The sequence below is a fragment of the Protobothrops mucrosquamatus genome, unplaced genomic scaffold (assembly GCF_001527695.2).
Source record: "Protobothrops mucrosquamatus isolate PMUCROS unplaced genomic scaffold, P.Mucros_1.0 scaffold_149, whole genome shotgun sequence".
Classification (NCBI taxonomy): domain Eukaryota; kingdom Metazoa; phylum Chordata; class Lepidosauria; order Squamata; family Viperidae; genus Protobothrops; species Protobothrops mucrosquamatus.
The window spans coordinates 29,743-100,872 of record NW_015386225.1 but is presented as its reverse complement, the minus strand read 5'-3'; the positions used below and the strand labels follow the sequence as shown (position 1 = coordinate 100,872).

The following is a 71,130-nucleotide window of genomic DNA, read 5'->3' as shown; positions in this document are numbered from 1 at the left end:
AATACAGACTGCGTACGGTCGGTGAGGAAGGAGGAGAACCACTGCATAACAGTGCCTCCCACTCCTAACTCACCGAGACGCCGCAGCATGATACCGTGGTCCACGGTATCAAAAGCCGCTGAGAGGTCCAAAAGCACAAGGACAGAGGAATAACCCCTGTCCCGGGCCCTCCAGAGATCATTCACCAACGTGACCAATCAGTTTTAATCTCAAATCCATCAATACTATTTAAATTTTCTTAAGAACTTGAAACCATTAGTGGAGATTCCAATTCTGTGGTCCATGTTTGATCTATTCTGGCACTATCCACTTTAAAAATATCCTCAAACTTTTAATAAAGATATGTTGAGAATTTAACTTCTGTCATGAATCTCTGGTGCCTTTGAAATGGCCAAAACATCTGGCCCAAACTGAGCTATTAAAACTTGCTTAACCTGGAAATATTGGCACTGTTGTGAACTACAAAATACCAAATTCAAATCTTTAAAGTAATAATTACATAGTAATTGATTTAAAGTCACCAACCAAGATTTTGTCAATATATGCATAATCTGTTTGTGAGAAAGCATTTTTTTTAACCTGTCTCTCTGGAGAAAAAACAACTAACATTGTTTCTGTAAGATTCTTAGATAAAGATCTAAACATCTAACTCTGGCGCTCTTATGTTTTACTTCTGCATTAAGTACATTTGTAACTGGATTACAAATCTGGTTGGTAAATAAACCAAATGTTATAAGATACCAGTAAGACTTTCACTATTCCAAAGGGAAGCAATTTAATATTATTACTACCGTACTTATTGAATACTGTAACCCTGAAGTATTTTACTGCTTGCAGAATCAGTGTTGAGTTGGGTGAATTTATAATCTAAATTAAAAACAAACAAACAAACAATAAACAAACCAAATAAATGTGTGTGGGGGGGGAGATTGCATCTGTGTGACTCTGTTTTTTACCATGGTCTTATGTAGCCTGACATATTCAATTTTGTTTTACTCCTTCTCCTTTCCTTCAGCCTCTCCTTATAGAGACAAAATCACCATTGCCATTCTCCAGTTACAAGAGGAAGGAAAGTTGCACATGATGAAGGAAAAGTGGTGGCGAGGCAATGGCTGCCCAGAGGAGGACAGTAAAGAAGCTAGTGCCCTCGGAGTGGAAAACATTGGGGGCATTTTCATAGTACTTGCGGCAGGACTAGTTCTTTCTGTATTTGTAGCTATTGGAGAATTTTTTTACAAATCAAGGAAAAATAGTGACATTGAACAGGTAAGACCAGCTGAGTTCAGCCTGGAAGATACCTTCACATAAAATAATGGGATCCAACCAAGCACACAAAACCCACTTCTACCTTATTATTGAGCTGCCTTCTGCTGATTTGGCCTAAAGCAGTGGTTCTCAACCTGTGGGTCGGGACCCCATTTGGGGTCGATCGACCATTTCACGGGGGTCGCCAAGCAAGGCTGTCCGCCATTTTTTTTGTCTGCCATTTTTTTTGTCCGCCATTTTCCCCCTTTTCTGGCGGGTGCCTTACCTCCCTTGGGCTGGGCCAGCTGGTGGTCGGCCTGCTCGGTCTCTGCCGCTTGCCAGCTACGCCTCGGCCGGCGCAGGGGGCGGAACCACGCATGCGTGGCGCTCCCAGGCAGGGAAAGTCCTCGACTTACAACTGGTTGGGTAGTCCTCGACTTACGACCGGTTTAGTCCTCGACTTACGACTGGTTGGGGTCGCGGCATTAAAAAGGTTGAGAACCACTGGCCTAAAGCATTTTGTCCTAAGAAGATAAGTGAAATAAGTAATGATTAACCACTTGTGTCTTTTTATGAGCCACTCTGCCCAACAGCAGGCTTTTCCCAATGATAGGCTCAACCCTATACAATAGGTTCCTGCTAGTGCTATGAGCACTTCTATCAGGCTATAACTGTCAGCAAGGTCAATGTGTCATTGCATCATCATCATTATGACAACAATAGTGTTAATCTCTATAAGACCTTTCTGCCTAGTGCAGTGAAACAAATCCAGAGTTCATGCTTTTTATCTACAGGAGCATACTGGATGGTAATTAAAAAGAAAAAGAAGTTATAGAATTTCAAGAGTCAAAGTGAGGATATGACTGGGGCATTTTTCAGCCTCCGCTGCTTAAATATTTTGGCATTATCTGTGTGAGGCAGAGAAAAGGCATGGAACTGTGGTATTTCTACAAAGGATTCCAAGCCTTGCTGTTTAACAAATGACCTTGCTAGGTAAAAAAGGGCACAAGCATCATCCTTACCACTAAACCCCAAACTACTCTTTGTGCAAGCAAAAGTATAATTTAAATAGTTGACACATAGGAATGATGCTCCCAATGAGCAATTTCCTCCAACATTGGAGTTGCAACTTGTTGGAAGAGAGACATATCAGGAGACTGGTCTGAAGATGTACAGTCTTCACTTGTTGTCCAAGTGATTGATGCTAGGAGGGTGAGGGATGCAAAGAATGAAGCCTCAACATCTTTGTTCATTGGAATGGTGGAATGGAAAAATAAATCTATTTATGTGAGAGAGAATGCAGGGAGTATAATATATATATATAATTTAATAAATAAAGAATATAAAGGGTACTATTATCTATAATAATATGGGTCCCAATGTGCACATTTGCATGAAAATGAATTAATGAGTGCAGCCCCCAATCATATAACAACCATGTTTGGCAAAACCATGCTAGAAAATACTATAATTTACAGCAGGGTACATGGTTCTGCAGTATCTCTTTGCAGTCCCTAAATCCCATTTGGCTCTTTTTATTATTTTTGAGGTGGAGAAGTTAAGGGGCAAACTGATTACTTTAAAGTTTGCAAAGGCTTAAATATCCCTTAATCCTCCTCTTCCCCACCTCCAGGAAAAGGCATTCTGTTCCTGCCTTTTTGAGGATCTGACCTTCAGCATGCAAAGCCTGGGGTCACCCTCAAATTTTTCCATATAAGTACTTGTTATCATTGCAGTGATCTCTCATTTTTATGCCTACATATTGGGGGTTGGTTTGAATCTCTGCTACAGACTTGTATGAGATACAAGAATGTTATCCTCTTAATAGTCTGGAGCAGACAGAAATCATCATTAAAGCAAAATTGATTTAAATATTGTGTATATGTATCCCTGAGAAAATGGATTGATTCTTGCCAGACAATAAAATAATAAAGAAGTAAAAATTCAAATTCTTTTCTTCAATGAAGTTTTAATAAAAGATGCGAAGGTAGTTGCTATACAAGTTGGTAAAGTTTAATATATTGACACATTTAATATAATACAGTAAAATCTGCATATATATCCTAGAGAATTTATATATTATTGCATATGTTTCACAAATTTCATTTTCCATAAGAATATTGTCTTATAAGTTTTGATATCATTCTGTTTAAAATTTTGTTACATTGGTTAATAGTCTTATTTTTTCTTTTTCTTCCATCTTTTCCTTTCTGCATGCAACAAGGCCTTTTGTTTCTTTTATGGACAACAGTGTAAACAAACTCACCCATCCAACTCCACTTCTGGAACTACCTTGTCTACAGAGTTAGACTGTGGCAAATTAATTCGGGAAGAACAAGGGATTCGAAAACAACCCTCAGTTCATACTGTATAGTTACCATAAAGGAAAGGTGTGTTTAGCTAAGAGAAAATTCTGTCAACAACATACATTAAGGGGGGGGGGGAACTCTGAGGTCAAATAACATTTCTTCATGTACCCAAGGATTTTTGGGTTGGTATTTCCAATAGAAGCCTAGCATGTGAAATAGCGTAGGAAGAAGAGATAAAACAGTTAATCCTTCAGCCTATTTGAGAAAATGTAGGTAAATGTCTTACATACTCCATACTGTAGTAGAACATTATGAATATAGTATGACAATAAGTTGTTTTCTTTTCCAGAATAACATGTGGTGTTTGCAGGATAGGGATAAGGGAACAATTATAAAAAGAAATAAATATAACAGTTGTGACAATGTGATCAAAATCCCATCACTCTGTGCACTGATAAAATTAAAATTAAAAATGGTGGGGCTTTGATTGTGCCGCAGCAACTATCATCCTGTACTTCTGTACAGATATGGTAGTTAAGTCTTGCATGGAAATGCCAAATCATTCCTCAAATGGAAAAATCTGTACAGAACAATTGTATGTGAGCATGGATAGCCTAAAACTCTCTGAATTTTAAAAAGCCAATAGAGATCAGATAGAATCCTCATCTGTAATGCAATGCATGGGCACAAGTTCACCTTATCATTTATTTAACCATGTGGAGAGAAATACCAATCTTGTTCCATTGCTCCAGTGGGAATGCTCATTCCTGCTGGCCTTGCAGGACTTAGAAAGTTACAGTTACATATCTTGCTGCTTGCATCTGTGTTTCCATTGGGACAGTAACTGCTGTGGATTATTTTTGTATGATTCATCTTTTTTTTCAGATATGAATAATTTGCCTTCGGTTTACTTTCCAGGTGGAATTAATTAAATCATACTTTTCCTTTGGAGTAAATGTAAAAATGAGGTGTTAAAACAATATATCTTTATCTTTAGCAACAATGAGGTTTTTTTTTATTTTCCAAGCAAGAGCCTGCAGAAGCCTGTTAACATTGCAGCCTGTTAATGGTCCCAGGGATATATGCAGTATTGGGGAGGAGGAAGAATCATAGTTATCTAATCCAATATATTATACTGATTATAAGACAAGGAATAACTAAAACAGACTAGATGAACTAAGAATTAATCCTATAACTAAACCATTCTACGGAGAATCTTATAACCTACTTTATTTTTATACTGTAATCCATTCTTTTGTTCTGCTTCAGTTCATTTTATCAAAGAGCTATTGTTTCTACACTTGTGATAAGGCCTTGCAAACACAGTTTAAGATACACACACACCCCTACAATCTAGCCCGACTATTTTATTGGATCAAGCTTCAATATGTAAGATCTTTAACAGGATGCCAGAGTGCATCAATAACTTGGTGCTGCCTACAGTTTTCTCTTCTCTGAGCCAGGAGCTCAGCATTTACAAATTTATGTTCAAAAATCCAAAACCACAGCTGTTGGGAATGTAATGTAAGTTTATGATGGTACAACTAGTGATTGAGTATGTTGCGGCCAATGTATATGGTTTCTTTTTGTCTATAATGTGTTTCTCAAACTGTGTGTTTAGCAAAAGAACAAAGAACAGGAAGAACAAAAGAAAAGAAAAACATAAAAAGAACAAAATATTAAAAAATCTAAGAAAAAAGACTTTTCTGGATAGGTTAACATTAAATCAAACTGAATCTGAACAGATAGATTGTGTCTACAATAGCATTTTGCCCAGCTTCTTCATGTTTTTAAATGAAGGAATGTGTTTTAAATGAGGAACTCCCATTTTTCACAGTGAGGATTATGGCAGAAATGGCAACACTGTGTGAGATTGTGTTGTAGTGGATAGTCTGGAAATCTTTGGCTCATTCACCTTCTAACTCCCAATACCATAGTCTTGTGGCAGGAAATGAGGACAAGTGGATTGTATGAAAGTACACAATATATATTTTAAATTTATTTTTAAAGTGGAAAGGGATTTATCTTGTGGTACAAAATGATGGGGGTAGAGCAGAAGTCCTCATTGCCTCGTGACATGATTAGTTGTCAATTGTTGGGGAAGTGCAGTACATTTGCAAAAAAGTAAACATGCCCATTTCAGCAGCATTGTAAATAGGATGCTTAACTTGTAAAATCAACTCAAGTTTTGCTTGGTTTTCATTGTGAATTTAAGTGTTAGGAAGCCCCAAACATTAATTCAGGGTCATTTTAGGTTAAAAAAAAACCCTGCTCAGTATAAAACTGTTTAGATCCTCCTTTTTGTGTGAATTTGAATGTAATAACTTAAGGTAATTCAGGTTATAATTAAGTCCTTTGATTTGTTAATATGTTAATATATGAAATAACATTCCAAAAATGATTGCTATTGTTTTAGTCTTCAGATTCAGTCATTTAATTATTTTTTATTCTCTGTGTGCCCTTTTTCCTTTTATCTATGTTGTTATCTTAAGGTGTTAAGTTATGCTTGTTTTTACAATGAGTTTCTGTACTGGTTCCATGCTTATCTTAACTATTCTAAATACAACCATTATTCAAATAAATGAAGATGTATGGTTAAGTCATAATCTTTTATATTTTTTAAATATTTTCTGTAAATAAAAATATGGACGAAGAATGATCTTTTGCATATTTTATATGTATAACATCAATCTGACCATTAGATCATTAAACTCATTTATTGCATATTTCTGTATTCTCCATCGGCCTTCCCAACTTTTGTATCTTCAGATGTATTAGACCACAATTTTCATTTCCCAAGAAAGCACAGCTATTAGAACATTCTAGGCAGCTTAGGAATTTTTTCCTTTATTGTTGTTTTTGTGTTGTTTTCATTCCCCTGATGTGAATATATCCTATATTTTTATCTTATTATGTGTTAAGAATATTGTCTTATTATGTGATGGTAATAGATTTCTAGTCTTTACATTATTTGATAATGTTCTTGGGAGGGTGACCTTATCAAAAACAATAAGGGTTTAAAAAAAAAACCCCATGCAGGTTTCTACTTTCACAAACATTGACTTCTACACAGAACTTATAACGGGAACATGGAAAAATGCCTTGCTACTCTGACAAGCAGCAATTCTCCAGAGCATTTTTTTATTCTATTTTCAGTTGCTAGGAGTTGAATTTGGGACTTATTGCTTGCAAAGCATGTTGCGTTCTACACAGTAAAGGTGTTTTCTTGAAGATAAATATGAGAATTGTCTATTCATACATATACCTATACCCAATGCTTTTTTTCTTAAAAAAAAAAAAAGTGCCGGAACTCACACACGTCATACACCCCGCCTTGCCTACCCTACAAGATTCCATCCAAAAAAGGTGCCAGAACTCCGTTCTGGGCATTCTATGAGAAAAAAAGCCCTATACCTATACCTATACCTATACCTATACCTATACCTATACATACATACATACATACATACATACATACATACATACATACATACATACATATATATATATATATATATATATATATATACAGTACATATACATATACATATATATACAGTACATATACATATACATATACATATACCTGCCTACTTGCTACCATGGGCTGTAAAGGTGCTTTTTTTTTTACTCCAGTCCTCAAAACCAGTCATACTGCAGGTGTTTTTGGAACAATAAAACTCATTTTCAATAAAACAGATGGAAGAGAGGAAAAACAAATTTTCTCTTGGCAGTGAACAACCTTGTCACTAAGACTGTTTAATTACAACGTTTTCACTTCCTTTCCTATAATATATTTATATATATAAAGGCATTTTTTGCCTTTGTGGAGCTGGGGTGGATGTGGCCTGCACGTGACACATCAGGGTCACGGGCCGCCAGTTTGACATCCCTACACTAATTAATCAGGACTCTAATCTTTAAAAAGTGGTGTGGAAAACTAAGGTTTACAATTTAAAAACTATCACTATAGTTAATATATGGTTTTATTTGTTTACAGCTATTCATCTTATTAAGATACAGCTCTATCTCGAAATTGCTCTTTAAAACGAGCAGTGCAACTTGAACCGACTCCTAATTTGTTTATCAAAGAAACAAGAATTTGGCTTGCATTGTATTTTTTAGAATGATACAGATTTAAATGAAGAAAACAAAGCCTTCTTTCCACACTGCTATAATACTGTTGCTTTGGTGTTAAGTACTCTTGATATAGTTAATTTTCTTTTGTTTTTCTAATGGTTGTACTGCTATTTTTTATTTATTCTTATTGGTTTTATTTATTTTTATTATACATTCTGAGATCTGTTAGGGTGGAAGAAAATTTAATTTAGCTATACTGAAACTCATAGCTAAGTCAAGAGCTATTGAAGGCTGAAGAACGAACTGCCTATATTTTCTGGTCCAAAAGTTAGTAATATATAATCAATCTGTAACAATAAACATGATAATCAACTAGTGATCAGGTATCAGAGTTTTTTGCAATCCACCAAAATAATGATTTGTATTTAAGAGGAGGTTCTTTTATTGATATCAGTGAACAAATTAATCAGCATTAGATTCATAATTACTTCCACAAGATATGACTGTCACATTTACAGCTAGGTTTAAATTCTATTAAATACACCATGGAAATCTGTTGTTAACTCCAATAAATTTTTCTCTCCTATCTTTTATCAGTGTCTTTCTTTTAATGCCATAATGGAGGAACTTGGAATTTCACTCAAACATCAGAAGAAATTAAAGAAAAGATCAAGAACTAAAGGGCGTACATCTTTCACAAATATCCTTACTTGTCATCAGAGACGGACTCTTAGAAAAGAAACCATGGCTTGAATAAATGCAATTTTCCCTGTAAGAGATATCACCATAAAAGGCAAAAACAAACCTTGATGCCTACTTATGAAAAGACAACTATTTTATTTTACAGTCTGATTTTCTTCTTTTTAATCCAGAGGAAATACAACAGATTCAGTCTTCACATATGACTCATAGACTACTAATCACCCCAAAGCATTTCATTCTTACTTTTGGAATAATATCACCTATTTTGCATCCCTTTGCTGTTCCTTATTCTTTGCTATATGTGCTTTATAAATAAATAAAGATTTTTGGGGACTGGAGTATCAATATCTTCATATCAGAAATCATAAATATTTATCATATAAATATATGAAACTTTCTTCACATATATGTATGTCTACATATCCATCTATCCCCATTAGCAATCATTTTTAATACATTCTAGTGGTATCTTAAATTAGTTCAGTGATTCCAAGACTTGTTTTATTATTATGGTTGGTTCCTCAGACACCCAGTTGTTTAGAGTTGATTTAGCATTTTTATTCACCTATTGAAACCTTCTCAAGGCTGGGATAGGCTTTAATTATTGTTGTATTATTTATATTTTTAGGGCTTCCCATCCCAGCAGTCTCTGGAGTTTACAAAAATAATAAAAATAGTTAAAAACACAAAACAGAAAACCCAGACTAAAGCAACCATAACTATACAACAGGAACTCCACAAACCCCAGGCCTTGGCTGAGAGCCAGGTCTTACAAGCTTTCCAGAATCCCAAGAGAGAGGTTGTGGTCTGTATATCAGGGGGGGATGCTGTCCCAGAAAGTGGGGATCACAATGGAGACGGTACATTTCCCCAGTCCCGCAAGATGACAGCATTTAATAGGTGCTGTCCTGGACATAAATGGAATCTTAGGTACCAGGTTTTATGTCATGGATAATACTAATAATATTCCCAGCAACTCTGGGTGGCTTACAAGTATCTGTAATCCTTGAATTGTGCCTGGAAACTGAATGCAACTAATTCAGCTTCCATAGCATCAGTGACACATGAACATAAGCAAAAGTGCCATTATTTCTCACATTGCTGCATTTTGAACCAGCTGTAGCCTCTTGATGGTCTCCAAGACCAGGTCCATATAGAGTGCAGTGCAATAATCAAATAATACCCATGTAGAAAGCATAATCCAGAAAATCAGGTAATAGAAACTGATCCAGTATTTGAATTTATATTGCTTTTTGTAAGCACTGTGGATTTTTGCAGTACTATCTGAAAAGGATCTTCTACTTTGACATAGTTCTCTCGGTTTAAAACAATAAATATTCATATAGAAATATAAATTAGGCTTTCCCGTCTTTGCCATACTGATTGTATGTAACCAATAAAATGTATAGAATTTATTGATAGGGAAACTGCAAACCATCTTAGATCTGGTAAATTTTTCTGTATAATATTGACAGAAGATCTAGGACATTTTTACTACTCTTTTATCAAAACACCCTCATTCTCCCAATGAAAAATCTGGAGCTGGTAAACAATCACGAGTTCCATTTAATTCGTAAAATGAATAAAGTGAACAAGAGTCTCTTCTAATTTGGACACCTTGCACATTTAAAAAACTAAGTGGAATATCGTTCCCTACTAGACAAAGGTAAGTCAAACCTGGAATTGAATCAGTTTCATTCCTGATAGAATCTGGAAATTATTTTTTAATGCCTATTTGTAGTAAATGTATGTTTCCCATATCATTCTCATATTATTATAATCAAACGTTTCCTTGGGAAGCAGTTTGTTTTATTGCCACCATAATTACACTGATCCAAACTGAAGGTTTTTTTTTCTTTAAGTATAAATCCCTGCCTTTTTTTATCCCATGATCACCCCTTTCTAGCACATTTAAGGAATCATATACACCATTCAACAGTTATTGTATTTTCTACTTATAAATCGCTGGTACAATGTCCAGTCTAGAAAGGCAAGAATTTTGTTAAAACATATATCCGAATAATATACATGAGTTATTTCTGCTAGTGAAAGTCACTACTTTGGGCAGAGAACTCTGCTCTTTATTTTTTAGCATTCTGCCTCTTATACTTGCATTACATGGAACAATATGTCTATCAGTATGCTTTATAATGGCAAAAGCATTTTGAAATTCATGGCACAATTCTATTTTCAGACATTTTACGTCAAGAAAAATGCATCCACCCTCCCCAGATTAATGCACTTGAATGATATGTATTAGTTGATTACTAAAAATCACAGAGGACTGATTACGCCTATTCACAGGATGCTGAATACTTGACTATGCTCTTGTAATGCATTATGCACATTAGTACATGATTGAATGAAAACAGATAATACTGCTAACCATCCACTCCACCTTAACATTCAAGATATCTGTTATGCTGTTCTATTATTCCTCCTTATCTCATGGGCCTGAACTATGCACATCTGTGCTGATACATGCTAATTTTATGCATATTGACTCAGACTTTTCTGGATCGGTGATTCAGTTAGTTCTGTATCTTTCAGCACTCCTATGCCACAGGGTTTAAAGACAACTTCCACTGTTGTTTTTTTCTAGAAATATCCAGGAATGCACAAATGTGTAAAATATTTAAATATGTATGGCTTACTTTTTTTTCAATTTTAAGTTAATTCCCTTCTGCTTTTTGATCAGTCTGAGGTTTTTTTATAGAGTGTGTAATACACATACACACACACACATATACACAGAGAGTTTATTACAAAGCATGATTAACAAATAATTGTGTTTTAGTCTGTAAAGTAGGTCAGTTGGCATTAAAAAAAATCCCTTAATTGACGGATCCTGATGTAAAAAATTCATCTAATTTCCATTACAAAACTTTCTAAGCTAATAGCTGCATTACATCTTGTGACAATGAACTGTGCACAGAAGTTTTTTTCCTCTTTCTCTGCTGAACCAGTCACCAATAGATTTCATTTCAAAGCCTACAGCAATATTGTTAAAAAGTTATATTCAGTTTGGAAATATACTGTTCATTCTTTTTTTTATCTTTTATAGTTTTACACAATGTATTTTGAGATGAAAAATGTAAGCACAATATTCCAGAAACAACATAGATTTAGATAAAAAATAATGATGCAGATATGTTTATTTTCAATTGTTTTTCCAAGAACTACTAGTAATGAACTGGCACTCTTTACTGTTGCTACATGATAAATTAATATGTTCCTCAATTTCCACAATATGGTGCCAAGATTTGTTTTCGGAAAGTCACAGTCAGTTTATATTTCATCAATACATAAAGATATACTGATTTATATCTTTATATCTTGCATAAAAGTGTCATATTTTCATCTTATCTGGAACCTTCATGTTTTCCATATTATAAATTACTTGTAATTTGGATGTAAGTTCTACAGCAGCAGTTTCAATACATATCTTTATTTTGTTACTTTGTCTTTTATAGTAAGAAAATGCTGAAGCATAAATTCAAACATCTTATTTCTGTGTAAATTAAGTCATTACATTCAGTTTCTTCTTCTTGAAGAAACACTTTGAATATTCATTGTTTCAGTCCATTACTGTGAGAAAAGTTCACAACCACTGACAACACATGATCATATTTTAAAACTTTATCATACAAAACATGAATAATGCATTGGTATTCAGTTATTTCTTTGACAAGGTAGAGCTCAAGAAAAGCAACTAATCTTTTTGCTATTCATGGTGATGCCCATTAGTTCAAATCAGATCATGTTTCAATGTTTCTTTAAAACATGTCATGATTTCATCACAAATGTCTTTTCCATTTGTACAACAAGCTGTATTTTACTGCACATCCCAGTAATTTCAAAATGTGTACTGATTCCTCTTATAAAAATTAGAAATTGTGCCATCTCTTTTAAATTAGTCCTTTCCTCAACTGTTAATGAATAAAAGAAATTCTTTAGATTTCTCAGTTAATTGATCACTAAACTTGGCAAAAATGTCATCTATTCTTTTTTGAACAATCATTTGGGATAAACTAATATCAAATATTGCTCTTTTTTCTGGGCATAAGCCAAACACAGCAATCTGCATACACTTTTTTTTTAAAAAATTCACCTTCTGTAAAATATATTATTTAACATCAACAATTTCCTTTGCTGTTTTAAAGTTGCCTCATTTTTTGCATGTATATTCTTGAAAACCTGTTATTTCGTAGAGAGATATTTTTCAGTAAACTAACAAACTTTAAGGTTTTTTTAGTAGAGTCTAATAAGAGCACGATGTTTTCTTTGAAAATGTTGGAGATTACATATATTCTTTTGGGAATATAACACAACATACAATTATCTTTCAATAGAGAAAATGCATTTATCCATCTTCATTAAAAACATATGTTCTAATTCACTTTTCCTCTTCTTGTGTTCACTTATAATATCTATGAGTTTATCATTTTTTAAAAAAAATCACTAAAAGTTGGCTTTTATTTTAAGAAAAAAGAATATTTAGTTTTATTAAGCCCATGGATGCACAATCAGTAGCATCAAAAATGCAGCATAAATGTTAAATTACAGGAAAATTAATAAGCAGACATTACTGTAGAAAAGATGATTGACAATGAACTGTTAGCTGCACTTTAATACCACTACCAGGTTTTATGGAGCATATACTTGGAAAACACAAGGAAGAAATAGGAATTCCCAAGGCCCATAACTGCAACAGTTATAAATGATATCTACATTGGCAGAAACTTGCAGTTATGAAAGCTCAATTTTCTCTTCAGTCTCCTTTACATCTCAAGAAACTAGAGGTCTCTTCTGTCTTGCCCACAATCTAGCTGCAGGCTACACTGTCTCTCATCTTACTGTTTCCTTGGCAGCATCTCTTCACCTACTCTCCCAAGGTCTTTCTTACATACCGTCACATTTGTACATTTTACAGTAGTCACGTTGAGAATACTTTTGTGTGGTTCTTTTCCAAAAAAGGGATATAATCAATATTTGTTGATTATATCCCTTTTTCAAAAAATTTCAAAAAATTCTGGCGGTCTGCACAAGGCTGTTTGGCAGGCTGAATGTAGTCTGTGGACCATGTGATGTGTATGCTTGCTGTAGAGCAGGGGTCTTCAAACTTGGCCCTTTTACGACTTATGGACTTCAACTGCCTGGCTGAGGAATTCTGGGAGTTGAAGTCCACAAGTCATAAAAGGGCCAAGTTTGAAGACCCCTGCTGTAGATGATAAACTATATTGAAGTAGATATTACATCTGTGACTATTACCTGGAAAATCCATTTTTCCTGAAAACGTCAAACTTAAATAAGAAGTTAGAAGAGAATGTATATATATATATATACCAATACTTGTGCAACAAACTTGGCTGCAGTAAGTTTGGGGCAAACTAGAAAAGCTTAACATTCTTTAACTGCAAGACAATGAATAAAACACTAGAAATAGGCTGTCATTGCTCAACATCCTAAAAGCTGAAGTTAAACGGCAAACAATTTTTTTGGGTTGGGCCAATTGGAGGTGAAAAGCTAACTTGGGGAGAAGGAGAGGAATAGCCAAAAGATATTAAAGACACCAAATATGGGTATGATAAGAGATGGGAGAGGAAAAAAGAAAAAGAGAAAGGAAAACTGCATGAGATAATTTTCAGAGAAAAGTTTCACAGGAAATATTTTTTCCAAAGAAGCAAGGAAAGTTTTTTTTAAATCTCTTAGTGCTGTGCATTAGATCTCTAAGAGACTGCTTCTTTGATTCTGCCTGAAGTGCAAACACCGATCAAGCTCCTCTGATACAGAGAGATTAGTTCCATTGGGTTCAGTAGATTGTGGCTGTTTATAGCTATTCTTATATCTTTTTGATGCCATCTGTAGAATTGTTTTTCTTCTCTAAATAATTATTTTTATTTTTATTCAAAATTATTTAAAATACAACACCCCCCCCAAAAAAAAATATTTAAAAAGTGCATTGAAAAAAATTCTGAATGTAGAATTGTTTTTCTGATGCAAAGTGCAAATAGTAACGTTGGATATTTTTCTTACAAGATGCCCTGGTGGGAATAGGGCAGTGATGGTGAACCTTTTAGAGACCGAGTGCCCAAACTGCAACCCAAAACCCACTTATGCATCGTCGAGTGCCGGGTGGGTGTGGCCCATTGGGTGGGCATGGCCCATTGGGTGGGCGTGGCTGCGGTGGTAACGGCAGACTGGGTGGGACTAAAAAGTTCAATCAATCAATTCCAACTTTGCAAGATCTTTTTTTTTCCTGCGAGAAGTTGAAATTGACTGATTGATTGAACCTTTTTTTTTTTTGGCACACGGTGGGAGAGGCCTAAAGCGAAAAGGTTTTTATAAAACCCAGCTGAAGGCCTAGGACTGGGGCGATGGCACGCATGCCCACAGAGAGGGCTCTGAGTGCCGCCTCTGGCACCCGTGCCATAGGTTCGCCACCACTGGAATAGGGAAACTGGGAAACTCTCCTGCTGGTTGATAATGAAACAGCAAGTTTATTTAAACTAAACTGGGAAATAACTTTGAGCAACCATAGGCTTCTTGTTTTAAAAACATACTCAGAAGCCTGTTCTGGTTATTAACTTTGTTGATTAAGCAATTGGGCTAATCATGTCATTTCTTCTCTTGAAGAAATGAAATGACCTCCATAGTTTATACTATGGAGTCATTTCATCACCTCCATAGTATAAACCTCTTCATGCAGGTGAATTGAATTGCTTTGCATTGGCCTAAGCCAGGAGTGTCAAACTGCCGGCCCACAGGCCGGACATGTCATGCCAAAACCGCGCCCATCTCATTGCCGGCAATGGGAAAAAAGTTGTGATACGTTGCGACATGTCACGTGACATTGCAAGTTTGACACCCTTGACCTAAACAGTATAAATGAGGGTGTTTCTATATAATTACTTTGTACCTCAAACTTCATAAACAAAAAAGTAATGATATATTTTGAGCGGTGAGGTTTCTTGATTTAAAAAATACTAATAGTACAACTCTTAAAAAATAGTTGGTTACATGAAATTGTATTATGTAATTATATAAAATATATCTAGGCTAATTTCAGGAGAAAAAGTAAACAGCAGATCAATCAGTGCATTGCTTTCTTTCCAATGGCTGTTCAGAGTATTCTGATATATTATGAGAAGTTCTACTTGCCTTGTGATCTACCTCACATTCAATTCAAGCATTATTTAAGTGTCTACCTTTCTTTCCTTTTTTTCATTCTGTTTCATTTAATAACTTGTCCAGTGTACTCCTGGCTTTTTTAAAAATTTGAATTGGACTAATAAAATTATTGTCTTGATATATTAGAATCTCTTCCATGCTTCGTGTGTCTTAGCAACTAGTTGCGCATAGCAGATGTTAGCTGGTTGATCTGTAAAATCTGTATTTCCATAATGTTGCTAAGAAAGCTACATAGATACAGGAGTGTAGTTTATAGGAACCTTTTAAAGCTTGAGATAAAGTTTCCTTTTAAAAAAACTTTAAAAACCTATGTTTCTCTCTGTGTTTTTATATAGTTATGCAAACAGTGCCAAACAACCAAAAAGGCAAATTCATTTTTGCAAGTATCCAAACTCCATAGCAACTGAAGCAACTAATTGTTGTTATGATATATAGCTTCCTGCACTTATATATAGAAATAACTAAACATTGCCAAGTTGTTCATACTATATGTAAATGTCTGTACATATAACTTTATTTGCTTTAGAAGTAAAAACAGTTGGGTTTCACAAGGATTCCAATATTTGTTATACTTATCCATAAATAAATGGAGATAAGGTTAATTTTTAAAAAGGAAGATTATTATAAATTGTCTCAAGATGATTCTTCAAAGATCTTTATACATAATATAACTGGTTTTTTGGTTGTTGTTCTTTTATAAGAGTGAACTCTATTTTAGACATTTTTTCCTGAAATACCATTTACAGAATATGTATAGTTTGTCTATATCCTTACTCCTTATCTTTCTTATGCCTTATTTAGAGGGAAATGTGATTGCCTGAAAAATAACTTTTGAAAAATGAAAACAAATGTTGTTTGTCATATAAAGGAAAAGCAAAAAACCTATGGAGAAACTTGGAGCAAAATAATCTATTAAATTTAAATATTAACACAAGACATTGAAAATTATATAAATATCCTAAGTATTTGGCTATTTAAAACATAATATATAATTATATACATACAATATATAGACAAATGTCAAATTCATCTAAGGCAATTGTTTATTTAATCCAAACAGACTAGAATTTCAACGAAAGAATAGAGAATCTGATCTGCAGGTTTTCTTGTGCAAAGAGGCAAAGCAAACAATGTAATTGTTTAAGGAGGTCTTCTTCTGATAATTAACTCAAGATGGAGTTGTATAACCCTTAAACTAAACTGACATTTTCATTTATTTTGTAAAATGTTTCGTGGCAAAAAGGCAAGCAGTGAGTAGAATGATTTTTGCAGGACTGCGGAAAGCAGCCTTATCCTTATCGTTAGCAGCTGCTTAGTTGAGTTTGTGATGGCAAGACTTTCTTATCAGCTGAATTGTTTTTCTCTTACATAGTCATACAGAAATGCACATATCAAAGGCTAACATTTGCATTCAGTCTTGTGCTGCTGATAGTCCATGACAGCTGAGGCAATGGAATAGGAGAAACATGTGGTAAAAAATTAATTTGACTTCATACATTCGTTTTTTCAAAGACATATGGCTTGCAGCATTCTAATTTTTAGAGACTTTACCCACCAGGATTCTCAGGTTCTTAGATGTAATGGCACTCTTGCTGGCTAGCTGGCTGGCTGACTGGCTGGGGAATTCTGGGAGTTGAAGTCCATACTACTTAAAATTTTTAAAATTTTTAAGATTCAAAGCTTGACAGATTTTTAAAATATTTAAGTCCATGGAATGATATCAACGCGCATAGCATAAGAACATGAATTATTAGAAAGCTTTAATTCCTTGAAATAGCTAAGCTCTAATATATTTTAGAGACAAATCACAATCCAGAATATTATGTTACTACTGCTGTTAAGCTGGCAATTCACCAAAAGAATTGGATATTTAAATGGCAGAGTCTAAGTGAAATGAATCCAAATGCCTGACAGTAACTCTCAGTGTAAACAAAAAAAAGATGAAAACTAAAGCCATCAAGTCAAGATTCAGGAAAGTCTTCCACAAATCCAATGTTGCAATGACACACTTTAACATTTTCGTATGTTGATATATTCCAAGAACGGATTTAAATCATTTTAATCTTGGTTTGCTGATAATCTCTGAACTGTGAGTTCTTAATCAAAATTCAAAGCAGACCTTAATTCACATTTATAAAATAAGAAGGTTACAGCCCCTTGACCTGCTTCTACCGGTAGTAGGCAGATTCAGTGCTCCGCTTTTTTCGTTTAAAACAAAAGCAAGTGGAAGAAGTAATTGAAAGCTCATGTAAAATGATCAGATGTTCTTTCATTAAACATGTTGTTTAATGACAGGCTACAAGGTGCCGTATTTTAATTCAGAGCACCAAATATATTCCAGCAGTTCGAGCTTTTCAAGATAAACTAATATTGTTGAACTATTATAGAAACAGTTAGGACTCCGCAACTCTCTGAAATGATGTGTCAGGTTTTATTTCCTTCTTTTATAATTTTCTCTTTCTTTTTTCCCCCTTTTTTTGTATTTAGCTAATAAAAGGGGGGGGAGAAAGAAAGCACAGGAATACAAATGCAGAACTTTCATATGACTCTTTAAAGCTGCAGTGCCTGTTTCCATTCCACTCTATATCCCAAACAGGAAAAAATAATCCCAGGGGGAAATATATAGTGAGTTGCAGTCAGGCACTGCACTCCAATTAATGATAAAGTAGATCTTCCAAACTGAATCCAAGTCATTGCATAGCCCTAGGCACAAAATTATCTTCTTGGGCTCCAAGATAACCACAGATGGGGACTGCAGCCAAGAAATTAAAAGACACTTGCTCCTGGGGAGGAAAGCTATGGCAAATCTAGACAACATACTAAAAAGCAGAGACATCACCCTGCCAACAAAAGTATGTATAGTCAAGGCCATGGGTTTCCCAGTTGCAATGTATGGCTGTGAAAGTTGAACCATAAGAAAGGCTGAGCCCAAAGAATTGAGGCCTTTGAACTATGGTGCTGGAGAAGACTCCTGTGAGTCCCCTGGACTGCAAGATGATCAAACCAATCAGTCCTAGAGGAGATCAACCCTGACTGCTCTTTAGAAGGCCAGATCCTGAAGTTGAAACTCAAGTACTTTGGCCACCTGATAAGAAGGAAGGAAGGACTCACTGTAGAAGAGCCTAATGCTGGGAAAGATTGAGGGCAATAGAAGAAGGGGATGACAGAGAATGAGGTGGCTGGATGGAGTCACTGAAGGAGTAGGCGTGAGCTTAAATGGACTCCAGAAGATGGTCGAGGACAGGAAGGCCTGGAGGAACGTTGTCCATGGGGTCGCGATGGATCGGACACGACTTCGCAACTAACAACAACAAGGCACAAAATTACAGTTAGTCCTCGACTTACAACAGTTTGTTTAGTGACCATTCAAAGTTACAACAGCACTGAAAAAAAGACTTATGACCGTTTTACACACTTCCAAGCATTGCAGCATCCCCACGGACTTGTGTCCAAAATTCAGAAGTTTGGCAACTGATTTATATTTATGACAGCTGTAGTGTGATCATCTTTAGCAACCTTCTGACAAGTAAAGTCAATGGGGAAGCCAGATTCACTTAGCAACCATGTTACTAACTTAACAACTGCAGTAATTTACTTAACAAGTATAGCAAGAAAAGTCATAAAATGGGGCAAATGTCACTTAACAAATGTCTCACTTAGCAACAGAAATTTTGGGCTCAATTGTGATCATAAGATGAGGACTACCTGTACATGTTTGTGCAAAAGTTATGCTCTAATGCCAAAATAGGCTGTGTTTTCAGACTACACAGTGGCACAGTGGTTAGAATGCAGCATTGCAGGCTAATTCTGCTGACTGCCAATTGCCAGCAGTTCGGCAATTCAATTCTCACCGGCTCAAGATTGACTTCCATCTTTCGAGGTTAGTAAAATGAGGATCCAGTTTGTTGGGGGCAATATGCTGACTCTGTAAACTGTTTAGAGAGAGCTGTAAAGCATTGTGAAGCAGTATATAAATCTAAGTGCTATTGCTACTTTTGAAACTTTGGTATGAGTTGTTGAAGAGTGAACAAAATTGCGGCCATATTAAGTTTGCCTGCAATTGCCACAGCATGACCTCCACTTTAAATTGCATCCTACCACTCCCTAAAGCTTTTTATTACCACAGTTAATAGAAGTCTTCTTTTTACGGGCAAAGCCCAGGCCTCTGATCCAAAATCATCCCACCAATGTTATAAATGTGTACTTTTAAGTCAGTGTTGACTCCTGGTGACTGCCTATTACAGGGCCCTGTAGTTTTCTTGGCAAGATTTCAGAAGTGTCTTATCTTCTTCCTAGGATTGCGAGACTCTGACTGACCCAAAGTTGCCTTTGTGTATAATGTAGGACTAAAATCAATAGGCTAGAAATCAATCTTCTGGTTTATAACCTGTTGCCTTAATCACTGCACCATATTGGCTCTCTCTTGGAAATGAAGCAGATGCTATTATGCCAGCAAAATAAAGTTCGCGGGACAAAAAAGCCTGGTGGATGCTAATAGAGCGGTATTTCTATATTCCTTCAATTGTTTTCAACATAACTGCAGAAGTTCGTTCATATAATTTAAGCAATTAGTAGAAGTTATTTCTTTCGTATGTAAAAAGGGAAGATGATCACTATCTAATTTTATGTTATGTGCAATCTTGTCTTTTTATTTTTATTCAGAAATAACCAAACCAGAACAGGACTGTGTAAAGATTTGATTTTTTCCCCCTTCAGATAAGACTCTTTTAAAAAAATATTTCATGTGTCAGAGATACCATTATCAAAATTTCCAATGAGTGCCAATGGGATTTTTAAAAAATCTCACTTTGTCACACAAAGTAATGGGAAACTCTGTTTTTTATGCATTTGGTAGATAATATATTACTTTTGATCATTAGAAATTGTAAATGTAATATCATACAAATGATGAAAATATAATGGGAAAAATTATCAGTTCACCAACATTCTTCAGTGATATTAGCAAGACGTCTTCTAGATCAAAGAAATGTCATTTTAAAAAGTAACCCCCAGACTTAAAAAATGATCTGTTATATTTATACTTCATATTTTTCATTTGTATTTTAGACCTTCCATATCTTAAACATTCTAACAGAGAATGTTATACTTTAAAGGTGGAAAGAGCCCACCTTTGTTCATCTGTTTTCTGAGTGTATGATAAAAAGGATGATTTTAAACAACTGATAATTTATTATGTTAGCTCTACTGTCTACCTAAAGATTTATAAATTTGATATCTTTAATACAGCATCTGGTGGATAAAAAATTTCCAGGGGTCTTTGGTGCTCTCTGAGCTTGGTTGTTTTCTTGCAGACATTTCATTACCCAAACTAGGCAATCTTATTTTATCAGTAAAATTATTATTGTTATTGTTATCAAATTTAATTGCTACCCATCTTGTGGTTCAAGGTGACTCTGGGCCTTTGTTTTATCCTAAAAAAAGCCTGCAGGTTCTAAGATAACAATTCAGATATAACTGCAACAAACAAAAAGGGCAAATGAGCACTGGGTCTTTAAAAAGATGATGCATTTTTTCCCCTCAAAGTGAAAAAAATCTATTAGTCTCCATACAATAAACTTACAGAATATTAAACATACTCATGAATGTTTTATTTGGGGAAAACTGGTTTTGAAAGAATTAAAAATGCTGGCTGCCTTGTGTGTGTGTTTGTGGAATGTGTGTGTATGTATGTATATGAAAGAAAGAGAAGGATAGACAGTTTGGAGAAGTGGTTAAGGCACCATGCCAAAACCCTGGAGACCATGAGTTCTAGTCCCACCTTAGCGATGAAAGCCAGCTAGTTGACCTTGAGCCAGTCACTTTCTTTCAACCCTAGAAGAAAGTAATGGCAAGCCACTTCCAAAAAACCTTGCTATAGAAACTGCAGGGGCTTTTCCAGGCAGTCGCCAGGAGTCAAAACTGACTTTAAATTAGACACATGTGTACTTACATATGATTTCTTAGTTGTATGCACGTATACATTTGTGCACACACAGCATGGCAACATGTGTGGTATAGTAGTCAAAGTTCTGGACTAAAAGGATTGGAAATTGGTCTGGTGACTTTGGACCAGTCACTCACTTTCAGCTTTAGACAAAGAAATTGAAAAACACCTAATTTCTAATTCACACTCTGGATTAGAATTTATAACCTTTAATGAAGACCCCGTCATTCTGCAGAGGATTAATTTGGACTGTTCATGATAATAATTTGCACACCCGTCTTCAAATGATTGTATGGTTGTTGAGATCCCCCAAATAATACAACTCTGTTCTTCATCGAATTAAAAATAGATATAGATATATAGCTATAGCTATAGATACAGATACAGATACAGATACAGATACAGATACAGATACAGATACAGATACAGATATAGATATAGATATAGATATATACAAATCACATTTTCTGACATTTATTGCCATTTTAAAGCAAAAGTTAGCAAAAACACCCATTGGATAAAGCTGGATTTAATTTACAACCACCATATTGACTTACTTAACAACTAACATAAAAATGGTTGAAAAATGGAGTCTGATCATGTGGTGACTCAACTTCTGACAGCAACAACTTACAATCAATATTCGAGGCTCAGTTGGGTGTCACCACTCAGTATGTCCGACCCAAAGAATCAGGACCATTTGCGTACATTGCAGTATTAAGGATTTATTGAAGCCAATACACAAGAATCTGGTCAGCTAAATGGTCAGCACTAAATTGGAGCTAGATAAAGGTCAATGGAATTCAAGAGGGGTTGGACTGGATCTGTTGAAGCAATGTAAGGACTATAAATACTTTTTATTCCTCCCCACAGCTCTGCCTGCTTTTCTCTTACACAGTGACACTCACCATTTGGATGCTGCTGATCCATCACTTCAGCTACTGATATCAGTGTTCCATCCTGTTCAAGCAAAAAAGAAGCTGTTTTTATGGAATGTCCAGTATTTACTTGTTCAAAAACCAAAACACTAAAGAAATGAAAATTTATTTTATGCATTTGTTTTGTGTTGGAATTTTTACCTGTTCTTATAATTTTAAGCTAATATCCACAGTCTCTGATTTAATTGAATTTGCTTTTCATAAATATATAGTTAAAATTGAATACAATGTTAAGCTGTCGGTTTGGTCTTCGAGCTTGGCAACTTGGCTGCAAATGTTTCATCTCCATTCGGGGGGGGACATCTTCAGTGTGCTTTGAATTGAGATGTCCCCCCCCCCGAATGGAAACAAAACATTTGCAGCCAAATCGCCAAGCTCGGAGATCAAACCAATAGCCCAACTCCCATCCCGAGCTACTAATATTCAAACCCATTTCAAATATAATGTTAATTTAATGCTGTTTTTAAAACACACACACACAAATTGAAAACAAAGGATCTGATTAATATAAATCCATTGCTTATTTCATATGCACCAATTATGCTCACACAAGCTGGCAAAGCAAGATCATCGCTACTTAGTGCCTGTCACATTTACAGCATGCTAAATGGCTTTTATGTAAGATGCAATATGTTGCTAACTGGCAGTTCTGCTTCATTTTAACACTATGAGTATACACTACAAAAAGTGAAATTCACTTAATTCTGAAAATTTAATAAAATATTGAAAAGTTGCCTTTTAAAGTTTTTTTTACCAAATTTGCTATTGTATAAATAATTTTGTAACTTCTTTTACATTAATAGACAATATTTTGCACACATGTTAATTCTATAAGAATGGTTCAGACGGAGATAATGCAGTATTCTGCAGTCCTTCCGAGACAGCTTCCCACAAGCAAAGTCAATATGGAAGCCACCAGGGAAAGTTGCAAGTCACTCGCACTGTGCCCTGCCTGGCAACAGCCACATCTGGCTCAGCCACAGTCATGCCATGCTACACAGATCACCCACACTTCCACCCTTGGGCCTACTTTGCTCACATTGCACATCACTCCATGTGTTGTGATTCCTCACCAGCCAGTGGATCCAGCAGCTGAGTCTGAGGAATCAGATGAGGAGGAGGGGCCTGGAATGACATTAGAGTCAGAGGAAGGTTTACGGTCAGACGAGGAGCCTGGCCCTTCTACTCGCACTCAGGATGAGACACAGCTATGCTGGGAGCCTGAGTTGGACAGTGATGAAGAACAGCTGGGGCAAATCCCGGATGCACGAATACGCAGGCAGGAGAAGCGAGTAGGACAGAGGAATGCAATGGGGCAGCTCCAAAAGCAAAGGAGAAGGCATTAGGAAGCCACACCTTAGCTGAATTATAAAAGGAAAGGTGTGGTTGCTGAAGGCACCGTTCGTGTTGAGGATCGAGTTTCTGTGGACTGTGTTTGTTTGCCTTGAACATTGACTCAGGTCTGTGAGAATAAAACTGATTTTTTTTCCTTGTGGTTCCTGCTTGTTTCTTGGAAGAGAGGTTTCTCCTTGTGAATATAACAAGGACTCACGTAGGCTGGGACAGAACACCATGCTTTACCTGATAGTTGACTTGCTTGCAAGCTGCAAGGGACTTGCTTAGCAACCTGCAATATTCACTTAAAAGCAGAAATGGGGATTGCTGTTATTAAGCAACGAGGCCATGTGATATCATACTTTACGGCCACATCATTTAGCAGTGGAAATTCTAGTCTGTTATCCTTGTTAACCAAGGGCCACCTCTACTGGACTTCAAATATTGGAAATACCTTCAAACCAGAGCAAAATTGTTTCAGTTCTCTGAGATACAAGAACACAATGTCATCAACATAAAGGAAGCAATCCAAAAGCAAAGGAATTACATGAAATAGCAGTATTAAACCATTCTGGGCTAAAGAAAAGTGTTATATGTAATTCTTACTGCCACTTCTCAATTTACTGTTTCCATTCTTCCTGCTCATCAAAAACTATTTGTCTATATTCAGTATGCTATAGACCAGTATTGGGGGGGGAGGGTAGTCTTTTTATATATACTGTATACAGAAACATACATAAAATGAAAATCTAAAAATAATTTTAAAGAGGCAGAAGATATAAAGAATATGTAAATTAAAAACCAAAAGTATTATAAAAGATGAGAATCTAAAAGAAGTGGTAGGAGCATTAGCTGGTATATAGAAGCATAAAAATATGTAAAAGCCTATATCTGTCCAGTTATAAAGCACTCTAATATGGTGAACTCAGTGCTCATTAGTGTCATGGTTCCGACAGATAAAACTCTTCAAAAGAACATTGAGGCATTGTTTACCTTAAAGAATCTTTTATTCGAGAAACAAAGTATCGGCACTACATAATTGAAACCAGAAACTAAATTCCCCTCCCCTGGATACAAAGTAACAAAGTACAATTCCCTCCTCCAATACACAGTCATAAATCACATTCCCCAATTAGCTTGAAGCGCAGGCTTTCTCCCCAGCTCTCCAGCCCGCCAAAACTCTATCAACTCTGGGCCCAATGACCTTGGGTTCCCACAGCTGAGTTATTGTTATGACTAGCTGGACTCTCATCCACATTCCCCCTCCCAGCATCAACTAACTCTAAAAGCAATAGAGGAAAATGGCTGCATTTCCATCTGTTGTCAAAGCAAGAACATCCAATGTAAGCAGTGTTATCTAGATTGAGTGTATAAATTTGAGCTACAAGCACAAGTCATGATGTGACAAATTTTGATCACTGCTTCACAGAACCAGACAGCATTGCAGTAGCAGGGTTGATATCTGAAAGTAACAGGTTGGTGTAAAATTGTCTATGCACCCTGGGTATTTATGTAGTAGTGGCAAGATGAGACTAGCATGAATGTCTCTGTAATATAAACACTAAGGGTCACATGCTTTATTTCTTTGTGTCCAGAGTAACTGAAATATTATCTTTTCAATTAGGGAATCTTCCTATATTAGCCTTCAAGGCCACCTCATGCTCGGGTAACATTTAGTTATTTATGCCTCAGGATTTAGTTATTTATGCCTCAGGGTGAGGATTGGATTCACTGGCAATAAAGTTTGGGGCCCTGGCTGGACCTGTGTCTGGTATGCATTGGTCTAACACAGTGGTGGGATTCAAATATGTGAGCAACTGGTTCTCTGTGTGGATGCTGCTTCTGGAAGTCCATTCTGGGCCTGGGTAATAAAAAATTAGCTACCAGTTCTGCCGAAGTGGTGCGAACTGGCTGAATCCCACTACTGGTCTAACAAGATTTGGCCTAATAACCCATGCTGAATATAAGAAAGACATGGAGAAAAGCCCAAGGATTAGATTTTAAATGCTACTGCTTGTTTCCATGTAAATTGAACATAATTGTTTATAGTCAATGGGGTAAAGCCAATAATTGAGTATGGCCACTCATACACTTGCCTCTATTTTACGAAGCCTGTTTTTAGTCACAAGATGTCATTAGGGACATTATTAGGGACTTGAAAGTTTGTTCTGAGATTATGTGATTGTATAAGTTATAAAGGTCCATCACCATCAGAGCAGTTGTATTAATTGCCTGCCTTCAAATAATTTGAGAGCCATAGGTATATAGTAGATATAAACACCTCTTAAGGTATTTAAAGATGGCAGATGAACTCCGCTGTGGGTTATGAACAATGGACAGTAGTCCCCATGGAGACTGACTCTTGTGGCCATCTGTGCTTTAGGAATAAAGCTCATGGTTTCTGACAATGAATACAAATCAATAATGACGTAGAGAACAGAGACCAACCAATATTTCTCTAATAATATCTGCAGGAAAGAAGCCATGCTGGCTTTGAAATGAGTCAATATATTGATAATTTGGAGAGTTGGCTTGCATGGAAATCAACAGGGATGCAAGTATAGGCTTATAGGCTTCTTGTAGGTTTTCTCCTGCACAATGTCACAGTGCACACACAAGAACCTGCAGGAAGCAAATGTCATTTAACTGAAGTTGACTGAATTTAGTTTAGGGAAGGTTATCCAGTGTGATCCTGTGGTGAACATTCCAGTTTATAAATGTCACTTAATAAGGTAAGCATCTCTACTGAGCAATACAAGACTTCCCTAATGACAAATGAAAACATGAGCTTTGCTTAAATGGCCAGGTGTTTACTACTGAAGCTGAGAAGATAGAGATACCAGATACTTCTTAGGAAGGTGTTCATTAAATTAAGTAGCAATAACTATACAGGAATCAAAATACTTGGACTTCTCAAGTGTAGCCTTTCAGTGTAAGTACTATTACATCTCTTGTCTGTGAAAAGTTAAAACTGGAAAACTGCTACAAAGAGAGCTAAACAATTTTTTTTTTAAAAAAAGGGTTTTTTTAAAGTTTATTTCTCCAACCCACTCACAAACAAGGCAACTTCAGTAATCTTTCATCAAAACAATGTCATTGAAAATTAATCTAAGTGAGAAGATTAACACTAAACAGTAATTATTTGTTCAATACCAGATGGAAGGGGTAAAGTTCATTCTGTTTTTTTAAAACTTGCCTTAAGTTGGGCTTTCGCAATTCAAACCAAAGGGATTTAAAACAAGGGAATTTCAAGGAAATTCACTCTATTTAAAAAGAATCTAATATTATGGAGACCAACTAGCATTTATATCCAAGAACTGTAGACAAATCAGGTAGCAAATGACAATTGGAGACAAAAATCTCAAAGGATAATATTCTAGTTTATGCGTTGTGGTAAACTAAAACCACAACGATTATGGGCATGTGAAAAATCATGTTGTGATTAAACAGAATTCCTAAGCCTTGGAACTGACTGATTCAATAGAGGTGGATTCCTTGCTGGAGGTTTTCCAAAGAGAGTTGGAAGGCTCTCTGTCCAGGATTGTTTATTGAGTTTCTTAAAGGAGCAGGGGGTTGAAGTAGATGGCCTGAGAGCTCAGGAATACCGAAAATCTCTGTCACTTATCCTATAACAAGCCAAAGAAAATAGAAAACCAAGCAATTACAAGATTAAAAGTTTTACTACCATATCATAAATGTATTGATAACAACCATGAATAAGATAGCCAGTCAACACCTAAGGTTTGGAAAGTTCACAAAGTCCACAAGTCACTTTAAACTTGAGCCATGAGCAAGTACATGTAGGCAGTAGAGCCACAAATGTTTTCCACAACAGTCCCGGATTTGACTCTGAGTCAGTCCAAAGGTTAAATTTAGGGGCCAAATGCAGGGCAAGGAGAAACAAGAACAGAAAATTCAGAGATTCGCAAGAGCCAGATTCAGAGAGCAATTTTCCATCAGAGAACATTTTACTGGTGATTTATCTCTGGCCATTTTTTCTTGTCTAACAGTGAGCACAAGTCTGTCTTATGTTCTTTTGGCAAGAAAGTCTTATAATATATGGGTTTTTATAAGAATGTGGTGGTTCAAATTGGTTATATCAGGGTTTTATTAAAAAAAATCTTTAGGCTATTGACAGCTGTGCAAGAGTACTTTTAGTGTTCCAGATGGTAGAACATCTGCTATGATTAGACACCTGCTTATCACCTTTGCTCCTTGCTCCATAGCTGTCAATGTGCTGTTGGACTAGGTGCCCTGTCAAAAGGTGACTCTTCATTATCTGAAACCAGCGGCACTGGCTCCTGCTTATCTGCAGGCTCTTCAGGATGATAATCTGTCAGGTCTGATTCTTCAGCCTCTGACTCCTAGGATTCAGATGAGACCATAACATCATTGATTTGATTAGTGTTACAGTATGTTCAAATTGGAATCTCTGATCTGTCCCTTCTTAACAAGCCATATTCATGAATCAGATTCGGTTGTTTGATTTTGAGTTCTCAGAAGAACAAGCTAGTTATCTGCATCAGTCTAGCTCATGACTTGGAAACCAGCCCAGTTTTGGAACATAAATCAAAAGTTACAAATCTAATTAATAGCTTGAGATTAGCTGTAATAAGAACAGAGATAAAGTCTTTCAGTTTACATTTCAACAAAAAGCATACAATTTTAATTCTACAAGTAATTCCTTTGTTTTATGTAACTGTACACAGGAATGTGATGATGCTATGTATGTTTTGCTAAACTGACTAATCAAATAAAATGTCAAGCGATTGATCCTTCAATCAAGTTCAAAGGACATGCTGAATTTAAAACCAGTATTCCTTTCACTATTTGTTCCTCAATATTTTTCTACATTCTTTGCAAATAGCACACTAAGCTGACAACTTAAGTTGATTCATCTTGCAAATTGTCTTGAACATGTAATTGTACCATAGAGTGTAAAAGCACAATAATAAATCATCTAAATGTCTCCAGTTGTGCTCAGCTCCACTAAAACCAGAAAGATATTACTTTCAGTCTGGAAGGCTACAAATCTAGACCAGCTCTACTAATTTTGGATATGACATTATCAAAATTTATTATGGTTTTGCTTTTATAGGAAACCTGCTTAACTGCTAATTTCATTAATGCATTTTTTAAGATTAAATGCTTCTCTCCCATGGGTTTAGCTAACACAGTTAATGAGTTTTTGCCAGGTGATTTGTAGCAAGTGTCTGCTGCCATCTATTGTCTGACGATGGCACGACTGGAAAAAAAAGCCATCTATTTTGGCTGAAACAGTCAAATACACCGTACATCTGTCTGGTTCTAGAAACAATTTCTTATATGTTTGCAATATTGGGCCAATGAACATGAAAAGGCTCACTTGCTTTTAGTAAAATCTTATGCCAAAATTTTAAAAAAACTGGTTATGCATCCTGTTCAAATGAGCAGAGTTGCAAAAGAGCCATGGCAGAAAGGAACATCTGACATCCTTTAATTTACAACCGGATCCAATTACTATCAGCAAAACTTTAGGTCATGTTGGTGTGATAGAGAGGACCCTCATTATTCAGGGAGTTCTAGATTAACAACACAGATAAACTGTGGAAAATTAAAAGCTCAGCAGTACATTTTGTGCATGTGCAAAGGCTGACCACAAATTTATACCTGCATAAAATATAGAAAATAACCCAAACATTTTCCTCCAAACAGAACTATGCACCAAAGACATGAAATACATGAAATCTTTTTCTATATGTAACATGGTCTGCTCTGCATTTATCAATTGCAGATACAGGGAAGCATGGTTAATAGAACCTTGAATAATGAGACTCTTTTCTGTGCCTACAGAGAAGCAAATTGGTCTTAATGTCTATGGAGATTCTCAGTCATCCAGGACAAAGTTGTTTTTCAAAAGACGATTGGACTTTTTCTTTTCTTGAGGAACTTCTTCTTGCTCAAGGAAAAAAACACAGTCCAATTGCCTTTTGAAAAAGCACATTTGAGACAAACAGGTCTTAAATTAAATCTGTTCCAATGGCAATCCATGTTACAAGAACTTGTGTTACGAGTACCTGGGAGAGCTACTCCTAACTGAATAAAATAAATAACTTTTAAACTGAGGAAAAATGTGACATGAAGTGAAGGATGCAGCATAGCCTCAAAAGCAAAACTGGTTAATAACAGGATGATTACAAAAAAGCTAAAATACTCAGACATAATGACTTTGTGCCTTGAGTGAAAACTCTGAGTTGTTTGATGATCCATTTGTTTTCCTGGTTGTCCATGATATTCTTAAGGATCTTCTCCAACATCAAAGTTCAAAAGTATTAACCCTCTTCCTGTCAGAGCTTCCACGATTCTGATCTTTGTGGGTATGGCCACATTGTGGCATCTGAGTATCTTTTCCAAGGCTTTCATGGCTACTTCATCAAGTGTTAGTTTGCGGTTTATTTCTCAACTATTTATTCTTTTACTTGAATAGGCTATCTAGCATTTAATATTCTCATTATCAGTTCTAAGGCTGTTGTCATTTTGGTCTTCTTTGTATTTAATTGTATTTTAGATCCATTTTTTTTTCACTTTGTTCCTTGACTTTTATTACCAAAACTTGTAGCAATATTTACATACTGCTGGATTTTGGGCAGCATGTGCATGGAATAAATTATTATTATTCATTAAGCATTGCTAAACACATATTCTCTCAAATATACAGAATTAGATAGAGATGATGACTATGACAGGAAACAACGTTTGTTTTTTTTACTTAAACACTTAAACCTGATTGGATTTGCTCATTTTCAAATTTGATCTTTCTTTTGCCAGCCTCTTTTGCCACACCAAGTTTGGTTACTTTCTGTCTGTTTTCAGAGATTTCTCCTATTGAAATATAGATTCTGAAGTATTTTATATAATTTTTGCCCAACAAGAAGTGAACAAAAATATCTATTTAAACAACCACATTTTAAAAATTTGCACTGCATCATTGTGCTTAGGAAGATGAACTCCTCTGAATACACTTCATACAACTGAAGTAAACATTGTTTTGAGTAGAAAAAAGGATGCAGGGACTCAACAAATCTCATTTCCCCTTAGTTGTGTGTGTTTTGAAATACCAGAATGTTACTTCCTTAGTTACTGGCTTCAATTGTTGAAGCATGAAGAATAAATTGTTTAAAAAGTTTAAACTTCTGTGATAGCAGCAGATCTAAGAAAAGACTGGCCTTAGATGCTATTGATGGGGAAAGAATTAGCCTGTTTTCTTCCCATGCAACATGTAAGTTTAGAGAATTCCTTGAGATTTTAGCATTAACTAAAATTATTTGATACTCATAATGGCTAAATGCAATTGTGCTGATCTCACCAGAAATGGTAAAACATAGCCATAACAACTTTCTATGTCTCTTTTCTAGGCTTGTAAAGATACTATCTTTAAGTAGAGCAGCAAAATAATTCAAACTCTGGTTCATATACTCTTCATAGATTTAAATTGCATTAACTAACTTTCTTCAGTATTTGTACAGCTAAGCAATAGTATAGAACTTACTTTTGAAAGTTTATCAAGTGTAGTATTTTGTGTGTTATCTAGTTATCCTTAATCCCTAATTTTTTTTCTTACTGATTGAAACCCACCATGACTGAGGTCCAAAGATTTAATGTAATGCAAAAAAAAATAAAGTCTCATATATTTTTAAAATTCAAAAGTATTTATTCAGCCGTTACCAGATACTGAATTTTTTTACATCAAACTACACCTCAAATGTTAAAATTCAGGCTGAATTATTTTCTTTCAAAATTTGCTGTTTCAATAGGTGACACAGTGTTGTTGTATATTGTGAAGGTGCTGATTTAGGAGAAGGGAATGGAAACCCAGGTTCTAATTCATCCATAAAACCTCCCAATCAAGTCTCTCTCAGCATAACTAGCTTGCAGGATTGTTGTGGAGAAAACAGAGTGCTGGTAACTTCTGGTCTGAAATTTATCAAATGCCGGAAACTGAGCTTAATGCGAAGATCTTCTGCAATTATAATGCAAGTGCATCATTCTGGAAACAGCATAATTATAACCAGAAGTTGGCATGGATTAGTCAAGGAAAAAAAATCTTGCCAGATTTTCTTTCCCAGGCACTGGGTACATTAAAGCCATCTATTAGGGATGCTTAAAATTGGACTTTGCATTGAGCAGGCAGTTGGATTCTGTGGCCTAAATAGTCCTTACAACTCTTTCAGTTCCATCATTGACCAATAGCCCTTCAGAACTGCTATGCTTCATGGAGATTTAGTATGGCTTTTTAAAAAAAATACTGCTTACTGAATATGACCTACATATGTTGGCCTTTACATACAAAATACCAATACTATATGATAGTAGTTTATGAAACTTACCTGCTTGGTACATAATATTTCTATGACTCACTGTATATAACTTAAAAGCTATAATATGAAACAATACGCTACATCTTTCAACTAACCAGTTCTGAACCATCTTAATAAGAGTTTATTTTAACAGTATAATAAAAAGCAGGTTATGAAACAGCTCAGTCAAAACTTCTAAAACAGCAATTTTTCCAAAGAATAGTAACAGGTTGACCAAGTGAAATTAAAATTGTTTCTATAGCAATTTTTGTCATGGTTCCAACAGATGAAACTCTTCAAAAGAACTTTGAGGCATTGTTTACCTTAAAGAATCTTTTATTTGAGAAACAAAGTATCGGCACTACATAGTTGAAACCAGAAACTAAATTCCCCTCCCTGGATACAAAGTAACAAAGTGCAATTCCCTCCTCCAATAAACAGTCTGGATTCTCATCCCTATTCCCCCTCCCAGCAGCAACTAATTCTAAAAGCAATAGAGAAAATGGCTGCATTTCCATCTATTGTCAAAGCAAGAACATCCGATGTTAGCAGCGTTGACACACTTGTTCAGCTAACACAATTATACATTGCATGAACCAGGAGAAACACATGGTTTCTCCTTTCTTCTCCAAATATTTCTAATTGTTAAACAAACCCGACTCAAAATTGAGACTTGTAATAAATCAACACATATCTCACATTGCTCAAATATGGAATAAGCAATTCATGATGATCTCAAGCTGAGATAATTTAAAGAACTGTTGTTTCTTTAAAAGTATGTCCAAATCTCTTACAACCCACAAAGGAAACAGTGGTGGAAATGTATGAAATAGGCATGCTTAGATTTGTGTGAGCACCTACATATTTATATGTGTAGTGTAGTTAAATATTCAACTTCAAAACAATCTTTAAAATCTCAGATAGCATAATAGACACATTTATTTAAAAAAAACGATAAATGCAAAATATGAAAGTAACTTTTAAAGAGTTTTATTCAAAGTCAATATTTGTTTCTTTAATATATTATATAAATGTATAAATAACGTCATTTCCAGAGTTCTCCTTTAATAGTATGAATCAGTTGGTATGCATCAATTTTACAATGCCAAATTTTTACAAAAATGAAGATATCAGAAAGGATAGTTTTATTGCATTAAAACACTGGACTATGAAAAGTTTTTTAAAAAATCAACTGGAATTAAGGGTTGTTTTTATACAATCTTTATGCTTTTATAGTTAGAATTTCTAACGTTCTGCCCAAAATATTTAAAACTATTTTAACATGCCTTGATGCAAATATTGTTCAAAATCAGAACTGAATGCTCAAATTTTACCTGAGTTTCTTATATAATGTAACTGATGTATTTCAAGTTGATGATTCACTTTTTCAAAGTTTGCACGCAAAGCGAAAATATTACTCTACATAATCTCCTAGAGATAGCTGTTTAGGTGTTAAGCTACCTCAGTTTCTCCCACCCCAAAATTAGATAGTAGAAATTAGACAATTCCTGTAAAAATGGGAATTAAACCTGGGAGTCCCATTCGCAAGCATTGAGGTTTTTAATCAAGATGCAATAAAGGCTCTTTTCATTGCTTTCCTGGTCAGTGATCCATTATTTCATATAACTTATCAATAAATTTCTGAGGGACAGAAGCCCCAATCACCAGATTGTATGAATTCAGTCACAAAATTAACCAACCCAGTTATATAAACATATAATTTAGAATTTACAGCAGATACTTCTTTAGAAGCAACTGTATCAATTGTTTCAAAATAGGCTTAAGTTACTTCTCCAGAGTAGTTTTTTATATTGGATGCCCAACAGATTTGGCACTGTTAACTGATTTGTCAAAAAAAAATATGAGGTGGACCTGAAAAATCAAAACGTGATTCCCAGAAAAGAAACACATTTGTACTCTTCAAGAGCAAGAGTTTCATTAGATGCACACAACACATATAATGCCAGCTAAAGGCTTTTAAGGACTCATTCCCTATATGATCAAAAGAGAAATGAATACATGCAAAAGAATTCATGCATATTTAGAGGAAACTTCCACAATGAAGTTAAAAGTCTGTAAGCGTTGTAATTCTTAATGCTAATTTGTGACAAGTATTTGTGAACATCACTGCAGCTTTGAATGATATTGAAATCATTCTATGAGGTAGTGTAGTTTTCTGTAATACATGCTGGTTGATAGTAGCACTGTTTGGATGGTATATTTGGCCAAATATTTACTATGTAGATTGACACTATATGTTAGAAATACAAACTTACTTTTCTAGAGGCTAAATTGATTGCTAAACTTAACCAATATCTCAGAATACCAGAGAAGATTGCAGGGTTCTCAAATAGTAAATATGCTAGGCAAAAATTGTCACAGAAAGATGATTGTGTTCCAAACACAGTTACAAAAACTTATATGTTCTGAGGTAGGAAACAAAGAATTCCATTGGCTTTTATATTTTGTAAACCAGGAAAAGTATTTGAGGTTCAGTAGATAAATCTTCTATTATTAAGAGCACTATACTATTACAGAATTTATACAGACTTTCTGTAATTAATACAATGCAGCACTGGCTACAGTAAAATGTTCTAATTGCTTATTTTAGTAGTTAAAATTATTGAAGCTTTAAAGTGGCTTATTTTTATAACTGAACTGTAAGCTACTGAATTTGAACAGCTACAATTAGCTTTACCCATAAAAGTAATTTATTTAAAAGAGGATTTTCCCAATACACCCAACTTGGTCCCACAATTAATAATAAAAGTTAAAATCCTTCCAGAATATGTGATGATTTCATTTATCCTTATGAAAAACCACATCAAACCTTAAGTAGGAAGCACATTAACATAGTCTATTATAAATATTTTTATCTGGAGATCATGGAAGGACAGCAAGCTATCAAGAATAAGTACAGCTCTAGCACAGAGACCTAACTTTCTCAAAGATTTAGATTCTTGAAGTGCTTTGTTTTACTATCAAATTTTTAACACACCTAGATTGGAATTATCAATAAATGTGAAGAGTGGATGAAATAAATGTTACTGCCTTCCATGGCACTGGACATCTGAAATAACAAAACTGTGTGGATTTCTTTCTTTTACACTTAAGTATATTGCATAAGTTTTACATGTCATTAAAGAAAAGCCCATAATTACATTTAGGTTTGATTGGGGATGGATATGAAATGCAAAATTAATGCAGCTGCAGTTCTACCTTCTTACATGATGACTCAGGCCTCAATCATGCTAGGCTGAATTTTAAAAACAATTATTCATCTGTAGTGCATTTATCAGTCATTTGTTGGCAAAAATCTGTGATACCACTACCACTCTGCACACACTGTTCCAAGCACAGTGTTTTCTCTGATATTCTCACAGGAACTGGACATAATTCTTGTGCTTGATCATATCCTACATCATAGCCTCCTTTGATATGTTGATAACTAGAATTCTGATCATTAGATGATATAACAGAAAGACCAGCAGATAATTCAACACACAATGGTACTGAAGATGAGATATCAGAAGGTGCTGCTTGTTCCCTCTCTGGAACCAAAAGTGAAAGTGGACATTCAGAGGCTGAGTATTTTGCAAGAATCTGGATTTGCTCATGACTCAGCGCTGCTTCCTTGAATACTTGCTGGCAAAGTCCTGTTAGATTATGTTTTGTCTCAGCCAGTGTTGACAAAATGTGGTTTTTTTCCTTCAGTAAGTTCTCTTTTTCATTTTGCTGCAAGAAAACAGAGAAGTTCTGAGTTCAGAAATACTGAGTGGCTGGGTTTCTACTAAGGCAAAGTTATATTTTACAGTTTGTTTTGGATTTGAAAACAGTGATAATAAAGATTGCTTAGAGTACATACCAATTCCGTTTCAAACATAGTATTAATCTAACTTAACCATACAAAAAGAATACACAGTATTAACACAACTTAACCATAGAAAAGGAAACCTAAGTAAATATTAGGCAGTATAAACCATACAGTTCATTGGTCATCAACATTTGGTGACAAGTAACAGAATAATTATTGAACAATCTTTCTGATTTTTCTTCAGAATGAAAGGTGAACTAGATCTTAATAATATTACAGGTTTAAATAGCCATTTACTAATAAAAAAAAAACCCAACCCCGCCCAAATGAGCGAAGGGCTCAAAATTTAGAATATTCTTTCCCATGATATCACTGCATTATTACCGTGTCTCTTGTAGCCCTTGAATAATGAATTTAGGAAGAAAATTTAAAAAAACAAATGAAAGAGCAATAAGGTTCTATATCCCTAAATTAGGCATTCAAATTTAGACATTTGCACCAACTCTGCACCAAGTGGAAGATCAAACAGATTCCTGACAAACCTAGCAGACAGCTTTGTCTCCCAAAAAGTAGAGAAGGGAACTAGGGGATTAGCCATTTTGGATCTAATTCTCACTAACAGAGATGAAATGATAGAAGGTGTTGAAGCCACAGGAACCTTGGGAGGAAGTGATCATGCAATATTGGAATTCAACATTATGGAAGCACAAGCAATAGAACACAGTCAAACCAGAGTCTTGGACTTCAAAAGAGCTAATTTCAATAAACTTAGAGAGGGCTTGGGAAGTATTCCATGGATGAGAATCCTCAAGGGGAAACAACTCAAGAAACTTGGGAAATTTTGAAAAGTGAGATAATAAAAGCCCAGTCTAGCACAATATCAACAAAGAGGAAAAATAACAGTTCTCAAAAGAAACCAGCATGGCTGCATAAAGAACTCTCTGATAAATTGAAAGATAAAAAGGACAAGTATAGATAGTGGAAAGAGGGACACATAACTAAATCAGAATATCAGCAAATAGCCCGAGCCTGCAAAGATGAAGTGAGGAAAGCTAAGGCTCAAAATGAACTAAGGCTTGCAACCAAAGTCAAAAATAACAAAAAAAGCTTCTTTCAACATGTAAAAAACAAGAAAAAAGTGAAGGAAATGATTGGTCCATTAGTGGGTGAAAGTGGCAAGAAGGTGACAAGCAACAGGGAGAAAGCAGAACTATTTAACTCGTTTTTCGCATCTGTCTTTACACAAAGGGAAAAAACAGACCAACCTATCAAAAATAGTGCCATAAAAAACAGAATAGAAACACAAGTTAAGATAGGCAAGAAAATGGTAAGTGAGCACCTGTCCAGCCTAGATGAGTTCAAATCACCAGGACCAGATGGATTACACCCCAAGATTCTCAAGGAACTGGCAGATGTTATCTCAGATTCACTGAACTATATTTTTCAAAGATCCTGGAGCACTGGGGAACTACCAGAGAACTGGAAAAGAGCTGATGTAGTTCCCATCTACAAAAAAGGGGGAAAAAATGGATAGATGGGGAACTCATCAAATTTGCAGAGGACACCAAGCTGGCAGGAATAGCCAACACTCCAGAAGACAGGCTTAGGATACAGGAGGATCTGGACAGACTTGAACACTGGGCGCTATCTAACAAAATGAAATTCAATGGTGAAAAAAGCCAGGTTCTACATTTAGGCAAGAAAAACCAAATGTACAGGTATAGTATAGGGGGTACCTTGCTCAATAGTAGTAACTGTGAGAGGGATCTCGGAGTCCTAGTGGACAATCATTTAAATATGAGCCAGCAGTGTGCTGCAGCTGCCAAAAAAGCCAACACAGTGCTGGGCTGCATTAACAGAGGGATAGATTCAAGATCACGTGAAGTATTAATACCACTTTACAATGTCTTGGTAAGGCCACACTTGGAATACTGCATCCAGTTTTGGTCACCACGATGTAAAAAAGATGTTGAGACTCTAGAAAGAGTACAGAGAAGAGCAACAAAGATGTTAGGGGACTGAAGGCTAAAACATATAAGGAACGGTTGCTGGAATTGGGTATGTCTAGTTTAATGAAGAGAAGGACGAGGGGGGACATGATAGCAGTGTCCCAATATCTCAGGGGCTGCCACAAAGAAGAGGGAGTGAAGCTATTTTCCAAAGCGTCTGAAGGCAGAACAAGAAGCAACGGATGGAAACTAATCAAGGAGAGAAGCAACCTAGAACTAAGGAGAAACTGACAGTTAGAACAATTAACCTGTGGACCAACCTGCCTCCAGAAGTGGTGAATGCTCCAACACTGGAAGTTTTTAAGAAGAGACTGGACAGCCATTTGTCCGAAATGGTATAGGGTTTCCTGCCTAAGCAGGAGGTTGGACTTGATGACCTCCAAGATCTCTTCCAACTTTATTATTATTATTATTATTATTATTATTATTATTATTATTATTATTATTATTATTATTATTATTATTATTATTATTATTATTATTATTATTATTATTATTATTACAATTTTAAAGCAAAAATATTCAGTCCTCAGAACTTAAACAATTTTGAATATTGTTATGTAAAACAATGTAAAGCACCTCAGAGGGATGCTGTCAATCAAGTGAGTAATATTGGACTACATAGATCCAGGCTTATATGAACATTTCTGAAGCAGTTCTAGAAAGGAAAGACTTAGCAACAGGTCAAATAAAAAATTATCTATTTTCTGACAGAAATATGATCACTAAAATGCTACTACTAAAGTTTTTATATTGAAATACTTTGTCAATAAGCCAATGTCATAATATGGAGCAAAGACATTCTTTCTTGTTTATATAATATTTAGTATATTATTATAAACTGTGATGAAGTTTTCTATTAACAATAAAAGCACATGAAATGTGTTTGCTTCCTTTTCTGAACAGTCAATATTTAACTTTGACATGAGAATTATTTTAACTACTTTAACTTATATAATGTGGCAAGTATCATCAGCACCCCTTTATTTATTAACAGCTGTCACTTTGCTGTCAGCCCCATGGAATCAGGTCCATAAGTAAATATAAAAGTTATGTAGGGAAAATACTGTTTTCCCAGAAAATCTTGCAATTTCTTCAAAAAATATTAGTGAAAGGCAGTATTTATTTACCTCAACAAAAGAATAACAACATTACACATATTATCTATAGAAACTGCTCTCTCAGAGCATTAGTTTTTTCAGATTTTTGTCAATAAATGAGTTACAAGTCAAGAAATTTTTGGAAAAATGTCGTGCAAGTGAAAATAATAAAAACAGTGGCAGCAAAGTAAGCTATTTCATTTCAGGCAGGCACAGCAAATGAAATCAGTGCAGATACACTTAGCTAGTGCCAGGTAAGCAAAATATATTCAATATTTTCCTATAAATTGAGAAAAGGGAAGGAAGAGAAGAAAGAACCAAAATGTTTATTATCATAATTAAAGATAACCCATATATGTAGTCAATATAACAAAGAATCAAGGATTTATTTGAATTTTTAAATGTATTTATTTATTCATTTCACTTTGGTGCCTACTAATTCCAGGCCCACTATGGATGTTCACAATATACAAACAATACAAATACAGTGAATAGAAATGCAAGGGAAATAAACAAATTGGCAAATTCAGAGAACTACGTCAGAACGTACATCACATATAATAAAATATCTTAATTGACCCAAACTATCCATACATACCAATTTTTCTATTTCTGATTCAAGATTTTGTATACAGTCTAGCTTTCGTTTACGACAGCGTTGTGCTGCAATTCTATTTTTACTTCGTCTTCTAATATCATGGATACAATCCAGCTCCTCTGGAGTCAATTTGTGCATTTTCAGAAATGACTGAAAGTCATTTCTGGAGAGTGAAATGATCTTCTGTGGATTAAATGGCAGCTTTACCTGGAAGATATAGATATTTGATTAAAGTTTTATAACTTAGTAAAATTCAAATCTGAAATCCTGAACCCATATTCTTTAGCAATCAGGCTTAGTGTTTATCTCTCAAAACATTCCCAAAGTCATACCACTAACATTCCATAACACAATAATAGTTTTTTCTTTACAAAAATAATTCAGTTCTATAACAGGTAAATTACCCATTAGTACATCTTTAAATGTTTGATTTGTGAAAATCCATCTCCCTGCCACAGATGAGTAAAGTCCTGCTTATTGGAATGATCACAATGAATTGCTCCCTGACCTTGGAAGCCAAAATAGGAAAGAAATAATGTTGTTGCTGGCTAAATAATATGCCTGCCTCTATTTATATGAATCTTTGCGAAGTCCTAAAACAAAGCCACCACAAATATTAAGAACAGTTGTTCCAGTTTATAATTATGGATAAAAGATATACAAATGAGGAGGATAGATTGTATTTATATTTTTAAAAGAATGTTTGAATGAAGAACAATGAAAAATCATGCAAGAGTAATATGAAAGCTGAATATGTAGCTATATAGAAAGATTCTGGTAAGACAACCAATGCATATTTTGATATTCAAACTAATAAATATATACAGTACATCGATACGATAGTGTACAAGAATTCTCAGCAAAAATACTGAAAAACAGGTATTTTATTCCATTGGATAGTTTGAGTCATAGCGATGTTATATCCTGCAAATGTAATGGAGAACCCAGCCTAAATAAGAATTGATTTTTTTAAAATCTCTGATCTCTTTTTACATGGTATTTTTTCAAATTCCACTGTGCTGGTTATCATAATTTCAGGGCTATCTTCTTTTCAGTTTGAATACATGTCAAAAGCACAATTTTTAACAAAGAAAAAAGGAATAACATGCAGTCTCACCTCACATTCCTGTTCTCTTGCAGAAAAGGATTCACTGTCACCCTCTGTATCCGTTTCAGAATCCTCTTCCAAATTTATCACACACGAATAAGAACATTGCTCAGGTTGTTGTTCTGGAATACAGTCTCCACTAGTAACTTCATTAGTGCCTTCAGTACTGAGATTACTGATGAAGGGACAAGTGACAGAGCTCAATGTTGTAAAAGTTCTTGGAGGGCCATTCTCTGGACTGTCACTGATTCTGATTCCTAACCAAGGACATTCAGTTTTCTTTTCTGAACAGCTTTGTTCTGAAAATTCTTTTGGCAATGCAGGAGACAGGTTTATTTGATATGCTGTATCTGTGTTGTAAACATCACTCCAAAATCCTTTTGCTAACTGTTCTGCTATCTCTCTCTCCACACTGCTTCGATGGCTAGGTGATGTACTGTTCACATTTCCCTGCTCGTACAAATTAGATTTTGGAGTTCGATCCTCAGCAGTGTTTTCACTTATTGGTTTGCAATTTTCGGCTCCCACAGCAATGGCATTTTTTTCAACCACTGTATTGCTTTGTATACCACTTAAAGTTAAATTGCAGTATTGATCATATGCATTTAAGAAAGAAGCGGGATAAAGTCCATGAGTAGCCACAGAAGAATTATGGTGAACAAAGTGAGAATCTATCTTTTCTGCTAAACATTGAGTACTCTTAATTGGAGGGGCCATTTCATTTGTGACGTCTTCTTTTCCATTTTCTTCCATTGCTACCTGAGTATCTTCACATTTTGCATCTGAATGCACAGCTGTACATTCAAGAGGTTTTTGTATAGCACCAGTAATATTTGATTCAGCCTGATGAATAGTAGTACCAGATGATACCTGAATTTCATTAATACCAGGACTGGATTCTAAAACAGGGATTTTATCAGCCTCCAAAGCTTTTTTAAATTTCCTGTATTTGGGGCAGAGGGACTCTACATTAAAAAACTGATCCTTTTCTGATACAGGGTCATGGATTTGATTAGAACTGTCTTGCAGTAGGGACACTGCTGAATTTTGTTCAGTACTGCATGCCTTCAGCTGAGAATTTTTAGCACATTCATTTTGTATGGTTTCATCCTCATCAATTTCTAAATCTCTAGCATCAACACTTCCCATTTTACTGCACTCTTTCTGACAAGTTGGTTTACAACATTTTGTCTTTGGATATTCCTGCTGTCCTGATTTATGATCCAGAAACTTGAATTTAAGGAACTGAAAACAAGATTCTTCGATGTCATGTATTCCCAAGAACTCAGCACATTTGCAAACGTCAGCCACATTGTCCTTATCTAAAATAAGTTTGGAAGTATAAGCAAATTGAAGTAAAGGTTCAAATCCTTTCAGTGTAACCTGTTCAGGTGAAGAAAAGACACATGCATAATGAAAAAATATATTTTAAATATAATACAATATATTAATATTAAAATTGTCCAGAAATAAGGATAGGTTTGGTCTTGGCCTGTTTCGTATTAAGCTTAAGTATAACTAAAAAAATCTTTTTGATATTGCAGAACTGACCTATTGCATATTTCTGACCAATATTAGTATGAAGAAATCCAAGAAAGTAATCAGAGACTGAAGCTTACAACAAAATGAATAATACATTTTATAGATTATTCCAATCAGAGATTCTTCTACTCTGAACCTGGAAAATGAGTACATTAAAATACTGTATGATTCCAAGCTAAAAATTTTGGTTACAATATAATGTAAAAACAGTAGGAAAATGTGTCAATGAATAGACTGTAATTTACACTGAATTATAATCTGAGAGAAAACTTTTATAAAATGAAGCATTATTGATACCTAATGCCTGAGAAAGTGTCAAAGATATACAAAAGTATTTCATATGTTTGTTACACAGTTTAATTGTAAAGAAGCTACTTTTTATCATCTTTGGTGGATTTGTGATAAAGCAAAAAAACATTCCGGCGAGATTTGTGTTTTAATTCAGAAGGTTTTTAAAACATATCCAATTGAAACTAAAAGTTTTTCTTTTAGGACTATTGGACAAATAGCTTGAAAAAAGTGGAACTTTGTTATTATTTATGTTGACTGCAGCGAGAACTGTATATATGCAAAAATGGAAAGGTTTATCAATTTCTACCATGGAAAAATGGATGGAAACACTGATAGAGTGGCAGAGATGGGAAAATTAATTGCTTTAATTAAAGAAAATAATGTATCCAGTTTTGTTTTTAGTTGGAAACCCCTTCTGGATTTTATGCTGAAAACAGAAACAAATAAAACTTTGATTTTGGGTTTTGATGATTAGTTTTGTTGTTATAGAAATGGTTGGAATTTACTAAAAAATATATAGTAAAAAATTTAAGGTTGTAACTGTACTTTGTATTTTACTGCACTGGAAAAAAAAAGTGGAAGGCCCTGCTTTTTTCCTCTCCTACCTTGTACCTCCTTCTCTTTCCTTTTTCCTTCCCTATTTCCCTATTATGTTCGTTTCTATTTGTATGTTATATAAAAAACTCTAATAAAAATACATGAACACAAAACAAGATACTTCTACTAAAAAAAATTGCTACACTTGTTTCAAGGCTCTTCAGAATAGTTTGCCAAAATAAATAATTCAAACTTCTTTCTAAAGACAAATAAACATTCAAATGACATTTCAAGTTTGCTTCCTCACTAGGTTCCTCCACAACATATGGAGGACAGCTGAGGAAACTTTTATTTGGAAAAACTTCTATCAATACAGAACACAAATTAACTATGTTTCAAATGCACAATCCAAACTTAAAATAAACCTGTGACTGGAGCCTATGTATTTTGGATTATATATTAGTTCCAAAATAGTAGTCATGGATATGCAAAACAAGATTAAAATGGAAACTCTGAGCCAAAACATTTAAATACAAATAATCCTCCACTTATGAACATCATTGGGACCAGAACTTCTGTCGCTAAGCAAGATAGTTGTTAAGTGAGCCACGCCTGGTTTTATTATCTCTTTTGCCACAGTTGTTAAACAAATCACCTCCGTTGTTAAGTGAATAACATGGTTGTTAAGCCCCTCTGGCTTTCCTCATTGAATTGGCTGGGAAGGTTGCAAATGGCAATCACATGTTGCCAAGTACCTAAATACTGATCACATGACTGTGGGGATGCTGCAATGGTTGTAAGTGCAAGGGCCAATAGTAAGTCACTTTTTCAGTGCAGTTGTGACTTTGAACAATCACTAAATGAATGCTTGTAAGTCAAGGACTACATGAAGTCTAGAAAGCCTGGCCTAGAGTATCACGTTTATTTTAATTTTGTACGGAGGAAAACTTTTACCGCTAATATTTGTTATTTTAACATTTTATCTTGTTCTTTTTATTTGGTTGTAAGCTACCTACACTTGCTCCTTGACAAGATCAGCAGCATAGAAATTTGGTAAATAAATAAATAAATCTCAGCTGTAATGTACATGGGGATATTTTTTCTTAATTGAAAATAGTTGCTAGAATTCCTGTATCTATATCTCATGAATCACAAAAAAAAACTTACTAAAAAAAACTCTGAAAATTGTGTGTGGAAAAGAACTACTTTTTGATTTAGACCAGGGGTCTCCAACCCCCGGTTCGTGGACCGGTACCAGGCCATGGCATTCCAGCAACTGGGCCGCACAAAAACAAGCAAAGCCCCATCTATGGGATGCAGGCAGCACACAAAACCATGCCCCCTCCAGTCTGTCGAAAAACTACTCTCCACATAACCAGTCCCTGGTGCCCAAAAGGTTGGGGACCTCTGATTTAGACTGCTGCCAAACAGCCTTTAATAAGACAAATATTTATAGATGATGTTGTAGCACTTACTCATTTATTACAATGATACCTCATCTTTTAAAACTGTAATTCATAGAGTTTTATCTACAATGCTTTAAGAATGATGTATATAATGTATGTGTGTGAGAGAAACAGAGAGAGACAGAGAGAAATACATTCACACATTCACAGCTGAATATTAGTAATCCAATATGGTTTTTTGTTTCCCTTCAAAATTCTATACTACTGGACTTGATCCTAAATAAAGCCAGTAAGTTTATACGTTTTCAGGATCTTTTTAGTGCTCCTGTTGCTTCCCTTTTTCCATCTACAAAACTGCTTTTCCCAAATAAATCCATTTTCCATTTTTCATAGTAGTATGTTTCTTCTAAAATTCAGCAACAGTTAATGCCTCCCATTTTGAAATTTATTTGTTCCAAACACTTTCTTCTCAGTGAACTCTTGTGTCATTTAAATCAAAGGGCAAGAAGAGTTTAGAAAAGTTTATCTGGAAGGCAAAAGAGTAGTTTCAATTCTTTTCCTTTAGCTTCTCTTAATTCCTGAGGCACACTTGTGGTTTTCCTTTCCAGATAAACTCTCTTTTGTTTGCAAATTATTCAATTAAGAAAGAAAAAACAGAAACAAAAAAAAACTGGTTGGTGAAACAAAGCTAATGTAAGGAAGGAATTAAAATTGGAAACAAATTGTTTGAGGAAGAGGAAACAATTGTATCTCTCACCTATTTTGATCCTGATTTGGAAAACACAAGTGCTTGCTTAGCTCTGATGGAACTTGCCTAAGAAACTGAGGTCATTGTTTAAATATAAAAAAACAGAGATTTGATGCAAAACAAATTATACAAGCGGAACTACAATGCAATGTTACAAACTGGCTTGTTGTGGGGAAAAAGGAGGGAAAGCAGAATGCCCTTTTTTAGATATATGAACTAATAAGCTTAAAAAAAACAAATGTATTCTTTTGCTCTGTTTAGTGATTATTATACTTATGGCTATTTTCAATGACTTTATTCTGAAATGGTTGATTTGCTGAGAGATTTGACATGTGGAGTATGCATTTACATCTTATGAATAATAATACTATCGGCAATATTCTTTTCCTTAATTCTGTGATAGATGGGGAAGAGTGTCTAGCTTCAATGGAACATTTATCGTGTTTTGCTGGAAACAGTATTTGCCTATTCAGTTCTGGCACAATTTGTGGACTTTGAGTTACTAATAATATGTATATTATTCTGAGTAACATTAAATGTAGTAGAATGTAAGATTATATAAGTACAAGCAAATGTTCTTACCTCTTCAGGTAAAATTATTACAAGATCTGATTCTAACTGACCCACAATTCTTGAACGAAAATAGATACTGCAGGCTGCAAGCACTGAACGATGGGCCCGAAATCTCTGGTCTTCTACTAAGATAGTAACATCACAAAAAAGATCTTGTTTTCTCTGTTCATCAAGACTAAGGAGAACATTGGTACTGTGTACTGAAGATTCATATGCAAAAACAACACTGTTCCTTTCACTTAAAGGCATTCTGTATAACAAATGTTGATTAAGATCTCAGAGGAAAACATGCTTCGTCTCTTCGCATCTGAAACAAATAAAATTTACAAAATGTTAAATATATTTAAGCCAACAAAGCGGGTGACAAATTGATGGTGAAGGCCACAAAAGCTTAATATCACCCAAGTCAAAGCATATCATTTTCACTTTGAATACACAGCCTGGAGTAACCTCTCATTCTTATTACCACTATTAGAGAAAATATTTTTTTTTCTTTCTTTGGATTGTAGGAACTTGCTAATGTTAACTTTTTTAAGTTGAAACAGTTTCAATCTTGCTGCTGTTTGTACCTAGTCCAGGGGTAGCTGGCTCAGGTATTCTGGAAGTTGAAGTCCACGAGTCATAAAAGAGCCAAGGTTGCCTACCCTTGACCTAGTCAGATTGTGTCTTGTTACTTATTTTAGTGCACTTTTTATTATTCTGCTTCAATATTTTCTATTTAATTATGAAGTGTGCTTTCCTCAGAATGTTAACCTATTCATTTTTTAAAAAAAAAAACTGATGCCATAACTGCATGCTGGGTTTTCCATTTTTAAATCCATCTGAACACAGGCTTGTTTTTTAAACATCTCCAAAGTCTGATAAATGTTTATAAGCCTTCACTTGCAACCCTACTTGTCTTTGAACTACCTTATCTAATACTGTCAGCTGTTCATGTGTTCACCCTCTGCACTAAATCAGCTGTGTAGCAATAAGGGTAAGATGTGCTTGTACTTATTGCCATTCTGCAGATTACACTCACTTAGATACAAACAGATACAATATTTTATACACAGTTCTCGAGTGATAATCAGAATGAGCAGAACTGAGTAATATTGGGTGAGAACACACTGAGAAGTGAAGTAGAGTTTCATATCTAGTTCTACTTCAATACAGTTTTATATAAGCAGCATTTTTTAACCAAAATGGCTAAAGCTATGTGGGAAATAATAATCCTGTGCAGTTTAGGTGCATCATTAGTGATAGAATTGATAGAAAGAGGCAGTAAGTAGGCCAATTGTCATTGTAACAATTTATAAGACAGAACCTCATTTGTACAATGTAAGCCACTTGAATGTATTTTCTTCCATCTATTCATCAGGAACAGATATTGCCATACAGAATTGCAGAACCTAATCAGAAATTGTGCCACTTGATAGAACACTCTAAAATAATCTAAATCAAGATCAGTGAGGCACAAATCTGTCATTTCAGTTAAACTATGTAACTGAACAAATGCCGGATATAGGAATAGCACTTTTGCTATTTTGAAGATATATAAAAGCCATACCCAGTCATCTTCTTTCCTGTTCTTTCAAGCATAGATATGGAATAACACTAGTGTTTTTCCCATACCAAGAGAAATCTGCACTTGCCTTTTCATCACGTGAATTATAAACACATATTTCAATTTGTAGGCAAGTTGAACCACTTCTTCCTTCTGCATCATCTAGATAAATAAATGTTGCTGATGAAGAACAAATTGTGCAAGTGGAATTACAATGCAATGTTACAAACTGGTTTGTCAAGGGGAAAAAAGAAAAAAAAAGCAGAATGACTTCTCTTAAATATATGCACAAATAAGCTTAAAAAACAAATTTCTTCTCTTGCTCTTGACTTAGTGATTATTACACTGTACGGCTATTTGCAAATACTTCATACTGAAATGGTTGGTTTGCTGGGAAATTTGGCATGTGCGGTATGCATTTGCATCTTGTTGTTGCTGAGTTTAGGGATACATTTAAAAAAATCTGAAAATTTTATTTATATTAGTTTAGCTGGGCTCAGTACATATGGAGAGGACACTGGCCAGCAAATGTTAGTAAGCTTTTAATAACCTGGCCCCCAATGGGAGCAGGTTGCATGCTGTTTCACTATTCATGCTATTCATACATGGATTCCTTTTCTCAGCCAGCATAGCAATCCCTTTATAAACATCAAAAGAAACCCTATACCATAGAAATGAAAAGAAAAACCATTAGGGAGATAACAGTCATCTGAACACAGGCTTGGTTTTTAAACATCTGAACAAATGAAGAATGAGAATATATAGTGTAAACCACTGTGATTCTGTCTCATTGATACAAAAATATAAATAAATTGAACTAGGTTCCATCTCTGAGACCAGAGTTCTCTATTCTATCAGCGTTACCTAGGATTTATGTGACTGAGTGTTTTTTTCTTATTAACTGACCTTTCACCATTTTTTTTTGCAATATTACTAGCTGCTATCAGCAGCATGGATTTATAACCATAATACTAAGATTAAGAACAAGGTAGAACAGAATTTCACTGCCCAGAATTTCTGAAGCGTTTCAAGGTTCTGATAAAACAGAACAAATTCAATGTTTTGAATTTTGTTCTATCAATGTTTTGAATTTTGTTCTATCACAATGCAGCCAAGTTGGAGCATTGCAACTTTTATGCTTATCCTCAGATAGACCTCATATTCCTCCATATGACCATTGTACTCCAAATCTTATCATCCCTTGCCATCATTATTAAAGATAATTGTAATGTACAAAATCTAGAACGTGCCCACATCCTGCTTTAAATTGAATATTCAGAGTCTCTTAGATGCAAAAGAGAAACCATCTTGAATGCTTTGCTAACCACATATTCTCAAGTGGCTTGATGTATTCTGTATTTTTATACTGCTTCTACTAAGACACAGGAAATAAAAAAAATGAAAGAAAAGGCTAAGAAGAATCCAGAAAAATATGAGACCTTGCAGTTATCATTACTGAGGTTAAGAAAAAGTCCAAACACAGAATAAATTTTGGATGACCCCTGACAAGAGTAAGATGAAAGTTGTGAATCCACCTTTGCCCTACTTGACCTCTTGGCTTTTGATACCATCAAGCAATGGTATCCTTCTGAATTGGCTCAGAAGACTGGAAGTGGGAGGCATGTGTTGTGCTGATTTATCCTTCTCTGAAGTTGATTGCAATTGATGGTGATTGGGAGGTAGATATTCCAACCTCAGCCCGTGGGCAGTGCTGCAGGATTTGGTGCTCTCTCCTATTTAATACTACATGAGACTGCTGGGTAAGTTCATCCATCACCATGGGGCGAGATATCAGTACACTGATTATAACCAATTATACATCTCTGCTGCTGGCAAAGTAAGCAATCCCATGAAGGTCTTGCCACAGTGACTGGAACTGTGAGGATATGGATGGGGAACAACAGACTTCAGCTGAACTCCACAAGACTGAATGGCTTTGGGTTTTGCGGCCTGATGGTTCTAGGATTATGCCATCTGTGGTGTTGGATGGGGTTGCATTGCCCAGACAGATCCAATGCACTATCTGGGGCTTCTGGGGATTAACTCACAACTCTTGCTCAAAGACCAGGTAGTATGCGGTTAGGAGGGCTTTTACAGCTTCCTTGATGAGCCACTTGAACCCGTTTCTAGTTTGAGAGGCTCTGTTCATAACCACTTATGCCATAATCATCTCCAAATAATGTAATGCAGATGGGTCTGTAATGTGCATTGGGTCTGTCCTTGAGGAGTATCTGGAAGCTTCAACAAGTGCAGAATGCAGTTGTAGGACAGTTATGTATACCTCCAAAACAGCAATGCCATACCTCTGCTGTGTAAGATGCACTGGCTCCCAGTTTGCTTCTGGTTCCTATTCAAAGTGCTGGTTTTAATCTTTAAAACCATTCATAGCATGAGACCAGGTTATCTGACGGACTGCCTCTCCCCAATTACAGTTGCCCATCCCATTAGATCTGACAGAGAGGGCATGTTGCAGATTGCATTGGCTAGGGACTTGCCCTTGGTGGGCTTCAGGAGGCAGGCTTCTCTGTCATGCCACTGGCTAATGGAACATTCTCCTCCAAAGTGAGGCTAACCCCATCCCTGTTAATGTCCTGGAATTCCCTCAAGATCTAGATATATCATCAGTAGCTTCCGTGGGATAAGTAACATGAAGATAGTTCCATCACTGCCATTAATATTTACTCCATCTGTGCCTTTAGTTTTTTAATATTTTAATCATTGTATTTATATTTTTAATAATGAATGCTTTATATTTATTGTTTTACTTCATTGTTGTATGCTGCCCAGAGTTACTTTTTTGAATGTGGGTGGCTATATAAATTTGATAATAGATTATTATAAGTATTGTACATTTTGTCTACTTCTGGAAAGCTTAAATATTAACTTCTATTTTTGAACAAGCATGTTGCATTGCAAGATCATGCATATATTCACCATAAACCATTCAGTTCAGAAGAAAATCCCAATCATGCAGTATTAAAATCAAATAATCACTTAGTAAGAGATCAACTGTTTGGTGTCAGCATTCGAAATTATAAACAAAATGAAAGTATCCATAAACCACCTAGACCCTCTCCATGGATTTATTCAGAGAAGAAAATGCAGAAATAAATAATAAAGAAATAAACAGTAGTCAGATGATACAAATCCAGGAATATTTTGAATAAAAATCCTCAACAGATATTCTGCCAAGATTAAATAATTATCAGCAGTATAGCAGTTTTCTTTGTTTTTTTTTACAAAGCTTAACATAGTTTTTTGTAAGGCTATTACATTTAAAAAATACTATTCAAATTGTATTTAAGAATACATAGGTTTCTGTGAAGCTATTCCACAATGTTTTTCATGAAAAGTAGGACTTAATATTTCAATAAACCTAATTACAAAAGCTTGGCATCCAGATCATACTAGGTACTGCAACTGATTTTCTTTTTACCTTTTACATTTCTGTTTGCCCAAAAGTCAACTGGATGTTGCTGTTAATGAATTTTTAGTACTGCTGCACCGGGAAAAAATGTTCTCTCATTGTCAAACTGTGTAAAACCCAAGAAATTATTGGTTAAGAAATCTTACTTAACAATTACAAAATTAAAAGAAAAAAAATACTTATTTTAAAGTCCAAATTAAAAATATTTTCTTTGTGATACAACTTATTTTCCCAGATAGACACAGCATATTAATTTCATAATGAAAGAAAAATACTCACTTTATAAATTCAAGATTAACAATGAGCATTAGCCTTAAATGACTGTTGAATAACTAACCCCACCTCCAACCACCTTCCCTTTTATGGACAAATAGATATGTTCCAGTTGAGTGCTAGCAGTAGCTAAGAATTGCTGATTCATTATGTTATGCTGACATGGCATGAAACAGCATTTTACTACAAAGAAAAATAGACTTGGCTATTGCACCACCTTAAAATTTAAATGCACTCAGTTAATATGACAAGTAATTTGAAATCTAGAATATTTTTGCTTATTTTTCTCCTTATACTTAAAATGTAATAAACATATTTTTAATAAATTCCTTCTGTTACTGAAAGACAGTCACTACATGACTGCAATCTACATTGCAAGATCTAGAATATACTAATGGATTTAAAGTATCTGATTTCTCATTAGACATGACTATCTACATATTTAAGAGATCAGATGTGTTCAATTCATGGGAAAAAATGGTGTGATATAGTAATTAAAAGTCTCCTACTAATGCTTAGGAAATCTCATTCAGCTGTAATGCTCATTAAATCTGTAATGCTCATTAAATCTAACCTATTTTATAGGAGAAAGAATAAGTATCGTCCCAATAGGAAGGAGGACAACTGGGGAAATTACAAACTTGATAATTTGTCATCAATGGTAGGCAAGGTCCTCAAGATTATTAAACAATATATATGGGAACTATTGGATAGGGATGCATCAATTAATTGGTGCTCACATGTCAGACTAATCCTATCTTATGAAGTTACGAGCTTCATAAGCCACAGACTTCCAAAGGCATTGTATATCGACCTCAGCAAAGCAAAGTGCCCCCATTAGTAAAATAGTAAACATAAACTACATGATTATGTGAAATCATATTTGAGTGAATGGCCACACACAGATATATATCTTAAATGATTCTACATCAGGTTCAACATTAATATCAAGTGGCCTGCAAAAAGACTCTTTCCTGGGACCTATGTTGTTTGGTATTTTTATTCATGAGTTGAATAAATGGGTTGAAGTGGTATCAGATGATAGAAAACTAGGAACAGTAGCTAACACTTTAAAAGATTCAAAAAGATCTAGCTGGGTTTGAATAATGGACTAAAATAATGAAATTTAATAGGGATAAAAGTAAAAGTTTGCATATATAGAAAGAAAAAAAAATGAAAGGAACGAGTGTAGGAGGAGGAAGATGTAGCTTAGCAGTCATATTTATGAAAAGGACGTGGATATCGTAATAGTTTATAAGCTGAGTATAGATCTACTGTGTGATGCAGATGCTAAAATAACACTATTTAAGGATGTATTAACTAAAACATAAGATCGGAATAGGGCAATTAATTCCTATGATGTGGACTCTTATGTTTTAGTTAATGCATCCTTAAATAGTGTTTTTTTTAGCATCTGCATCACACAGTAGGGTCATACTCAGCTTATAAACTATTACAATATCCACGTCCTTTTCATAAATATGACTGCTAAGCTAGATCTTCCTCCTCCTACACTCGTTCCTTTCTTTTTTCTTTCTTTCTATATATGCAAACTTTTACTTTTATCCCTATTAAATTTCATTATTTTAGTCCATTATTCAGCACAGCACATCCTTGCTATTCATTGAAACTCAACTTTTTTCAGATGCTCACATAAACCTGAAAAATGTGTAGTTGCTTTAAAGATTTGATTCATGAAGTACAACCCTTAAAACACCTAAAACTTTTTAAAAACTAATAAAGAATCCTAAAAAAATGTCCAAAAAGTGCTCCGTTTATGCAAAATGTCAATACATGATCAAGATATTTGTTCAAAACATATTCAGTTCTAATTGCAGCTCTAAAAAGAAATTGCAGTCTACCTTCAAACACATGTATGTGCACCTTTATCATTTTATCTACAATTCTGTATGTATGCATTCACTGAAATCCCACTGAAATATAGAAATACAATTTGTCATATTAGATAGACCTCAGTAAAAAATATTTCCAGTTCCGAAATGCACAGTGAAGTACATTCACTTTGTGAACCTGATTCTTCTGCAGGTGTATAATAACCTTATTCAGTCCAAATTTAAAATCTATTCCACAGTGTTGACCAGATCCCCTTTTCTTATCATGATTAGGTTTCAGTTTATATTTCTCCATATAGTCCCTCACCATTAGTTCTGGTTAATTCTCAATTAGAACTTGTGTTTAATGGTAAGATAGAAATGGAAACTAATAGAAAATAAATATAAGGACAGATAATTAAATACCAAGTCACTACTTCCATCTATTAATACACATATTGTGCCTTATGCATAAAATATGGAATTCATTCAAACACAATGTTGCACTAAAACAGATTCTTTGGAATCTGAAATTAATCCTCTCATAAGGCTGGCTCCCTATACCTTAGTGTCATAAATTTTCTCTCAACCAGGCAGTTTAGAATAATAGAGTTAATGGTCCTGGAAGCTGTTGAGGTATCTAGTAGAGCCAATAGGATTAAATTCTGCCTGTCAGATTTCAACATAAATTTAGATGATACCATATCCTGTAGCATGTTTTCTCAAATATAGACTTGTGAAGACTGGCTATAAATTGGGGGTAAGGAACGGGGTCAGAAGTTTAAGAAAAATCAAACATCTTACTACCTCTTTTCTGAGGCAGAAAGGAATTGTTGCAATGAGGAACTCACCTCTGTTCCTATTTACTCAGCCAGTCCATCCACAGACTTTTAAAAGTAAAGGATAACATGGTCAAATACACATATAATTGGTCTCTAAAAACCTTAAGGGCATATTCATATATAAGCAGTAAAGTATCAGCTGGATAAGAAAAGCCCAAAATCACATCCTTTTTTGTTAATTAGCTGAAGTATTCCCTATAGCATGGATACAAATTATTTTATTACAAAGTGGTGTGAAATTTGATAATTATAATAGTTTATATTTTCTTCTTCTGAGATAAAATATAATAGGATGTTAACTGCTGAAAAGGCTCTGAATGACTACAGTGTTAGAATGGAGAACAGCAATGCCAAAAAACGATCATAGAAAGACCCTATTTTTTATTTAGTTCATAGTCACCAGTCAAATTTGGCCATATCAAGTAGAAGAAAGCACTCATAAATTATTGTTAATTATCTGGGGCACTTCTCCATTTTAGAGGTAAACTTAAGTGACAAGTAAATCCCCAATAATCAGCAGGATGCCATTCAAATTCAACAGCCTTCTGGGTAAACTATCTTAATTGGTCCTCTTCTTGTAGTTTTGAAAATCTTAGTAAATCCAAAGCCCACAGATAATAATCTAATGATAAAAGCTTACAAATAAAATCCTACATATACAGATTTCTATGCACCCAATGAAGAAAATAAAACATTATGTGCACCAATAAAAGAGAATATTTGTAGTTCAGGGTTGACATGAGGGTCCTTGGTGCTCTCTGAGCTTGTTTGTTTTGTTGCAGACATTTCATTACCCAAACTAGCTAACATCATCAGTACTAGTAAGGAGTGCAGTTTTCTGTCAGTTTATATTCTGATGGCTTGCCCTGTTACTGTTGGTGGGGGTGGTCTTAGAGATTGTTTGGTTGGGCTGTTTACTGTTGGTTCTTTGGCAGTTTCTTGATTGGGGTATTGTTTACTTGATTGGTCTGATGTTAACCTTGGAGTGCCGATCTGGGTGCCGATTGCTGGTGGAGAGGTGTGTCCCTTTTGCATAGTCTATAGATGTTGTTAATGTTTATGTGTCTAATGATAGCTGATTTATCAGAGTGCCAAGCTTCTAGAAATTCCCTGGCGTTTTTGGACATGGCTTGGTCTAGGATAGTCACATTTTCCCAATTGAAACTATGGTTATGTGTGCCCTAAAGGCACCCTATGATTTTGTATTTTGTGCTTTTGTGACTGGACTTGGGTTTGTCCTTGCTGCCACTATTTTATTCATTGTATTTTTGTTTGGTTTTAATACAACGTGCATCATCCAAATGTGCAATTATGAGATATGTAATATAAGTTGATAGAATAATAAATAGAATAGAGTGGCAAATGTCATGAAGTCAACGAAATGCTGGGCCATTCACAAAAAGGATTGCTATTTGTTATGTTGAATTACTCAACAACACATTCTTTGTCTTCTGATTATGCTGTCCAGTTTTGGATGGGAGCAGGTTTAATGAGGCAGGTGGTATATTAACAGACTATGTCTCCAGCACCCACCTTCAGATAAACTTATTAACAATTAGTTTAGTCAGCAGTTAACACTCATCTGACTAGAATGGAATTATAATATATCTAGAACAGACCCACTGTGAGATAGGCGGCAAATAAATTTAACAAACAAATAAATTTTGCTGGCCAAGTCTTTGCTTGCTATGTACAATCAATCACTTGCTAGAAGTTATTGTCCCTCCCATATCATCCATTCAAGATACAAGCCAAGCTGACACACTAATTCAAAATGAAATCTTGAATCATCCCTCTTTTCACATTAATCAACATGTCAGTAGCAATTCAAGTAAACTCTTGCTGTCTTAGGATTCTTTGGTAAACAAAAAAAGAATTTCTTATGTATTGCCAAGCTAAGCAAGATGGTATTTGTATTTATTGATTTGTTTCAATAAAATATAGGTAACATTATTCAAAATATGGTTTGTCAGAATTAAGTGCTTTTTTGAAACTGCCAAATATTAATGGAGAAGTGCAAGGAAGTGGGCCCTATTTTTGTTTATCTTTGGTAAACAAAAAAAGAATTTCTTATGTATTGCCAAGCTAAGCAAAATGGTATTTGTATTTATTGATTTGTTTCAATAAAATATAGGTAACATTATTCAAAATATGGTTTGTCAGAATTAAGTGCTTTTTTGAAACTGCCAAATATTAATGGAGAAGTGCAAGGAAGTGGGCCCTATTTTTGTTTATCTTGACAAATTTTCCATGAATCTGCTACTTTTTTTTTACAAAGTATACTGAAGCTTTGTGGCCCAAGCAATGATTATATATACTAAGTTCCGACAGTCTCCACTTAATTATAAATCAAGTGATCATATCTCCGTATCATACAGTATCAGATTATTTTAAACAATCACATTTCAGCTAGACCAAAGAGTTTCTCCCACTACAGATATTTCTTCATAGTTTAATTAAATTAGCACGCACGTTCTTGAATTAGAAGTACTATATACCAATGTCTCAGAAAAATCTCCAAGCTCCAGTCCCATTACACAGTGCTCATTTAGTACGATGGTATTTTGTTCCTTTTCTTTTCGAACTTTTAAGAAAACTGCAAGACTTTTAAATTATTCCTTCTTTCTATATAAAAAAAAATAATTTCTGTTCATGCGTGACAAACGCACTCCCTTGGAAGCAGCCGAATTCTTCTGTAGGAATTGAAACTTAAATGTGTCTAGGATCATGCCCATCAAAGCTGATTTGATCCTATTCTGTCCCAAAGCTGGTTGAAATGGCCTGAAGGAAACTTAAGTCTTGTTTAGACAGTGATTTTCACTAATTCTCTGGTTGTAAGGTGGCAGGTTTACTACCGGTACTTCTCTAGGCTACACACAAAAACAGTGACCACATCTGTTTCTTTTATAGCTGAAAGGGCTCCCGGGGAACCTATACCGCGGTTGTGTCAAGAGGACTCGAATGGCTATACCTCATTCAGGGGTTCTCAACCTTGGCAACTTTAAGACTTGTGGACTTCAACTCCCAGAATTCCTCAGCCAGCTTTGCTGGCTGAGGAATTCTGGGAGTTGAAGTCCACAAGTCTTAAAGTTGCCAAGGTTGAGAACCCCTGCAAGATGTATATACCCTCAACAGTATATACAGTATATACAGTAACAGTAAAGTTAATTTACGCGCGATAACTCAATCCTGGCACTCAGTTTGTTTGTTTGTTTGTTTGTTTTAATTAACGCGCTGTCATGCAGTTCACTGGGGTCATTGCTCCCGCTAGACATCCGAAAGACCACAAGCGCACAAAACCTCGGACGCCCCCAGAGCCGCCTTTCCCCGCCACTCGCCCCACGCTAAAAATCTTCAGCGGGCCGCAACGGGATCGACCTTTCCCAGCCAATCGAAGGGGGGGGGGGGCGGCACACGGACAGACAGCATAATGACCCTATAACATGCGCGCCTGCGCCCTAGCGGTCCTCTCCTCTTCCGTCCCTCTGCCATCCAGGGAGCCCTTTCTGCCCGCGCGCCGAAACCCCACGTCCGTCTCCCCCCACCCACCCACCCGCCCACGCGCCCCATTCCGGCCCAGCCCGAGCTCTCCAAGCGAGCGTTTTCTACCTAAACATTCCTCCTCGGACAGCTCCGCCGTGCCTTCGCTACGCTCTCGGCCAACCGACTACAGTCAGGTGACAACATCACAGTCTCCTCCACCCTCTCTGAGCCGATTGGACGCAGATTCCAGCTGACATCACTGTTTTCAATCCCTCCCTCCCTCCTCCCTTCCTTTCCTTTCCTTCCTTTCTTCCTTTCCCTGGCGCTAAAGTTCCCCGCATGCGCACATGTGCCTGTTTTGGCTTCCCGCGTCCTCTCTCTCTTCCCCCCCCCCCCCGCTGTTGGCCTTCTGGGCGTGGTTGGGACCTCTACACTTTTTTTTCTGAATGGGCGGGGTTGCTCTGCCGGTTCTGCGTAAACGCCTCGGTTGGGGTTGTTGAGTGCGTTGGCTGCCTTTCCCCGAGTGTGGAAAATGCAGAAATCCTGGCTATTGTCGATCAATGCAGGAGAATCTGGGATAGAGCTTTCTTCTGGGAAAACGTATTCCAGAGCTAGGACAGCAGTATGGTACCCTTTTTTCCCCCCCATGGTTTGTGCTCTGCGTTGATGCAATTGTCAATATTTCAAGCACTGCCAAAGGGCATTACAACTGTACAGGTGGTCCACGACTTACAATGGTTCATTTAGTGACCACTCAAAGTTACAACGGCACTGAAAAAAGTGACTTTTTCATACGACCCTTGCAGCATCCCCAGGGTCACATTGACCAAAACTCAGCGGTTTGGCAATTGACTAGTATTTATGAGGTTGCAGTGTCCTGGGATCATGTGATCATCTTTTACAACCTTCTGACAAGCAAAGTCAATGGAGAAGCCAGATCCACTTAACAATCATGTTACTAACTTAACAACTGCAATGATTCACTTAACAACTGTGGCAGGAAAAATCGTAAAATGGGGCAAAATTCACTTAAATGTTTTGCTTAGCAACAGAAATTTTGGGCTCAATTGTGATAGTAAGTCGAAGACTACCTGTATTTCAGTTTGCCTTTCCAAACACTTTATGGACCGAGGCTTGCTCAGATTTCAAGTATTTGAAGTCAATCTACTATATGATTCCAGCAGATCAAGAGGGAGGTTGATTTCGGTAGATCTGGATCAATAAGATGGTTTGCAGTGAAATGACGGAACAGTATTAATACAATTTAGAATGTCTGTCTAAATATATTTGTGTTAAACTGTGGTTCTAGTTTCCTAAACATCAGTAGCTATTGAACAATTATACCACTCTCCCTCTGATCAGCGTTTGTAGAAGCTTTGAACATAATTCCTATTTTCATAATTATCAAAATTCTCTAAATAAAAATGCGCATACAAATGATGAAACAGAATGAATGCAATAATATTTATTGTTTTGTAGCAGTAGTAAACTACAAAACCTTTAACAAACAGCAAGTTGATGATGAACAGCCAGTATAATATATGCAGTATAAATTTTATAGCCCTAGAAAACTATGCCATGACTAATATAAGTCTCCAAGGATCACACTGTTTCTACTACTATATAAGCATACTTAAACCTGGTTTTAACTTGAGCATGTGACTGTGATCCAAGCATAATAAAAGTTTCAACTTGTTCAGGTTTCTGCAAGTTAATAAAAAGACATTGTTTGTTGTATTAGAACACCAATAAAGGGTTTATTGCCTACTACTTTATCAGGAAAACAGCCATAAAACTAAGGCAGTTGACAAAAAGAGAAAAGGTATCTAAATCTAAAACAAAAGAGAAACCAACTATTGTAACTTCTTATGACAAGCTAATTTTCATTCTGTAATTAACCACATAGGAACAATTTTGTTGGTGAACTCATTATCATGTATAGTTTTATTACAGTATTAAATGTTTTAATTGATCATAATCAACTTGTCCATTGAGAGAAAATATATAATAACTCCATCTTCTGTCTTCTACCAGGAAATAACCAATGCATAATTCAGTTGGATCAAAATATCATCAGACTTTATCTAACTAACTTTATGTAGTTAGAACTATTACAAAATTGAACAAATTCTAAACTTTTTCCTATGCCATCATTAAGTGAGCTACAAATATTTTTTTTTTAAAAAAAATGCATCTTATTTCTACAGGATAGGATGTAGAATTTTGCATACAAAAGCAGATAGCTTACTAGTGAAACTTGATATTCAGGTGATACTGTTGTGTGGTTAGATGGAACCCATCACGGACAATATAGTATAGGGGTCCCCAAACCCCGGTCCATGGACCGGCACCAGGCCACCGCATTCCAGAAACCGGTCCACGCAAACAAGCAAAGCCCCATCCGCAGGATGCAGGCAGTACATGAAACCACGCCCCCTCCGGTCCGCAGAAAAACCTCTCTCCATGGAACCGGTGCCTGGTGCTCAAACGATTGGGGACCTCTGATATGGTAAAATTAATAAAACTTGTTTTCAATTGACACATGAATTAAAGATTAAAAATAGAATATGAGGCAGATAAAGTAAAGCAAGTATCTGAGATTTCCATTACATTGTATAGAGAGAAATAATCTGTAAGGTTTGGCTAACCTAAGTAAATAAAAAGAACTATTACTCAATCCACTCTGAAAGATCTATAAACAAACAAAAACCTTTTGCTATGAAAAGGCAAAGACCTTTCAGAGAAAAGGTAAAGTGTTACATTATAGTTATTTACCACCAATAGTGATTTGTTAAATAAAAGGAGCCAGAGGACATTGGTAACTGAAATATTTGGGGAATGATGCTTCTTTATTCAGAGTTGATGTACAAAAGCAATATTATCCCTAACTGAGCAGTGAGATTCATAGTAAATCAGGATGGAGACAAAAATGACACACTCATTTGCATTCTGACAACTGAAGCAATATTTGTTGATATAATGTACATTTCAGCACATTTCAGATGACAAAACTACCAGTATTTGTAACCCTGATGTTAACTCAGACACCACCTACGAAAAATTGTATTATTCAGAGAGGTGGGAGCACCTGGACAAGAAAAGCCAACAGTAGCAGAAACAAATGAAAACGTTGCTGTTAAGAAAGCACTGATTAGTATTTGTTCCAGTATAAATAGTAGTGTATCTGATATCTGTTTGGGAAAATGGTACTAAACAAAGTTCCTTCTAAATTAATGACTATTAGTGCAATGGAAGTAGAAAATAAATTGTTATAAATAAAATATATGGAATGTACATGAGTAGCATATGGCCATATACTACAAAAATGAACACCACAGATTCTATAATACATATGTATGTCCTACAATAGAGACAAAGATGACAAAACTACCAGTATTTGTAACTCTAATGTTAACTCAGACACCACCTAGGAAATAATTGTGTTATTGAGAGAGGTGGGAACACCTGGACAAAAAAAGCTAACAGCAGCAGAAACAAATGAAAACATTGCTGTTAAGAAAGCACTGATTATAGACAGAGCATTTGGAAAGGTAATGGCAGAAGAGATTTGAATAAACAGATGGACAAGAGATTGTGTAAAATATGTGGCTGTAGAAGAAGTAAATGCAGAATTAGGGGGAAATGAAAGAGGAGGAAGAAAGGCTTCTAATTTTGGCTACAGAAAATGTCCAGACACAACAGTAGAAAATTCAATGGTAAAAGAATTAATACAAGTTTTAGTTGAAGCAGTGGAAGAAAAAAAATGTGAGATGCTGTAAAGAAGGTAGAATACTAGTCGTAGAAAGCAGAATAGCCAGCCATAGTTGTTGAGAATATGGAGGTGATCACACAATAACAGTTTATAAATTTTAAACAGAAGGAAGAATTTAAAGAGCTCTTGGGTTTTGTTTTTTTAAAGAATTGCTTACAGTTCCAAAAGAACTTATTTCTCAAAAGGATGTTGAGAAATCACTTGAAGTAAAAACAGAAGAAAAAGTTGAAGTTGCTACTAAGTCAAGAAAGAAGGAAGATAAAGATGATGAAGAGACATAAATATTAAGTAAAAATCCCTTACATTAATGAAATAAAATCATGGCTGAAGAAGAGTGGCATGAAAAACTGGTTCAGGATATGCCAAGAATTGGCAAAAGCAATATAGACAGGACATTAAAGTAATTCAACTTTATCTTGCTTAGGCAAGATAAAATTACTGTACTGAGTCACAAACCTGAAAACTACATCCAAATTGTTAAATTTTGGATTTCATGGTACAAAGCTACGCATGTGGGCAGATATATATACCTGTCAGAAGGGATTGAAAAAGGTAAAACTATAGCACTCCCACATCTCTTGTCAAATTGGAAGAAAGAGGAATCTAGAGAAAGAAGAAGCTCAGAAGTGTAAACCAGAACAGGATGTCAGTGCAGGGAAATAAGATTGCAGAAAAATGTAAGATTAACAAAAAAAAACCAGAAGTAGATATGTAAAAAAAAATCTTGACATTTTATTTGCATATAACATTATAATACTCTCTTTATACCTCATATCATGGAAAGATAGCAGTGTTACATTTGGGGTGGAGAAAAGTGCAGAAGAGGAGACGTGATGAAAGAATATTTTGCTAAAAGTAAATAAACAGTTAACTAATGACTCAACAGGAACCTTAAGCTAGGCTTAGAGAAGATAAACAGAGGGAGGAGTTAGGGCAGAGCGCAAAGTGTGAAAAGAAAAAGAATTACTTGCATTTCCAAAACAAGAATGAGTAGCCTTTACAACAAACCAAACCTTAATTCTGTAATTAAGCAGAGTCTTTCTCTTTAAAGTAAAACAATTTATCATATTCTACATCACCAGTTCATGCACTTTTATTATTAAATAAAGTCTTAATTGATACACTTTTGGAAAACAGAATATAATTTCATCTTTCACCACCAGTTCATGCACTTTTATTACTAAATAAAGTCTTAATTGATAGACTTTTGGAAAACAGAATATAGTTTCACATCTTTCCCATGGAAAAAAAAATAGTGTTCTAGAAAAAAGACATGACCACTTCAATATAGGATCAAATTTCAGTATATGAAGTCTAGGTGTATCAGGTTTTGGGTAAAGTGGAGGAGATTATGATACTTCTGATCAAATTTTTGTTTTGATACACGGACATACTGCTCATTTTTCCAAACAGCCGGTTTATTAGTCTAGGAATTTTTGATTTTAAGTACTTCAAAATAAACTTACTGGAAATAAAAATGTATTAGGAAAGATTTTATTTATCACAATATGGTAAACAAACAACTCCTCCCATTGTCCATATCTAGTGAAATACATTTTTCCTATTCTTACTTAATTACTACTGTATAGACAAAGAATCCCATCTTTCACTGCATCTGGTCTATATATCACGAGTCTTTGCCAAAATCATGTACAGTAGTCTCTGCTCACATAATACAAAACAAAATAACATGCAATACAGATATTGAGATTTCTTCCCAATTCATACTTTGTGAAAATTGTGTAGTGGATGACAGATGGAAAACAAAGACAGGCCATCCAATTTAGGTTATATACTATGTACTCATTGTTTAACTGTATTGCAAGTTAAATTAACTTGTTAAAATTAATATTTTTAATATACATCCTGGAGCTGAACCTTTGTTTAATTAAACAAAATCATCAATATTCTAGTATTTGGAGTAATTTGAACTCAAAATATCCTGGGATTACATCTACTGGCTACTATAACACAAAGATTTATTGGTTCTCTCAGAAATAGATTTGACATGCCAGATGATTGTCCAGTAAACCAACAATCTTTCATTTGTCCATGACCAAATGTTCCAAGAATACCACAGTGCAGACAGAAGCTTTTTAATTTCAATTGTTAACAAAGATAGTTGTTTAATTGGTAAAATATTGGTCCAGGTTCATTTGCTTCAAGTCATTCACTGATGAATTCCACTGGTGACTTTTTCACTACTTTTGCCTCATATCCTTATGAAAGGAAATATCTTTTGTTAAAGAGAGAATAAACATAATACTAATGTTTAAAATCATCAATTTAGCAAAAATACAGCTGTTTAAAAAGTGTTGGTATTAATGTATGCTTAGCCATTGTTTGAGAATATACTGTATGACTGGTCGTTAAAGTTATCATTTTTAACCAGACAATTCACTCTAATCAACAACCATCCAGCGTAGCATGGATATGAGATTCTGGCCACTGGAATGCATACTCACTACTTTGCTCCAGAGTATGTCACTAGCAAAACACCTTTCTGCCACTGCCAGAGGGCACACAAAGACCCTGAGGTGCTTCTCTATCTGTCTCCTTTGTCATGTATTTTATTACAGAAGGAAATATTATTGCTTTATAATAAAATCTTGGGCTAAGAGTAGGGAGAACCAGGTTTATTGTTTGTTTGTTTGTTTGTTTGTTTGTCTAATTTTTATTTTGGCATAGCCTCACAACTCTCAATATGTTACAGTAAACGCAACAACAAAGGAATTGAAGCAATGTAAAGAATTAAAGAAGAATTAAATGGAATTAAAGCAATATAGAGCAATTGTACAAACAATATACAACCCCACTTGCAAAACCAAAACCAAAGTGGGAAGGAAAAAAATAATAAGATCAACAAGAGTTGCAGTTGATGCTACTGAAAGCCTCTTTTAAAAGTTTAATAACATTCTAAAAACTACCAAGGAAAGGCCAGTTTGATTTCAATGAGGAGCCCATCTCATAATGCTGGTGCTTCTACAGTGAAGCAGCCACCTTCTAACTTCATCTCCCTGGCATCATGAAAGGGTGGCACAACAAGCATGATATAATGGGTCATTCCAGTGGGTGCCAAACCATAATGTAGGTCAGTGGTGGCAAACCTATGGCACGGGTGCCAGAGGCGGCACTCAGAGCCCTCTCTGTGGGCATGCACGCCATCGCCCCAGTCCTAGGCCTTCAGCTGGATTTTATAAAACCTTTTCACTTTAGGCCTCCGCTGCCGTGTGCAAAAGAAAAAAAAAGGTTCAATCAATCAGTCAATTTCAACTTCTCGCGGGGAAAAAAAAGATCTTGCAAAGTTGGAATTGATTGACTGAACTTTTTAGTCCCACCCAGTCTGCTGTTACCACTGCAGCCACGCCCACCCAATGGGCCACACCCACCCAATGGGCCACACCCACCCAATGAGCCACACCCACCTGGCACCCGACGATGCATAAGTAGGTTTTGGATTGCAGTTTGGGCGCTCAGTCTCTAAAAGGTTCGCCATCACTGATGTAGGTGATTCCAGTACGTGCCAAGCCATGATGTACTTTATAGGTGAACAATACCCAGCTCAAGCTCACAATTAAAGGAGTGTTCTTACCTTTATCCTGACAAGTTTTTAATACAATTGGATGCATTTCATCCAAACATTCTGGCTCAAGATAATCAACTCACTATTTATTGAGGGTACAGATTCATAGTGGAGCCTCCTTCTTGTGGAAAGCAAATAGCTGAGATGCATAAAGAACCCAGAATCTATTGAACACTTCAGACTAGTACAGAAATATTTTACTTTCCTGTCCTTGACATGTTCTTCCAAAGCAATTCTGCTTTCAACAGCAAGGCTTTCTGATTCTTTCAAATCATACCTGCCAGATCTCCAAGCTGATTCTTGGTTTATAGAGCTGGATCCGCTGGGAAGCAAATGACCAACAGAAGTAATTGGGGAACTGTACAGTAAAGTGGAAAAAAGGGAGGGTGCTGTCCACACACCTGTCAGCTGTTGTTTGGACTGCTTTTGAACATAGATTTTGTATTCTTCTGGAATAGAAATAAACCAGTATTGAAAACCAGCCCAACTATCAATGGAACGCTTTGAATGCTCATGTAAAAAACACCAGAGTGAATTCTGACAATTTCTAAACCTCCCAACCTGGCCCTCAGTCCAAACTCACCCCCTCTTCCATCTTCATCCCAAATTCAGGGATGGAGAATAAGTGATGGGTGGATGTTAGAGAGGAGAGGTAAGGAGTTAAACAAAATTGAGGAATCCATTTACTTCATTGATTTATGAAGTGTTATGGGTAATTAGACACTAGTGTTATTATTCATGAAAAGAAACCCTAAATATCCACTCATGTACCACTTAATTTAAGAGACTTTGTGTCACATATTTTAAAAGAATATAAGGTCTTTCTCGTTATATGCAAATTGTGCTAGTTTGGAATATTCATCTTGCTTTGTGCTTTGTGAATTTTTTTTAACCAACAAGAAATAGCGGAACAAATGTATGTTTCACAAACAATGTTTATTTAGAGAATATACATAGAATATGGTAGACTTTTACCAATGAGAGGAGAGGAATAAAAAAATCCAACTTCCCTTTCATTTTAAAAACAATAATAAACTGCCAGCGGAGGGAGCTCCAGTGCCACTGTGCCATATAATCTGTGCTGCATCACTGGATGTGATGCTGGAATGATAATCCTAAAATTAATATAACTTTAATGGACAGGCAAAGGGAAGAATATAAGCAATTGGAGGTCAGTTATTATTAATGCTAAAAATAAAAATATATCATAGATATTTTGGCTAGAGATGCAGAAACATTAGCATATTTTAAGAAATAAATGACAATTCGGAAAACAGGCTTGTGATTTCTGACAAGCCATAATAATAACTAAAAGCAAAAAGTTGGCTTGAAACTCAATATTAAGAAAACCAAGATCACAGTATCCGGCCCTCTCAATTCCTGGCAAATAGATGGGGAAGAAATAGAGGTAGTGACAGATTTTATCTTCCTGGGCTCCAAGATCATCACAGATGGGGACTGCAGCCAAGAAATTAAAAGATGCTTGCTCCTGGGGAGGAAAGCTATGGCAAATCTAGACAGCATACTAAAAAGCAGAGACATCACCCTGCCAACAAAGGATGCATAGTCAAGGCCATGGTTTTCCCAGTTGCAACATATGGCTGTGAAAGTTGGACCATAAGAAAGGCTGAGCGCCAAAGAATTGAGGCCTTTGAACTATGGTGCTGAAGAAGACTCCTGTGAGTCCCCTGGACTGCAAGGGGATCAAACTGGTCAGTCCTAGAGGAGATCAACCCTGACTGTTCTTTAGAAGGCCAGATCCTGAAGTTGAAAAGCCTAATGCTGGGAAAGATTGAGGGCAATAGAGAAGGGGACGACAGAAAATGAGGTGGCTGGATGGAGTTACTGAAGCAGTAGGCGTGAGATTAAATGGACTCCAGAAGATGACAGGAAGGCCTGGAGGAACGTTGTCCCTGGGGTCGCGATGGGTCGAACACGACTTCACAATTAACAACAATCCTGAGCATTATAACACTTGGACAACAGGATGATGATCTGGTCAGCAAAAGAAATAGAAACTGTATTTCTCTTTATGAAATGATTAATATTGATTTTTGATATTGTGTCTATAATTTTTTTTCTCATGCTTTATAAAGAATAAAAATGCTAAGTTTTGCTGAAGAAATACTATACACTTGATTCTACTTTATTTCTGAAATTGCAGATAGTTGGGCTTATCCTATCTGACTGAAATCACCATTAGCACCTTACACCTTATACAATTATTGTAGCCTTGAATTTGCAAAGATGAAAAAGAATTGCTTCTGCTGTCATCTGTTTCTTTGGAGTTAATATTAATACCCAGTTTGGAACTGCTGCACTTTGCTTAATCAAGGCTTATATTAAATAACATGAATGGATAGGTGGGGAAAAACAAGAGAATATAGAAAACATAACTGAATTAAAAAGAGACCCAAGAAACAATGAGAATTGTGACTGATAAGTATCTGGTTAGAAAAAGGATAAGTGGTTTCAAATATAGTATTTAGTTTAAGTATAAATCTATTCATATTAACATGTAGAAAAGAAATAAAAAGCATGGTTGATTGTATCTCTATACTGAAAACTATATTAGCAAATTATACAATGATAATGAGAGGTTCTGAATGTGGGACAATCCATTATTCAGATCAGATAGTTTATTACAGTCATGATTGTAATAAAAAAATAATGTCTCCAACCCACAATCAATTCTTAGCAGGTAGTCAATTGACTGGAAACATTTATACAACAATAACTTTCATGGGCAACTTTTAAAATGCATTGAAATAAAATAAAATAAATAAATTGTCACATCACAAAATTTTCTCACATCACAAAATTAAAATTTATTAAAATTTAGCCATTTTAAAAGTGACATCATCATTTGAATCTGTGAAAGAATTGAGATGTAAAATCTGTCTGATCTGTCTAGAACTCTACTAAGAACTGAAGCTATATAAAGCAATAAATGTCATCATATATAAGGGACATTATAGCAGCAGATGAGACATATATTCAACTGCTTCTGAATGACAGAAGCAAAACCTTTCAGCAAAGGGAATATATTAGTATCTTCCCTCCAGTAAAGCTGAAGCACTGAATTGAGCTATGCTGAAACTTTTTATCAAGATTTTATATCAAATTTTATATCAAAATATCAAGATTTTTAGCGTGGATGAATTTTATTTAGGTTTTACTTTGGAAAACAAAAAGAAGAAGGTTTTAGCATTCTTTCTCTATAAATCAATATCCATTATTTGTCATATTCTAATTTCTTTAGTCTGGAAACATTCAAAGATGTAAGACAAATGTAAACATACCACTATTGGTATCTTAAAATCTTCAGTGATGGTATTGTTGAAAGAAAAATCTTCATCAGGGTCCAGTCCAAGCCGGGAATAAACAAAATGGTTGTAGTTTATTGAAGAGCAGAACCAGAAAGAAATGTGGCTCTAGGAAAGCTGACCACATGTAGCTGGGAGTGGTGGGGTTTTATACCTTCTTGGGCTTTTGTGTTTGGAGTTGTTTCCTGTTCCTGTGACATGAACTTTGAGGTGAGCTTTTGAATGTGTCCTTTTGGGTATTTTGATGGTGGTGGGTTAATCCTATTACAGTGTTTCTCAACCTTGACAATTTTAAGGCATGTGGACATCAACTCCCAGAATTCCACAGCCAGCAATGCTGGCTGTGGAATTCTGGAAGTTGAAGTCCACATGTCTTAAATTTGTCAAGGTTGAGAAACACTGTCCTATTATGTCCTAAAGGTCATATCCTGCTACCCTGGGGCTATGGCTGATGGCTATGTCCTGTGTTGGATTTTTTGGAGTGAGGGGTTGTTGGTTCTAGGGATCTTTGTCTTTCTAATCCCATCAACTCCAAGCTTTCTGGCTACAGTCTTTCTGAAAAGATTATCAAATCTGCATTTCTAAAAGCTGGCCTGCTTGATTTCTGCTTGGAGGAGGGAGACTTGGGGCTCTCTTTGCCTAAGATTTTTAATTATTCCTTTAGGGAAATATAATATTCTGTCCTTTTTAATATCCCCCCCAAAAAATATTTCCTGCTCTAGGAGGGTGGGTGTTGACTTCCAACAGTATCCAGGAGAAACTGAGCTATGATGTCCTCAGAACAGGATGTCCATTTAAGCCAATAAATGATCTTGCTAATCAGATTCTACTTCAATAAATTCTGTCTCCAAACATTGAGGACACAACAAGGAATAGTTTTACTATTATGTTGGCCATTACACGCACACATACTTGGGCATAAACATAAAAATGTAAAATATTTTTTTAGCAGAACTTCTTTCCTGGTAACATTCTGGAAATGTCTGTGTAAAGCTTTTTAATAACAATACAGAGTGGTTTTTCTGAGCTGCTCCTACAGCTTTAGAGTTTAATATATAACTAGAGCATTCTTTAGTGAATTCCCATCTGAGTATTAACCAGGCCCAACTCTGCTTAGTTTCTAAGCCCAGACAGTGTAAATATTAGGGTAAAATTATTTTAATCTCTGTTAATTCTAAGAAATGAATGCTAATTTAATTATCTTATTGTATTGGAACAATTAGCTATAGATTTTTAGTGATATTATAATGGCACATTATTTTTTAAAATGGTTCATGAGTGACTACTCTTTATAGTTGTTTCTGTACTGATCTTGTTTATTGAGTTGCTGTACCAGAAATACTTAATTGACAATTCTACAAATGTTTAACTAACAAAAATTCACCCTTTTTCTTATTTATTTATGAATAAGCAAAGTACTGTAGCAGTATCTTAGAAACTATTTTGTGTCCTCAAATAAGAATGATTTTTATGCTTTCATTTCAGTGACACATGCATTATCTTTTTTCCTCTTTCCATTTTTAAAAATGAAGTATTATTTACTGTATAAGAAACATTTTTCTTATAAAGAGTGGCAGCCTTATTTTGTTCTTATTTAATGCTTTTCTAGCTTCTTTAACTTTATGCTTTAGTTGCTCCAGATTGATATTAAATAATGGCAATCCTTAAAATAGGAAAGTGCATAAATAGATGAGAAGCTCCAAGGTTCAAACTGAAATAGTTATTTTGTTTGTTCAGCTGCATGTATCATGGTAGGTCTGAGCTCATTGCATATTTGGTATATTTATAAGCCACTCCATTTAAAACTTCTTATCTTTCAGAACTATGCATTATTTAGTATTGGTGATCTTTAACAATTGAGAATCCCTGATTTTTATCAGTGTCAGAAGGGTACAAAGGAGATTTCTGTAATTAATTCTGATAGGAAAAGCACTTCAAAGGAAGACTTCACAGCCATTATGATTTCACTGGGTCCTCTGTAACTATGTCTAAACTATTTCACAGATTTGGGACTCTTGATAAATCTAACCCATGTGCATAATACAAATTCTTCCTTCCTTCCTTCCTTCCTTCCTTCCTTCCTTCCTTCCTTCCTTCCTTCCTTCCTTCCTTCTCACCCTCAGCAACCTAGAACTAAGGAGAAACTTCCTGACAGTTAGAACAATTAACCAATGGAACAACCTGCCTCCAGAAGCGGTGAATGCTCCAACACTGGACGTTTTTAAGAAGAGACTGGACAGCCATCTGTCCGAAATGGTGTAGGGTTTCCTGCCTGAGCAGGGGGTTGGACTCGATGACCTCCAAGGTCCCTTCCAACTTTATTATTATTATTATTATTATTATTATTATTATTATTATTATTATTATTATTATTATTATTATTATTATTATTATTATTATTATTATTATTATTATCCTCACTAAAATCCTGATAAGTTTTGATGTTCATGTTTGTGTGAGATATGTTTCAACATTTGCGTTTAATGTTACTCTATGGATGCTACTGGAATTTAATTACAACTCAGACCCATGTAGCCATGAAAATTTTACAATATAGAATAATCCATTCAAAAATACATTTTAAGAAAACGTATATTTCACATTGTCATTGCTATGAATCAGTCAGTTTTAAGGAACCTCTTTTAAAATGTTTGCAGGTTTTTAAAATGACATTTTCATGTGAATCAAATATGGCAGTAGTCTTGGCAGTATACTCAATTTAAGTACTTGTTATTTGGTTTATTTTGGCCCAGATTTGATAAGTGCTTCTGAATTTCCACAATGATAGTATATTTCATGTATATTTGATGCATCAGAGAATGTTCAGTAAGAGTTACAATCACTCTGCTGTTGAGACATAACTCAGAAGATAGAACATTAATCCATATGATTTGGTCTTATCCTATTATTGTTGCATTTTAGACTTACAACATGGTTAATATGATTCTGGATCAAAGATGAATATGTTCTCCATAGTATTTGAACTCTATCAAGATACCAAGAACTATGCAGAATTTTGATCCATTTTATTTAACATTTAATAGTATAAGCAAACTATGTGGTACAATTGGCTCTAGTAGCATCCGCAAGACTAGCTAACTTGATTGCAACATTAGTAGTAATACACGTCATCAGATGGCTATCTGGACCAGCTTTGGTAAGATTTATGGATTTGGGCTCCATACAGCTAAATCTGGTGCTTTTCATAGTGGAGAACAGACAGGTTGGTGGGAAAGTGAG

General features: G+C 35.3%; 2 protein-coding genes across 2 annotated transcripts in view; one reads left to right on the top strand and one right to left on the bottom strand.

Moving 5' to 3' along the window:
• GRIK1 (glutamate ionotropic receptor kainate type subunit 1) overlaps positions 1-8,387 on the top strand; it is an 87,737-nt gene extending 79,350 nt beyond the window's left edge. Inside the window, exon 17 of the mRNA XM_015819332.1 lies at positions 8,232-8,387. Within this exon, the coding sequence (XP_015674818.1) occupies positions 8,232-8,387 (156 nt within the window). The remainder of the gene's footprint in view (positions 1-8,231) is intronic.
• A 24,664-nt stretch (positions 8,388-33,051) lies between these two features.
• BACH1 (BTB domain and CNC homolog 1) lies at positions 33,052-57,429 on the bottom strand. Its single transcript, XM_015819398.1, has 5 exons — positions 57,336-57,429; positions 45,816-46,113; positions 40,719-42,092; positions 39,602-39,808; positions 33,052-35,815 (listed from the first exon to the last, which is right to left on the bottom strand). The coding sequence occupies exons 2-5, from the start codon at positions 46,053-46,055 to the stop codon at positions 35,354-35,356; spliced, it is 2,283 nt and encodes a 760-aa protein (XP_015674884.1). The 5' UTR covers positions 46,056-46,113; positions 57,336-57,429; the 3' UTR covers positions 33,052-35,353.
• Positions 57,430-71,130: the final 13,701 nt, after the last annotated feature.

Excerpts from the sequence above, each read along its gene's own strand:
- BACH1 (XM_015819398.1), bottom strand. The coding sequence starts at position 46,055 with ATGCCTTTAAGTGAAAGGAACAGTGTTGTTTTTGCATATGAATCTTCA. Across the intron at positions 42,093-45,815 it reads TAATAATTTTACCTGAAGAG|GTTACACTGAAAGGATTTGA; the intron begins GTAAGAACATTT and ends TCACCTGAACAG. Across the intron at positions 35,816-39,601 it reads AATCAGAAATAGAAAAATTG|CAAAATGAAAAAGAGAACTT; the intron begins GTATGTATGGAT and ends GTTTTCTTGCAG.